Genomic DNA, 62,275 nt, shown 5'->3' on the forward strand with positions numbered 1-62,275 from the left:
TGTGATCTCCAACTTGTCTGTAAGTTCATCTTCAATGTAGCTGTTTTTGTCTCTATTAGCTAAACATAGCGTAAAATTCACAAGGGTGTCTCCTTTTTCGTTCGTGACCTGGAGTTTTGATACTTCCACTTCTTCGTATTTACTCTGCAAAAAAAGTCGAGTTGAGAACCCCCCAAAAATTGAGTAAAACGTTGCATCCACAATGCATCCACACCAAATAGTAAGTAAACTGAAGCTTCAATATTGAGTAGAGTGTACTCGACAGTATGAGTAAAAGTAACTCATCTGTGAGTGAAACAACTCAACACTTGAGTAAGTTTAACTCATAATACAGAGTCAATGCATAAATCGCAGTGCATCCACAATGACGCCTTATTTTGAGTAAATTGTCATCTTACTCAATGTTTGAGTAAATTGTACTTTTCATAATGAGTAAAATCACTCGAGGAAATGTCATCAACAATACTCTTTATTTTGAGCAAATGCCACCCTGAAGAAAGAGTACATGAAACTTTCAGATAAGGCTGTCCTAATTACCTATGGCAACTAGTTTGATACTCTTTTGTTGCCATTCAATAAAAGCCTCACCAGCCTGATACAACAGATAAGAGAAATCGTTTTGATTTGTTGGTTTTGGAAATGACGTTAGCGGGGCTGAGTTTGATATACACCAACGCTAGCCTGCGTAGCTGGCGGTATTGTGTAGTAGTCGAGTGAGATTTGGCGGCGGAGCCGTTGTAATATGGTCGAGTGAGATTTGACGGCGGAGCCGTCACGAGCGGCGAAGCCGCGAGAAATACCGCCTGCCAGAGAACCATGATTTTTCGAATGCCGCCCACTTTTGTCGCGTTAGCTGATCCCAATTAAAATCAGCCAATCAAAGAGAAACCAGTTTAGAAATAAGCGTTGACAGGCTAAACACGACTCCTAAGCTCGTGACAATGTGAAACGTGACCTTGTGAGTTTGCTTGAACAGAGGTTTTTTTTTATTTTCTCGGCTCTCGCTCGAAGGTTACTAGCACTACACAGTGCATGTATCATTCTAAACTTTGACTGAGTAAATCTTTTTTTGCAACACTAGGCTTAACATTAAAAGGTCATGAAGCTGGTTTGTTACATACATACTGAGTAACCATTTCCGGTGGTTTATTCTTCTGTAGGTGTTCCTGATAGGATTTGATCTCAGATGCAGTTGTAAAGTGTTTTAATTTTCTTTGACCTTTGTTTCTTACGGCTAAATTAAGACAATTCCAGCGCTGTGAAGTTTAAAGACGCCATTTCGGCAATTTGGTCATCAATTATGCTCTTTCTAAAGCGGAAATCACAATCACTTTACATGTACGTCTTCTCCGGTTTGCCATCTGCTCCCTAAATTGGGAAATATACGCAAAGGCTCATCTAACATGATTGACATATGTATGGCCCTCGACCAATCCGTTTCCCCGCACACTGGTGTGCGGACCATTCAAAATACCGGGGTTTTCTGGCAGGCGGTATTTCAACCGCCTCGTCCCTACTCCTTTTTTTTGGAACACGGCTCCGCCGCCAAAACTGTAATCTCGCACCCACACAATACCGCCAGCTACGCAGGCTACACCAACGCTTATATAAATAATATTTCTTAGTCCTAAAACCGTCATTAAAAACTTACCCCTTAAAACCCTAAGACCAAAAGTTGAATTCTCATTTGTTGCCTCTATTCATTTCCTACCGAAATTTATTTGGTGCCATGGTGACAAAAACAATTTAGTAGATTCGATGCGCCCCAGAGCTGTCACAGTGATACTGGACACAACAATGTCTAAGAATGTGATCTTAAATTTTGGTTGAATAAGAGGTCCATCCAAGAGTCAGGACCAGTATCCTCGGCGGATGGACAGCTTTTTTAGAAACTGCTATATGGAATGAACATTTAAACTGAAACTCTAGAAATTGTTGCATTGAATGTACCGGCTTTTATCTCTCAAAGATAAAAATTAAACCTAAAAAGGCACAGTTATACTGAAGTCCTTGAAAACTTTATTTTTCTGTAAAAAAATGGAATCACTAAACTCTCGAGCTCCTCCACTAGTTCATAACGTATCGGTTGTTGTATTTTCGTGAGCTGAAACTTTCTATCACTCAAAAAAACCTATTTTGATTTGTTCCTTTCTGTTACATGTAAAAAAAGACACTCATGCTGATCAGTAACAATCAAAATCACTTCTCAGGTTTCTAGGAGCCAAAATACTAACAGCAGGAAGGATGTCATTACGGGAACCTTTTTGGTAACTTGTAAGACAAAATATCTTAGGCTTTGTTTACCCCATACTAGATCTAGCTTCCGCGAATTGGTTTCAGTAGCGGATCCAGGGGACACAAATTTGGAGTACTGAGAAAGAGAAAGACAGAGAAAAAGAGAAAGTAGGGCGAACAACATTAAATTTTGTAGCGGCGGTGAGAAAATGCTAACGGCCACCGGGGTGAAAATGAGCGACAGTGAAACAAAAATAGTGAATAAGGACACACACGTACGACATTTTCTCCGTAAAACGCGCTAGGTGTAACCAAGAAGTTTCTCGAAGTTTCACGTTTATAGTTGTAGACATGAAAAACAACGGCAAAGAAATGTACAAAAAAGTGTGCCGCACGTGCAAAGTTGCTTTTTTGCTAATTAGCCCTATTGTTTTTTCACCGTTCTCGTTGCCTTACACGATTATATATTTTGTTTGAGCAAACTATAAATATTATCGAGAGCTTCGCTTTTAGCCCTGGCTAAATCTATATATTATATATCAGTTAAGCCTTATATTGTAACTGTTTTGAAAATGCCTGGAAAATGTCGTCTCAATCGCCTGGTCGGAAGCGATTATAAATAATAAAAAAAGAACAAGGAAAAAACACATAAACAAAAACGAAAAGTTTATAAGAATACTCACCAAAGCTGCTTTCAATTCATTTTTTGTGTCAGTGACGAACTGTGTATTGTTTACGTACGAGTCATTCCATGGTTTCTTCCAAACAAAGGTTACTTTGCCACATGCTGGGAACAGATAAATATGTAATGCCGATAACTTTAGTGGTAGACAAGGAGCATGCATCAGGAGTCCCTTGTTCGCAAGTAGGATAAAGCTTTCCCCACTATATAAATTACTATCCACTGGAAAATTGTTTTGGAGGCTAATTGCATTATCCACTGGCTGGATAGAGAGTTCCCGTGAAAGAGTAATAAAAGGATAATGATGATATTGTTGTTGATGATGATGGTGGTGGTGGTGGTGGTGGTGGTGATGATGATGATGATGATGATAGTAACTGTGATCATGATGATGATGGTGGTGATGGTAATGGTGATAATGATGATGATGTTTTTTCGTTTGGCACAGGTTCAGAATATAAACGGATCTCTTTTCCTGCATATCACCATTTTTCTTTTAAACTGATGAAAATTAACAGGACAAAAAGTGTTCGGTACAAACAAACACCAATTGTTTTTGCACGTTATTCGTCATCGGTTCAGTCCCGGAGATTATAAATATTTCTACGTTTCTGATTGGCTTAAATTCCCTGGCATATTACCGTGGGATGCCTGTGGCACTCCCACGGTAAAAATCCGGTTCGGTTGTACCCAAAATTGCAAAGCCAGCCAATAGGACTGCCTAAAATCTTTATCGATTATCTCTTCTTCCAAGCCGACCAATCAGATTGTACAAAATCTGTATCGATTTTTAATCGATTTGCTTCCTCTGAAGAAAGTCGAAATCAGAACGTTCCTCGCTAAATTTGTCGCCCTTGAGTTTTTCCACGCGTGGTTTAGGATGGCTTGTTAACCAGCGAAATCCTTCGAGATACCGGCAAGTCACGAAAGGCGACCTAAGCCAAATTATTTCTTCTCTTCATGATTTTTTTTTATTTAGGTCTAGCTTTTTCATAAGGTTTTAGTAGCGTCTGGTCGCGGGTCGTGATTTCCGATCGGGGTTCGCCAGTTTTTGCCGAGCACAGCTAGAGTTCAGTTTTTTTCCTTTTTTATCGAAAATACCTTGACGATGGGAGGTTAAATCGCGTAAATTTCAACTCGTACCCTTGACGATTGACGGTGAAATCGCGAAAATATTGTCCTCCTCGATCGACGACTCGCTTTTAGTATGGATTGGACTTCTGGATGGGACACGGATCAGGACCTTAGTAAACTTATTTTTCCTTGGGATCAGGGATAATCATTGGAACTATGTTAATTTTGAGACCTTGGAAACACATTGCAATTAATTTTTAACCGTATCAAGAGCATCTTGGAATATTAAACTTTCATCTTGGATTAAAACATTGGAACTTTATCGAACTTTGTAACCCTGGGTTCGACCCTGGATAAAGCAAGCGGATGTTTTGCTTTGTTTTGTTCCATTAACCTAAAACTACAATGTTTATTTCTCTTTGAAAAAGTTGCCTGTGGCTACTTACTACCAAGATATGACCTATCTTTATACATAATAGTTCCTGTTCAGGTTAATCAGAGAGCATTATGCGCATGTTTTCCATTACTTGTTGCCGTTAACATTCCAATTTAAGTTACACGGGTAAACCTTGTTTTGATGCAAAATAACTTCTTTTTCTTATCCAAATCGTGCTACGAAAATAACTACATCGCGATAGATCAAAACAAGATCAACTCCATCCTTGCGACCACTGACAACTATAAATTTAGCTTGCGTAGCATGTGTCGAAAGTGGTAGGGGATAGGAAGGAAGTAAAAAGGGGATGTGGATTAGGAAGAAATAGTAGACTGCGTGCTCATAACATGACACATCTTTCCGGTTTCCCTAATTTTTCCAAATTCAGATAGAACGCCATTATGCTTCCATGGACCAACGCATCCCACGGAAACGACTTTAGGCGTCTTGTTTTCTTAACGACCGCTCTTTCACCAAACTTGGAAGATGTTTGCTGATACCAGTACGAATGACGTCACTTATATCGACAGAAAAAAGGGACAGCGGCGGACGCGGTGGCTCAGCTCTTTTGGCAAAGCTGGAGAAAATGGCAAAATATTTTTCTCGTTAAGCCCAGAACAGCCAAACCACAGGCCACCCAAGCTCGATGCATAAATTACCGCGAGTTTCGATACCGTTTTGCATATTACGAACGATTTTAAGACTTAGTATGAGAAATTCAATATAGTTGTTACAATCAAGGCAGGTCAAGCGAACTCTCCCAAGATTCAATTAATGAATTGATTATTTGAAAAATGAATCCGTTAGTCTTTCCGGTAACTAGTGTTAAATTTAAATCGGCATTCCTGCATGCGTAATGAGCAGTGAATATTTTTCGAGAACTTCTCTGTATTTGGTCAGATTGAAAATCTTTGAATGGGTTAAATTTCATAGAGGACATTTCATTAATGTAATCTTGGGGGGGAGGCGGGGTACGCTTGACTTGGCTTGACTGTAAAGCGTAGAAATATACGCGTAAATATAGAAATATATTTTACTTACGTACACTTGGGCCTGCCTTGCTTTGCTTTATGTAGGAAGACAATACCGAACAAACAATGAGCCGCAATACCGTTAAAATGGCCATGAATTGATCCCAGGTTACACAGAAAAAGCAACAACATGTCCAAGTTTACGTAAGTAAAATATATTTCTATATTTATGCCTATATTACAACGATTTTAAACAACTATATTGAATTTATCATACAAAGTCTTTAAATCGTTGGTAATATGCAAGAACTCGAGGTAATATCCAGAACTCGCGGTAATTTTTGCGCCGAATTGGGCCACCTGTGGCCAAACTATTGCCTAAAAACATAGGAAGAATAGCAAAAATAACAGTCGACGGATGACAAATGCTATGAAGGCGGCAACGTTTAAAACATAGATCGAGGTGAGCGTGTTTTTAAGTTTAAAATATTTTGAAAGAATAATAAGGCAATTATTGGACTTGGCTTTCGCTTGATCTGACTCAGCTTTATGCTATAATAACTAATTATTGCTTCTGTTTCCTTACTGGGTTTCTGAGGAGGCTTAGTCGTAGACACCCCAGTGGGAGCCAGAGGGCTAGTCGCAGACGATGTACCATCAGTTGCTGGTGCAGCCACTGTTGAGCTTCTTGGCTGGGTTGTTGCTGCTAAAGTTGTGTTCGGGGTTGTTACAGTTGTTGACGAGATTGAAGATGATGCGGGTGTAACTGATGGCGATGTTTGCGATGATACGTTGGAAGATGCCTGGACAAAAACAGAAACTGATGGCATTGATGTTTGCAATAATACGGAGGTAGAAGCGAAGACAGAAACATCTGTTAAAGGTAAGGCAGAAGACTGTTAATTATCACATACAAAAGTTAATAAGACGTTACAATGCGCTGTAGCCTGCGTAGCAAGCGTTTCCGCACGGGTTCCTCGAGCAAGTTGGGACGAGAGCAAAAAACAGGAATGCTCTAACTTTCGCGAAGTAACTCGAATGGAAACGCTTGCTACGCAGACTACCTTTTTTTTGCTCTCGCTCTAACTTTCGCGCAATAACTCAATTGGAAACGCTTGCTACGCAGGCTAAATGCGCTGAAATAATTAATGATGGCGTTGGAACTGAAATGGGCTTATTTTAATGAGCCTGTCTGGCTCGCTTTATAGAGGTGACTCTATCCTAGTACACCAAGCGGGCCATCCCGGGGCCACCATGTTGACAGCAGCCTCCCACGCAGACGTTCTTAGGGGTTCGTCACCCGTTCTTACTCTAAGTTAGTGGGGCAGGAATGCGTGACGAACCCCTAAAAACGACTGTGTGGTAGGCTATGTTGACAGAGACACTGGACGTAGTGAGCATGCATAAGCATTGTTTTACCCGCTGTCCTGTTGCTAGTTGGTTCGCCGGCTGGTCCGCAGAGCGGCGAAAAACATGGAAAATTTCTTGCCCGTTTACTAGTGACCGGCCGGGAGTGCGGCTTAAACTATGCTGGCTCGGTTGTCAAGTCGTCACTCTGTCTTTTGTTGTGTCTCCTTAAATTTAATTTGCTGAGATCTCGACAAATCGAGCCAGCCTTGCAAACGGGGCCAACATCGCCTCGAGACAAAATTTGAGACCACTAATTTATTCCTTGCTCTCCCTGCCCGGAACTTGGAACGAGTTTTTAAAGCGAATACGTGTGCCTCATATAATTTCTCATCATAACAACAGCCATGCTAATAATTTTTCATTTCAGAATAGGCCTACTAGGTCACCCTTTACGATGGGCAAATCAGAAATGTTGTCGGACATATATTGGGTTGATATTTTTAATTATTAAAGTTTTATTAAATTCGTGGCGAATGGGCTAGCGTCGACGAACACAGCCGTCTATCAGGCCTAGGGGCACCCAACGACTGTTTTTCTTTAAAGTAGCTTTTCGGAGAAGTAAATATTGCCCAGAATTGACTATTTTTTGAGGACGGCTAAAATTTCTAGAGGATTTTAGATGAGTTAAATTAAATTTCTATGGGTTAAATTTCATAGAAGACATTTACGTCAAATTCAAATTCTCGTAACTGAAAATGTCAAGTTTTCGTAACTGAATCGCGTGTGAATTCACGGTTCATTACGCAAGAAAGAATGCAGACATGAATCTGAAATCTACAACTACCAACGGATTCAACTTTCGAATAATAAATTCATTAATGTAATCTTGGGGGGTGCGATTGACTTGGGTTGACTGTAATTCTTAAATTCAATAAATTCGAAGACAAGTTCTAGCTTTTTAAAATGATAGCAAATAGCTTGACAAAGTCCAGCCCTGTCCACCTGCTTCACACGTGATCATTCGCCTGACGCACGCAACAATCGGATCGGCATTCGCCTCAGACGAGCTTCCGCGTTCATATGACTCAAAAATTTTAGCGAAAGTGGAGTTTTTATTCTATATAATCCTTACCGTCTATAATTTTACCAAAAATTCATTCTTGATTTAATTAAAAGCTCAATGTCCTGGGTAATTTGACATCAAGTGTACCAACGTTCTGAGCTGAACGTATAATTAAAATTTATGTCAGTCAGTAGCACAGCTCACGATTGGAAATGAAAACGAATGTTTTTCAATCTTCAGCGTGCTTTGGTTTTAGTGAAAGGCCGGTATCGAGTTGACAAGCCCCGACTGAGTTTGAAGGTGACTATGGAGACATGTACACGTTCTCTGTCTAACAGAGCAATTAAACCTGACAAGTCTGACAGTCTCGCGGTGAAGAGGACACAAAAATAACACGAGCTTCGATCCCTCTATCTTTCTTTTCTAAATAAAAAACTATTTCGTCTTCAAAGGGGATTCTTCTGTATGGTAGTTGATCCGAGAACAGTTTTTTTCGTTAAAACGTCGTTTTCTCCAACCGAAATATAGAATTGTTTTCACTGTTAATAAGATAAACAAGTGGTAAGAATAAAGACAAACAGGTTTGAACCCAGACAACCGTGCAAGCACGTCCGTGTTTTTTGGTATTCCGCTTCGCACAAAAAAAAGAACCGGTTCATTCAAACCGACTTCATACATGAATCACTGCTTTTATAAATTTCTGTTTTGAGACAACTCCCAAACCCGTGATAATCTCAAAGTTCATTTCTGTAAATACGCGCGTTCGGATTAACCTTACGATATGGAAATATAAAAACAGTCAGATTTCGGGTTTTTCTGCAAATAAAGATCGTGCATTCTATAACCCTTCTTGTTGTCGACAAAATGTTTCATTAAAATAGTCATTGGTGCGTATTGTTCCTATTTTGGAGTGAAGAAAGAGTTTTATGAGCATGCTATAGAAAAAATATATAGTGCTTGGAGCTTGCACTTGAAGCTACTAGTCAGTAGCGATTACCTTGTACATCTAGTCTCACCTTGTGAAATAAAAGCTACCACCAAAGTTATAGCAATAATTGGTCGAGGGAACATGTCTTCGTGAGAAATTGCTACAAAGCAAAGCGTTCAAACGCGGAAGCAAATCTCAAACCACAGCTTTTAATGCCCCGAAGAGTCCAAACTGAAACTTAACCTAACGACTAATGTATGTTTTGCATCGTGTTTATTCGTTTCTATGTAATTTTATCTTCAAATTGTTGCTGGAGGTCGCGCCGCACGTGGGGCAAGGGGAAGTGCGTCAGTTAGTGAATTTGCGAATCGAGTAATTAATCGTAACATTACATAAAAACACAACAAAAAGTGTATGCTAACTGAGACTGCTCTTTTTTGTAGCATCGCACTAGGTATTGCACCTATCCAAACTAAAACGCGAGTATCAAGCCTTCCTTAGGGGGTAGGGGAGAATTGTTTTTCCCTTTCCCCACCGCAACTACCCATCCTATGAAAATCCTACTGACGTGACAAGTTGGATAACCTCCTCACACGCAAATAAATCGCTTGACATCCCTGGCATTCTTTGGTGTACAGTAGTTGAAACATTTCGATAAGCTTAACCTTTATCTTAAACAGCAAAATTGCCCTTGTCTTCGAAACTGAAATGCTAAATTGAACTGCGAATGAAGAATCATTGCGTAGAGCCGGTAGGTTTTTCATTTAGAGCCGCTTTGTGGTTTCCCTAGTGATATGTGTATCCCTCCAATTTGGCTGCCAGTGAAATGAGTGTCCCCTGCCCCCCACCTCTCCAAACAAGTGTCGGTTTTATTTCCGTTGTTTTTGTGAATAGACGGTTTTCGACGCCATCTTGACGAGTAGGCAAACGTGTGAGAAATTACAGTGTTTTATGAAAATCTAATTTCGAATAATTTCCGTAACGGCAGTTCTGAAAAAAATATCAGTTGTAAACTAAAGCTTCTAAGCAAAGGATTGCACTAAAAAATTTGGAGGCTTGCTTTAGATTTTCCATATATTTGTCTGTAATGGTTCTAGGTCTTCTAATTTTTTTCAGTAGAATCCCTAGGAGTGAAACTTTAGTTTACAATTGATATTTTTTTCAGAAAAGCCGTTCTACGTAAATTATTCGACATTATGTATCGGTCAAATCGAAGCTTCAACATCCCCCCCGGGTAACCCCCTGGGCATTTGACTTTTTTTGAAAATTATTGTTCAAATTCCTCCCTACGCGGGCCAAAACGCCGTTCAAATGCCCCACACTAGGGTCCTTTGAGGTGATCAAATGCCCCCACCCTGGGGACATTCCACAGGCACATAAATGACAGAAGGACGGCAGAAACGTATTAAAACAAAATCTCTAAAAAACAAAGCAAATAATCTGCATTCAATATAACAAAAACTGAGAAACACTGTTAGCGTACTTACTATGAACAAATGTCTCGTGCAAAGCTGCGGAAATCGCTGTTACAAGGTCACTGAATGTTCAGCTTTTCTTCGTGTGTCATGCAATATACAAAGTATTCTATTAAAAAAATCCTATTTATTGAGATTACTACATCATGATCATTTCACTGACATGAATCATCGCTCACCTTACTAATTAACATACATGCGGCAGGTCAAAGTAATTGACCTCTGTTGAGCTTTTTATTGTTGCATTGAATCGCCTGTATAGGCACTGTAATTCATTATAAACACAACTTAATACATTCATATATTCAAAACCTGAATCCAGTATTAAAAATATCAAAATTTAAATACTTTCAAATACGGAACAAAGCTTGTTTAAGCCCTTTCCTCCTAACCAATTGGCCACAAAGGCACAGTCGTTTCCACGCTGAAGTCCTCTAACACCGCGTCCCCCATGATAGTTCGCCACGCCAGAGATTTCACATGAAATCAAGGGTGCAGTTCAAATTCCCAACCCCTAACGCATGGGGATTAAATTCCCCACCCCATGGAAGCCTCTGATAATCAAATTCCCTCCTCCCCGGGACGGCAAAGGTGTCAAATTTTCGGGGAATGCCCGAGGGGGGGGGGGAGGGGTGTTGAAGCTTCGATTTCACCGATACATTAGATTCTCATACAAACAATGTAATTTCTCACGCATTTGCCTACTTGTCAAGATGGCGTCGAAAACCGTGACAACGTCTATTTTGCGAATCATCGTCAAGGGGACTACAAATGATTCAAGATTAGGAGCAACACAATCGACAAAAGAGCAACGATTCGAGACAAAACAATCGCAAAGCTGTCTCTGGCGAGTTTGTTGATGTAACCATTCGTTCTCGCTCCACTCCTTATCCAACGTGATTATAATTCATGTCACTGGTCGCGTTGAATAAGTATGACTGACAAAATTTCATTCAGCAACGGATAACTCGAAAAGTCAAAAAACAGAGGGCGGATACACATATGTCTGCGCTGGTTCAGTGATACGTGTATTTCCCCCCCCCCCCCCCCCCTACCTCCTGCAAGCACCCTACTAATCCACCTTTAAGTTGTTTGATTCCTGTCTTAAACCTAGTTGTATTACTATTTGTTCTAATAGATTATATGGACGATACTTCTTTTAGCAAGAGAAGAAAAAACAGGGGATACACATATCTCTGCGCCGGGTCAGTGATACGAGTATCTCTTCTGCGAGCACCACAAATCTAGATGATATCACATATCATTAGGGATATGTGCACGGGGATACACAATCACTGTGACACCTGATCAGGATCAGCGATCCGAGATCTTTTGGATCATGGTAGATCAAATGAACCGATGAATCCTTGTCCAGAATGGATTCATCGTTTTTATGATCCGAGTGATCTCGGATCACTGATCCTGATCCGGATCATCTCAAAGGAACGCTAAGGGAAAAACTCAAAAAGTCAGCAAAGGACTAAGCGTGCGGAAATTTACACAAACATGCAAATGCCTTCGAACCGATGCTTTTAAACTCCACAAATATATCTGCACAAAAAGGTGTCTCTCCTTGTGCTGGTAAACTGTACCAGCTCATGTCAAAGAAGAACGTTTTGAAAGCTTTTTTGAAATCACGATTTATTGTGAACGTGTCTCTAATGTATCGACAACATCACCCTCCCAGGGCATTCCCCGAGCATTTGACACCTTTGCCGTCCGGGGGAGGAGGGAATTTAATTATCAGAGTCTTCCAGGGGTGGCGAATTTGATACCCATGCGTTAGGGGTTGGGAATTTGGACTGCACCCTCGATTTCATGTGAAATCTCTGGCGTGGCAAGCCTGTTAGAAAATTATTGCGTCACCTGGCGGGAAAACTCTTCACGTGATCTAAAAACTTTGCACGAGAGTCTAGGAACTGTGTAGTCGTTCGGAGTCGTGGAGCTGATCAAGTGTGAAGATTGAATGTAGATATTGGAATTTTTGCGCGAATTGATGTCGATGAATCCTTTAAGTGTAGAACAGAGTACAGAATTCTAAAATATGAACATGTGAAGAAATATACTTTCAGTGGAGTGAAGAATTAAAGCTAAAGAGAACTGATTGTATCACACATAATTTGTGACGTGGTCCATCGCAGTCGCCGGATCGGCGAAACAAGATTAATCAATTAATCGTCAAGAGCAGGATTACAGTACAAGACGAAAACAATGGACAACGAAAAAGAAAAGAGAATTAGAAATGCCCACAGAGCTTTTGTGGAGAAAAGGTGCGACGAGCATCTTAGTCGAGCAGACTGCCGATCACGTGGAAGATTCATCAAGGGAAAAAACTTATGGGATTGAAATTCACCCTGAATGAAAGGCTAGAAACCATCCAAAAGCTGGACGAAACAATTCTGAAAACACTAAGGGGAGAGACATTGAGAAAGAAGTCGAAGATTGTGGTTTACCTTATTTTGGCTAGAATTGACTTGAGTTTAGAGGATGCTAAAAATAGCGTACACCTGGGAACTTCACCAAGCTTCAGTCAAATTAATAACAGTGTCAAAAGCAATAAGGGCGTGAAAGTGAAGCTACCTAAAGTTGAACTAAAGTCATTTTCAGGCAAATACGAGGAATGGCAGAGTTTCTGGGACACTTTTAAATCTGCAGTCAACAGAAACACTGACATTTAAAGAATCCAAAAATTCACCTTTGAAGAGTTGTGTGACAGGCGTAGCCGAATCTGCAATTACTGGGTTGCCTATCACTGAAGATAATTACGAAACGGCTATTGATATTCTTAGAGATAGATTTGGTAAACCACAGCTGTTGATTTCTAACTACATGGGCGCTTTGTTGAAATTGCCAATAGTCAGTTCAGTGCATGAAACGAGAACCTCCGTGATTTGTATGACAAGATTTAGATAAACATTCGAAGTTTGAAAGCACTAGGCATCGAATCAGAGTCCTTTGGCAAAAATTCCTTCTGAGTTGAGATTAATCATCAGTCGCAAGTTTGGCAGTAAAGAAACTTGGGACCTTGATGTCATGTAAAATGCAGTGAAATCTGAGTTGGAGGCAAGAGAAAGGTGTAATGCAGTGAAAATAAGTAGTCCAGTCAATTCTAACCCTAGTTTTGACCAGCACAAGGGAAGATTCAAACAGCCCCTTTCCTCATCTGCCCTTTATGCGGGCGGTGAAGAGTGTACTCTGCAATGTGTCTTTTGCAAGAAAAATCACAAGTCAATCACCTGTAGTACCATTACTGAACCAAAGGCCAGAAGAACTATACTGAGACGAAGTGGCAGTTGTTTTGTTTGCTTGAAAGCAGTGCATATTACGCCAGGGTGTCAGTCAAAGGTCAAGTGTTTTAATTGTGGAGCTAGACATCATGTGGCCATCAGTGAAAACCCTAAGAAGCCTGTCCAACCTAGCAGTTCAGGGGCTGAATTAGCATCACCCAGTAGATCTGAAACTTCCCAGGAGAGATCCAGAGATGTTGGAACATCAACAATGCATGTTGGCAGCAATAATAACTCTGTACTGTTGCAGACTGCCCAAGCCTTTGTTTCTAGACCGGGTAATCAGGAAACTGGAATGTATACTCAAGTCATTTTTTACTCTTGTAGCCAGAGATCTTATATAAACAGCAAGACACGTGAGCAGTTAAACTTATAGCTACTGTTGGTAAGGAAACCTTGCTAATCAAAACATTTGGTGACAACTCAGCTTCTGTAAAGGAATGTGACATTGTGCAACTGTGCATCAGAACAATAGATGCAATGAGTGTGTGCGTCACTGCTTACGTTGAACCAGCAATATGCAGTCCAGTATCGAACCAAGAAATTCAAAGTGCAGTAGAATGCTATCCATACCTTCAAGGGCTACAGCTTGCATGTGGAGCTGTTAGTGGAACAGTTAGTGTTGACTTACTAATAGGAGCAGATCACTACTGGTCTTTCTTCACTGGAGGAATAATCAGGGGAGATCCTTCTGGACCTGTAGCTCTTGAGACCAAGTTGGGATGGATACTGTCGGGACCAGCTGCAGTTCCAGCAATGACGGAGTCATGCACCTTGAATCTAAGTGCTATACATGTTTTGAAGATTGCGTCAGCTGACACCAGCCGTGGGCAAGATGATTTGCAGAAATTATGGGACTTGGAGACCTTAGGCATAAGGGACACTGAAAGTTCAGTTCATGACAAGTTTTCTAATGAGATAAGATTCACTGGTGTAAGATACCAAGTCAAGCTACCATTCAAGGACAATCAGCCTATGCTGTCAGATAATTACACAAATGCATCACGAAGGTTGGCAACTGTGGTGAAGAATCTTAAGACCCAACCATTAGAAAGTGGAGTAGTTGAAGAAGTGCGGCAAGATCAAGTCCTAGAACCTGGAAATGTACACTATCTCCCACACAGGGGAGTTGTGAGACTTGACAGAGATACAACAAAGGTGAGAGTTGTATACGATGCCTCATCTAAGGTGTTTAGACCAAGCTTAAATGACTGTCTGCATGTCGGACCTTCATTAAATTCTCTTCTACTGGACATTTTGCTGAGATTTAGAGTTCATGAAGTTGCTGTAACTGCTGCTATTGAGAAGGCATTTTTGAATATTGAGATTGATCCAGGACACAGAGACCTTTTACGATTTCTATGGGTAGATGATGTCCATAAGGAATCACCTGAGATTAAGTTACTTCGCTTCACAAGAGTTGTATTTGGAGTGAATGCTAGCCCCTTCATTCTCAATGCTACTATCAGACACCATGTTAATACATGTATGCTGCATGACAATGCTCTTGCACTTGAGCTTCTGAAGTCTTTGTATGTAGATGACTTCGTTTCTGGGGCCAAGGATGTGTACAATGCCTTTTCTTTTAATTTGTCGAAGGAGATAAAACTCTGTCTCAAATCAGGAGGGTTCAATATGAGGAAGTGGAACAGCAACTCAGCAAGTCTTTTGCAATCCCTGAAACAAGATGCAGCCGTCTTTGGAGACTTTGCTATAAACAGTAAAGAATGTGTTCAAGAGGAAGATGAAAGCCTCTCAAAGTCAGTTTTTAAGCAAGGCTAAGCAAGGTACTGAGAAAGAACAGAAGGTCTTGGGAATGCTTTGGAACCCTAACCAAGATGAACTGATCTATGACTTGATTAAGGTATTGGAGGGTGTGGACGTTCAGCCAGCCACAAGAAGACTGATTCTCAATACTGCTACGAGACTCTTTAATCCCTTGGCGTTAATATGTCCAGTTGCTCTACCCTTCAAGATTATGTTTCAAAAACTGTGCAAGGCACAAAGGGACTGGGACGAGTTAGTGGATACCGAACTCAATCAAGAGTGGTTGTCAAATTTGTCTGACCTAAGACTAGCTGGAAGAGTGAGGTTTAAAAGGTGTTACTCTGAAGGTCTCGGTGGGAATGAAGTTAAATCGCTCCAACTTCATTGTTTTGCAGATGCGTCTAAAAAGGCTTACGGAGCCGTTGTTTACATGAGAGTAGAATATGAGTCAAGAGTTGAATGTGAGATTATGGCGTCAAAAATCCGAGTAACGCCGTTGGATAAGCAAACTATACCACGTCTAGAACTCTTGTCTAACCTTACTGCGTCAAGATTGGTGAAGAGTGTTAATCGAGCTTTAGAAAACGTTGTGAAAGTTAATGACGTAGTCAATTGGACGGATTCTATGATTTCTTTGTAGTGGATTAGTAACATTGATAAGAATACAAGCAGTTTGTGGGGAATCGGGTGGCGAAATCAGACGAAATTCGCCACCTGAGCAATGGAGCCATCATGGTTACGTTGTGAAAGTTAATGACGTAGTCAATTGGACGGATTCTATGATTTCTTTGTAGTGGATTAGTAACACTGATAAGAATACAAGCAGTTTGTGGGTAATCGGGTGGCGAAATCAGACGAAATTCGCCACCTGAACAATGGAGTTACTGTCCTATGTCAGAACAGAAACACTGATTTCCCTATTACCTTCGTGGGAAATGCTGAACAGGAGCACGTTAGTGAACATTAAGATTAAGTCATGAACAGCGAACTCTTTTCCTTTCATCTGTTATTCTATTCCTTTCACTGTTGATTGACTTGTGTCAATCCAGGCGGGGAGTGTGTTAGAAAATTATTGCGTCATTGTGGCGGGAAAACTCGTCACGTGATCTGGAAACTCGGAAAAGATTGTGCCTTTGTGGCCAACTGGTTACAAGGAAAGGGCTTAAACAAGCTTTGTGCCTTATTTGAAGGTATTTAAATTTTGACTTTTGTAACATTGGATTCAGGCTTTGAATATATGAACTGATATTAATACAAAGAAATACCTATACCGGCGATTCAATACAGCAATATAAAGCTCAACAGAGGTCGATTACTTTGACATGCCTCGTGCATGTTTATTAATAAGGTGAACGATGATGCATGTCAGTGAAGGGTCATGATAGGTGGGATTTTTTTATAGGACGCTTCGTACGTTGCATGACACACGAAGAAAGGCTGAGCATTTAGTGACCTTGTAGCAGCATTTTCCGTCGCTTTGCACGAGACGTTTGTTCGTAGTAAATACGCTAACAGTGTTTCTCAGTTTTTGATATATTGAATGCGAATTATTTGCTGTATTTATGAAGATTTTGTTGGACATCTGAAGGCATTTGGCGTTTCTGCCGTCCTTCTGTCATTTATGTGCCTGTGAAATGTCCTCGGGGTGGGGGCATTTGATTACCTGAATGGACCCTAGTGTGGGGCATTTGAACGGCATTTTGGCCCGGGGGGGGGTTGCCCGGGCGGGATGTTGAAGCTTGGATTTGACCGATACATAAACTGCCAATTCTGTAGTTAAGGAAAGCAAAAACGCTGTTTTGTACGACGTTTTTAAAACCATATAGAACCGTGTGCGCACGTGTCAAAATGGTCACGTTACGCCCCTGACATAAGAAAAAAAAAAAAAACTTTGGAACACCAACACGGCGGCTGCCGTTTCATTGTTTTGGGACATCAAATATAGCTGCCATGACGTCAACAGCGGAAACTGAGAGGACCTGGGGACGAGGTTGCGCTATTAGAGATGTCGCTCATTTTGCGAAGAGAAAATCGAACCTCTGCCTAAAAACATACCAAGAACAACAAAAACACAACTAAACAGATGACAATTGCTATTTGATGAAGACTATTTGCTGCAATGAATATTTCTTCGTATCCTCAAACTACCGAGTAACAGGCAAATCATGAACATAGATCCATCAGTCATGTTTGGAAAATGTTTTCCTTTTTATTTCTGTTTTACGAGACTGCGACTTCAAATCAATTATTTATGTCGTGATCTCTCGAGCCAACATGATAATGATACTACTACTACTACTACTACTACTACTACTACTACTACTACTACTACTAATAATAATAATAATAATAATAATAGTAATAATAATAATAATAATAATAATAATAATAATAAGTGCATTTCTCTATTTCTCTATAAGATAAAATAATTACAAACTCTGCTTTTTAAGTGATTTTGATTTTTTCTTTGAAGTTTCAGTGAAGATTAAAATATTGCGTAGGGTTGCTATTTGCAGTGTTCAATTACAGTTTCTTTTAATAGTGATTTGTATATTAATAGGGTTCGCTGAAATGATACGAAAAGAGAGTTAAATATGATGATCAATAATAAACATAAATTGTTTTACCAAATAAAAACCCCCAAAAAATCTGTGACGGTAACTAGTATGTTATGATCTCAAAGACACCTTTCCGCTGTTTACAGATCGCACTCTTCTGAATAATAATATGTTTAATTTGTATATTGCACACTAAGAATCGAAGACGAAAAAGAAAAAAATCAGACTTAGCGCTTAAACTAAAGTCCTATGACTAAAAAAATAAATGCGATCGAATTTTTACATAAAATTGTATTCTGAGTTGTACTGTTGTATTCAGAACAGGGAGTTAACGCGAAGTAGAAATCCTGGCAGGAGAGGAGAGTTTTTTTCAAAAATGAGCTTAGCAACGACTACGGCAACGGCAACGGCAACGAAAAAGCAGAAAAGCAATAGGTTTAGATTCGCAAAACAAAAACATGACACGTGCATCAAGCTTCCTTACATTTCTTTGCCGTGGCTGCACGACTACAACGTGAAATTAGAGAGATTAAGAGTCAGGTTTTCGCCAAACGAAAGTAGTACCACATGACCAAGTTTTCCCCTTAATTGTCGTTAACTGTTTATTATTTCTACTCAAAAAATAAGCGGTTTCATGCCAGTGCTATCCATAAGAATTTTCCTGAACAGTTTTTATCTGCTTATTTTCTATTCTGAGAAATTCTTAACTTGAATTTGACGTTTGCCTGTTTGCCGTAAACGTGACTCTTGATCTCCCTAGTGCCTAATTTCACGTTTTGTCGAGGACGCGAACACAAGACGACGACTTTCTTCTTCTTTTCCTGAACTTTGATACAGTCGTTTAGAATTTAACTTCAGAAAAAATTGCCAACATTTAACGAATTAAACGAGATGGAATAAGCGCGATGAAGTTTGAAGTAGCGCGAATTCACTTTTTAAGTGACGTTTTCGTAGCCGTCGCCGTCGTTGGTGCTAAAGCTTCCTTTTGATAAACAAACAGGATTTTGAAAAATTCAGGTTCCGGTTTGACTCGTTTCCACTATCTTCGAAACGACTCAGTCACTTCCACATATTAAAGCTGCAAAAGAAAAAGGCCATGCTTTTAGAAACGCCCAGGTCAAAAGAGTCTCTCTAATTAAGACGTATTTGTAGGCTCAACATGCACTGCAATCGAAAGCTTAGAAATGGTAACTTCACTACAACGGCCTACTTTCCTTTCTTCTCGTCTTCTTCCTCAGCGCATTTACTCACTGTCAAAGGTCTTGAAAACAATGGAATTATTCCCGCCCTCTACTGAGACCAAAATGCTTTTAACCTTCCAGTAAAATGAGCAACTCCCTACAACAGTCTCTGCAGTCTCCTTGTGGAGAAGGTCCACTGTATTTCATAACTTTAATTGCACTTCAGTTACAGCTTTAGTAATCTGTGATTCACCCCATGTAAGGGAATTCGGATTTCGGAATCCGGCAAAGTTGTTCTTGTGAAATCCAGAATCCGGAATGCGGAAAAATTTTGATTCTGGTACCCAAATTCCTTGGCTTTGAAATCCCGAATACAGCTAAACGAATCTGGAATCCCACTAAATCCAAGTTCCACTGACGAAGACTGGAATCCAGTACTAGGAATCTGGATTCTACGGCGTGGAATCAAGAATCCAACTGACTTTCTTGGACTCCATTACATGGGGCGAAATCTTATTGATCGACTATTTCAGTGTACTGTCCTTTCTCTTATTTCCTCCGCATCAAGTTCAATATTAATTCAGTCTCTAACGGTGTAACAGGTATCTGGACAAACTGGAGCCAGTTGTATCCTTGCTTAGCTTAAATTAGCTTAATTAGGTTAAGGAAATCAAGTTACCTGAAAGAAAAAAGGATTCCCAGTATAAAGACAGACGAAGAAAGTGTTACAGCCGCTGAAAAAAAAAATCGTGATGTTAGTAAGAAGAATTTAAATTAAAAAATTGCTTGCTTATTATCGACTGACATACTTTTCACCTCCTATGCAGCCATCTTGATCCTTGGCGTTTATCGTACGGCGTAAGTCGAGTCATGAGAATGTCATTACTCTTAAGGAAGCTGAGCATAGTTTGATGGGTTGTGAGTCGCATCATTTATTGGGATGTTATAACTAAGACTTGTGGCAGGTGTAAATCTCACATTTGGTACGGACAAAATGTATTTATAAATAAAATTTATTGGGTTAAACGAAAGGATTTCGATCATTGTCATGGCGACATGGATGATTGAAAACAAGCCTATAATTTTGAATTTATTTAGGTTTACGTAAAATTCAGCAATTGCATGGGGCGACTCCTTCATTCCTCCATTTATTGTAATGATACACTTTTTTTTAATGTAACGTAGATATTTTTATCATAGTTTTTATCTTCTCAAATTGTAACATAAGATATGTAGTTTTATCTTTTGGTGGAATAAAGACTCATTATGATCATTATTATTATTATTATTATTATTATTATTATTATTAGTCAATATATTATTTTTTCTTACCAACATTTGAATCACAGTATTTGACACAATCACTTGACTTTTCCATTTTCTTGAAACCGTTACAGCTGTATCCAGCTTTTGGCTCGCATTTGCCAGCTTCTATCACAAACGGACCACCTCCTCCCTGTGAACACTTTGCACACTCGCCATCTTTAGCTTTCCAGTTTGTGAGCTTTACCCCTAGAAAGTTAAAGGCTAAATAATGCATTCCACAATTTTTGTTCCAAGCCTGTATATCTGGAATGACCTACCCTTCCCTTTAATAATTATTAAAGATCAGGCATCATCCCATGAGGACGGACAAAGTGGTCCCTCCCGGCCATCTTTTTGCAGCAAAGACGACGAACACTATTTAGATAAGGCATTGCCACAGGCTTCCCAATAATTATCAAGTACTCTCTGATGTGAGAGTTTGACCTTTGTTGGGATTATAATGCATTAAATATGCCCTTTCAGCTTAAAACCTTCATTTGAGATCCCAGCTGGTGCTTTCTTGTAGGATGCTGTTTCTGTAGTTATTGCTTCTAGCCGTGAACAAAGACCTCTCGACTGAATGTGACTTACCAAATGCCTTGAATTCTATGATTTGAAGACCTGTAAAATATTTGCCAGTCTTTACTTCCTTCATAAATATGTCTTCAGTGAATTCAGAGCCAGCTTTCTTTAACACCATGCAAAGTCGAAAGGATAACATCACTCTTCTTGTTTTTTCTCTTAGCGACAGATCCGTTACTCGAACATCACCGTATTTGTTTGTATCGTTGTATCGTTGACTCATCTGTAAGTAAATTCAGGATATTGGGTGAGAGATTACTGCTTTAACGGAGTTTAATTGGTAGAGTTTACGCTTTTATAGCAAATGGTAATCATCCAGTCTCGAAGTAATCCTATTCGGATTGGCAATGGTGGGGGAGGTGTGTTTGGAATTTCATAACCTGCAGACGTTCTTTTTGCTTCCCAAGCATGTTTATGCATAGATCAAATTTTGTATCACCATTACCTCGCTTTATTAGGGTTTTTAAGTAAAACGGAGTACATTTAGTTTATTCAAAATGGCAAATCCAAGATGGCGGATGTCTCCAGCCCTTTTTTTATGATACAAGTCGTCATCGTCACTGCTATTGTTAAAGACCATAAGCGTGTCTGCCAGCTTCTTATTTTTAATCAGACACCTTGCTATTTCAGTATTTTTCGCTTATGGCTACTTTGAATAGAATTTGAATTCCACCAATCAATTCAATAATATGATATGACAATGACGTCAAATTACGTCGTTGTGTCAATCATGCCAGTTATGCCTAGGTGCTGGAAATGATCAGTACATTATTCTGTGTACAAGGCTTTTCAGGTGGCCGTATTCATGGTCAATTTTAAAGTTATAGAGGGGAGCCCCTAAGCCACCCCTGGTCGCAAGATGCCAAAAAAAACCCGACTTGAACAGGGTTAAAAACAACAACAACAAAGCGATACAGTTAGACTTCTACCAACGGGTCACCTGGCTACAGCAGCAACGTTCATTAAACAACTTCTACTTACTGACTCCTCGGTCATGACAACAGATAACTGCATCAATTGAGAGAGAAAGGCTGATACTTTGTGAGAAAGTCATTACTTTCCACAACAAGTTATGGCATGAAAAATGTTTATGACTTACTGACGCTCATGTATGATCGATACGGAATCTGCTTATAATGCAACTTTCATTGTAAATTACAGAGCCACTCACCACTATCGCCATCCCGAGCTTTAGTAACTTGAACTCCCTTGAGTTATTGCTTGCGTAGGAATCATTCCATTGGAAATTTAGTACAAAACTGACGGAGACACATGCTGACGATTGAAAATAATTCAAAACAACAGTGTTGACCATCAAGACAGAATCATCTACTTTTGATTCGGTTATCTGGCATTCGGTCTATTCAGTTTCGGCATATAATAATGGCAACTAAAATCGTAGCTTTTATCTTTTTTGGAATCTCTCATAATACACTCTGTTTCGCACGTGATTTCATGCGATTTGTTTGTTGGAAAGTAGACGTTTAAAACTTGGTCTACACTCATAGAAATGGCCTCAAAGTTTTTCTAATTCTTGGTTTGTAGCCACGTGACAAGGCGGCCATGTTGGAGGTCCGATACAATATAATTTTTTCTTGAAGAATTCACATGAAAATAGAGTTAAGTTCCCAGAGGAGAGAAATGCTTTTTTTCTCGACCTCCAACATGGCCGCCGTGACGTCACGTGCAAACCAGCAATTGTAAGTCCAGAAGCCACAGGCGTTTGGTTTTGGTGCTGAAATGACAGTCATGGAAAAACGGATTATTGAACAGTTTAATATCAAATATTAATGGTGGTTGTATCAGGGAACTCAACCAGTGTATCTACTTTAATTTTCTTATTTCTTAATGCAATATATTCTTGGTTTTCTTACACTTTGTTAGAGTTGTCTTAGTGGGGACCACACTGGTAGAACTTTTCACAGAGACTGAACTGCTCATAGCAGCCACTGTGGAATGAGACGGAGAGGCTGTTGGTGTTGGGGTCATCATCGGTGTGTTAGCCGCAGGCTGTGAGGATGAGGTCGTTAGAGAAACTGTTTGTGAAGATGACATTGATTGCAAAGATGTAGTATTCTGTCCAGATCCATCTGGAAAATTAACATACACCTTATTATTATAGAGCAGTAAATATAACAGCAGATTTTAAGAAAGAATCGGATTATTTAATTTGTCAAGCGTTTTCTTTGTGGCCACTTGCACATATATATTAAACAGTTTTGTAATTATTTCTCGAAGGATTACTGCCGGCTTCTGAGCTTTTCAAGGACAAACCCATGCTTTTGTAAATGCCCACACAAAGCTTTTTCAAATTTTATTGATTTTTCAGTATCAACCAGGGGGTGACTGAACTCTGCGATGTGTATTTTTGAAAACTAACTCAAGAAACAAGCATTAACCTCTTCCATTTATAAAGCTCTACTCTATACGAAAAATCTTAAAGGGATTTTACTTTACGTGGACTAAACAGGATCTCAGAAAAAAAATAATAAAAGCTGCATTAATTGCATGTTTAGTATTCCGGATTTTAAGATCCGTGGCTCAAATTCATTGTTTGCCAGGTGTTGCTAAGGGTCTATTCGCTTAATTAAGAATGGCAAGTTTTATAATACACAAGACAGGAAAGACTGATATTGTTTTTACTCGGCAAAAAATGTGATTTTTTCCTTTTTTTAATCAAACTGATGAAAGTATCCGAGGCTTCTTCTTTACATTAAGCCAAAAGACGTTGCACTGAACCCTATGTTCTCTAAACTTTCACAAAATCTGAAATGAAAACATGCTTTTATCCAATTAATGCAAACAAAGTTAATACCTCAGTTTTCTTGAGGTACAATAGTTGGTCGATATTTGTGGCTAACTGGTTGTTTTTCATTTAATCTTGAAAATCGTGAAAGTTTTCGACGAATGGTCCTCGCTTATTTCAAACATATTTTACGACCAGCGTAAATCCCCGTTTCCTGAGTGGTACGACCGTCATCTCAGAGATTTATTCCTACAATAGATTCGGTAATGGAGAAGTTTCAAGTCCTCAAATGCTAAAACTTATTCAATTCATTATATAAGTAAGTCAACTATCCCTTTAAGTTTAAACCTAATGCCAAAATCATGGGCGGTTGAAGCCAGTTCCGGCTACCGCAGAGTGTTTCTTAAAAAAGAAAAAAACGTCCCCCTTTTTGCTGCAAAGATACACCTTGGGTGGCTTTTTAGCCCTTCTGTGGCAGAATTCTTGTCGTCAAATTTCCCAAATATATCTGCTATAATTCTGTACCCTCTTACCCAGTACAATTTTCTGACAGGGAAAATTAAAATGGTCAGTACCAAGCTTTACTTGTTACTTTCACATGTTTATCTTTAAATAAGCATTTAGTCGTCAACCCAAGGGAATCCTAAATTAAAACGTCTTTGAGGGTCGAAGTTATATGCGAGGTAAAATTTATTTCTTGCCGTGTTTTTATAGAATAAACAATTTATTTGTAAATGACAACATCACCTACCTTTTAAGCAAAAAACCACCAAAATCACGGTCGCCATGAGCGGTACAGCAGACATTTTCACTTGAAATTCTTGTCCGGGGTGGGGATAAGCCCTTGAACTCGAATGAAAAAATTACACTGCAGCGTTTGAACTGGTTCTACAAGAATAAGGTGAGACTTCTCTTGACCTTTTAAATTTGCTCCCCAGTAGCCTGTTCAATTTCATTCATGCGTTTCTATGTACTCAGCATCAACGGTATATGCATACTTATTGCTCAAAATAACAAGCTTCATTGTCTTCAGTGTAAACTATCTGTCACTATCCGTTAATGATTTATCGTCCAAATTAAAATCGGTCCTTGTCTAACATTTCGTTTGAATCTTGATACATGTTGATAAGCGTACTTTAAAAGTCTAAATCTGAGAAACATGATTATCACTTTTCAAAGAACTGAACTAACCTTGCACTTACATCAGTGTCAGTCCCATACCATCCTTTCAATTCAATTACCGAAACTCCAAAACATTTTATTAAACCAAAGAGATAACAACTTATAGGCTAGCTAAGTAATCTGAGCTGAAGGGATATTTTGCACCATTATTGTTTGCACATTTTGTTTACTTTAGAACAAAATACTGAAAACAAAATGACAGTTGCTAAGCTGATCGGATAAATGGCTTCATTGCAGTCTATGCTGTTTCACAAAAGGAAATGGATGTCCAAACTTTGCAGAGCATTCACTTTTCACCACTAGAAAGTCAACCTTACCCATATTTTTTTTTGTTGTCAACTAAAGTTAACTATGAAAATTGCAGTTTTAGCAGTCTTCCTGCAGCTCTCTTCCACAACACGAACAACAGATAATTCATTTCTAAACAAATCAAAACACAGTTTTCACACCCAATAATCAAACAACATTTATTCGTTACACATTTTCTGACATAAACTGATCGCTGATATACTGTAAAACCTCTATATAACGAAGTCCTTGGTATAATGAACAATTTTTCTCACCCCAGTAATGGTAAAATACACGGAAAAATAACCTCAACATAACGAATAGGCCTCGTTATAGCGAACAAATTTTACCAGTCCCCTTGGCCTTTGTTATATCGAGGCTCCCCTGTATAATGGCCGGCGAGGTTGCTTATTAGTCACTCGCAGGCTGTCAATCATTTTGGGGAAGCATTTCGTCTCTTTCCTTAGAAACTTTACATTGAGTTGCATTACGGCAAAACGTCTACCACGGTTTAAAAAGAAAAGTAATATCGCCAGATGCAGAGAGAACAAGCTTTTGTACATTTCGCCGGCATTTTTTTCGAGCATTTTAGAAAGGCAAAAGCATCAAGCATTATTCGAGTATGTTAGTGGCATTTTCCTGAAAAATATACTTTTTTTCCAGATAAAATAAACATGACCCTTGAAACATTAGGATCATTTAAAAGAAAAAGCCTCTGTACAATGAACATTATCCAAGCATTTTAGGGGAAAATGAATCATTAAGAAGGAGCATTTAAATGGGAAAACAAAAGCATAATGTACAAAAGCCTAAGAGGGAACTGCTTCAGTCTTAAGTCGTTAAGATATCCAAACGTCGAAAGCTGAAATTGCAGCTTTTTCAAAACTGGGTAATCTTAGCCGGGACAAAAGCCATAAAAAATGACGATGCTTACACGTCCCCTAATAGATCTGATACATTTCTGAAAAGAATTCTGTAAAGTAAAATATGGTTCGTTTATGACCTTGCCAACAATTATGCCACGCCGAAATTCAGACTTAAAAATACCATTTTTACAAGTTACGTTGACTTGATTCCTTTTTGGAGCGAGGTAAGCTATGTTAATATACAAAGAATTATGTGACTGGAATTTCAGCATGACTACAAATAAAGAGCTATTCGCTAATCTTTACAAAATGGTGTGATACAAAATACGAAAATTGCATAAAGGATAGTGTAACCTTAACAAAAGGCCTAAAAAAGATACTTTTTTCACACAAAATTGGATGACTTGCTTGATTCCCGTCCGTCAGGGAAATGACTCACTCCCAGATAGTAAAGCTGGTACTGAAAGAGAAAGAATTTTTTACCTATTTTAAACAATTATTGGATGACGTTTTGGTAATATCCGGAATAATCATGGTCAACGTAGGTGTTATCAGCCAAGTCGAAGGCCTAAGCTGACATTGGTTTGAAGAAAATAAGGACAACGACAGCATCGCATGGAACATAGTTTGACATTTCTCTTAGAAATTAGGCGTTGTGCGCACAACCTACAGATTAAGCCCCGTGCAAACGGACGCAACATTGATGGTCAACAACTCCCAACATTGTTGGATGTTACATGTTGCGTCCGTTTGCACACCCTGTCGCATGTTGTGTCGTGTTGTTGGGAATTGTTGCGCAAAGTTTGAAATTGATCAAACGTTTAGCGCAACAACGTTGGGACTTGTTGCGTCCGTTTTCACGTAGCTTTAGTCAAAAATCTGATAGCATGCAGATAACTAACTAATCTGTAGGTTGCACTAATTTCCAAAATAAATTAACTTTAGGCTGTCAGCCAATGAGAAAAGAGATAGTGAGTACAATTTATATTAACTCATTATTTGTTGACCTATAACAGGAAAGAAGGATAATAGCGGAATCAACTGAAGCTTACCTGAAAGATATGAGTACCCCCAGCCATAAGAAAACGGACGTAAACTTCCGGTTGGCTGAAGACAAAGGGAAAAGATATCGTTAGAAAGAAAGACATACAGGCCAGTCTCATTCAAATTGAGCTGACACATTGTTGCCAAGCCAATATGTACGCATCAGGTGCATTCATCCCATGCATTAAATCAATGTTAGGTTGTTGCTCCTTAACTTCGCTTAGTACAGAACTGATTTGTCTGAAACAATCGGCAGCATATACTGTACTAAATAGTTTGCTGATAATTGTTTTTTTTTGTTTGAACCGAACCTCAACGAATGGGTCCAATCGAAGCTTTTATTAGACTCTATTTGCAACTTGTGCATATAAGTGAGTGTGGCCTCAGCCAGCCAATCTGATCTCATTGTGAGCCTTTAAACCACAGTAACTCAAAAAAAGCGGCACTAGACCCTATTTTCTAGACCCCTTTTACAAGAGTCGATTGTCCGGACAAATCTTAAACGGATAAAAATTTTCACGGATCAGTCTTTTGTTTACACCAGGGCGTAAGGAGCTAGGGCGTTGAAACGCTCACACGCGCTCTCTGGTTCAGCTGTGATGCGAAGTACGACTGGAACTAGTTCGCCTTTCCGCTCTCGATCCGCTGTCAGGGCAAGAAAATGGCACCGTCTAGCTGGAGGTAGGCTCGGATTTATTGCTTTTATATCTTTAGATCGCTACAATCTATAATCAAATTTCTTATTTGGGGTATTTCTAAACGATGAACAGAAAATATTTAGGTGATATTTTATAGTTAGTCTTATAAGGTAATGTGTTTTTTCGCTTTTTATGTTTTATGTGGTGTCAAAATGGCCTATGGAGCATTACAGATTGAAGGTCGCGTTTTATCTTGCCAGTCAAAACCAAATGATAATAAACGCCTACAAAAAAAATATGTAATGGTTTTATAAATTTTGTTTGTGCATGCAAATTTTTGGAGTGAACTTTTATGAACCTTCATGGTTTTTAACTTCTGAAGTGACGTCTTCATAATGGCGATAGCAAGGTTTTTGGTGTGTACGTTGGCGTTGAGCTTGTTAGTAAAATAAAAGAATTCATTTTCCTAATTCAGCAATTTTGCATTTTTCAATATACACTAAGATGGTAAATAAATTTCTATTGACAGAAACGTGACCCAAGAAGGTTTTGACTATTTTTAAAGGTCTACTACGAAATTGCATATGAATGATCTCTTGTGACAGTCTAAACATAAACAACAACAAATTATCTTTCACTGCGCTATAAATCTAACGGTTGTGTTGCAAAGAAATAGAATGAAGCCTATAGAGAAATTTGCTTTCAAATCCCCACAAAGATTCCACTGTAAAATTATATCATATAATGTGTTTGTTATTATGATTTTTTGTAGGACAGGTTTGTGATGCTGTTCTAAATATCAAACATGGGGGTATTGGGACTAAAACAGCATTTACCTGAGTACAAGTTTTACATAGAATGAGTACTTCTCCATCTGGCATATCAAGTTTTTTCGCTCACGAAGTATCCAGTGGTTTTACGATCAGCTTCTGTACTCAATGCCAGTAAAAGTACAAGCACGTTTGTGTGAATTCAGGGCCCAGCATCTTATAGTCTCATTTGCAAGATACTTGGCTAGCAACAGTCATAAGTAACAGCATTTACTAGTTTTCCCACCCTACCCTCCCTGGGTAGTTTTTGGTTGTATACTCATGCGTTTCCAATCGTTATCGAGTTATTGCGCGAAAGTTAGAGCAGGAGCAAGCTGCTCTCGTCCCAACGTTGTCGACGAACTCGTGCAGAAACGCTTGTTAGGCAGGCTACACGTCACGGAGGTGGAAAATATTTTCAATACAGATATTTGTCCGCGGAGGAAGAAAGTTAAACAAAACAGAAAACGAACGTGACAAAAAATAATTTGTTCCTTCGTTGTTGCTTGCAGCAAATGAATGCCACGAGAAAATGGCTAAGGCCTGGTTCAGACGCCGTACTTTTCATGTGCCGAACCTAACTGAATAAGTTCGACTTTGGAGCGACACTGGCGCGACATCTGATTCAAACGGCGTACCGTGTGTCGAACCTGAGTTAAGTTCGACAAAGTTCGACAGACTCTGTCGAACTTAACGCTTTTGCCGCACCAAACTAAAACTGCCGTACCAAATTGATTCAGAAGCCGCTCTTTTGCCGTACTTAATTCATCAGTTAGGTTCGGCGCATGAGTGGAGCGGCGTCTGAACCGGGCCTAACATTCGCTGGATAATCTCTCTGACGGTCCAGTATAATGTCCGCCATCTTGTTTTGTCTCTTTGGTAATACCCATACCCTTGCATCACAGCTAGATCGCTCGATCCCGCTCGTTTCAACGCCCTAGCTCCTTACGCCCTGGTTTACACGAGACTCGCTGAACCGTGCAAGTTTTTAAGATGTAAAAAGTACTGCAATCTGTAACAGAATTTGGACGATTCCGTGTAAAAGGGTTGCACAGGTAAAAAATTTGTCCGTTCAAAACGGGGTCTCAACAAGAGAATATAAAGTGTTTCCACATGACCTCTCAGCGGCCATATTGGTGTCCCAAAACAATGAAACGGCGGCCTTGTTGGTGTCCCAAACGGGTCCTGTGGTAGTTGAATTCTTTTCTTTCCAACGCTTTCTTTTGTTCCAATAAACTTGCATAGATGCTGGCCACGTGACTGAAAACACTCTATAGGGCCTGTAAACTATATTGTAATTAATTTTCGGTCAGATCATACATACCATTACGGAATGTATGCGCGCTTGTTACATACCAGCACTCGAATCGCAGTATTTTAAACAGTCCTGAGCTTCCATCGTGGTATTGAAACCATCGCAACTGTATGCAGGGAGTTTGGGTTTACATTCTCTCTCAAGAGTGATTGGTCCAGCGCCTCCACTTGAACATTTGCTGCACTCGCCGTCCTTAGCTTTCCAGTCCCCAAACGTTACCCCTGCAGAATAAGAAACGCTATATAGGCCGTTGAAAGCGTCTGGAGAAAGGGATAGAAGGGAAGGGGAGTAGCTGTGAATGAAGGTGTATGCACGCTATATACATACCAAAACTCGGACCGCAAAAAACTCGGTGACGATTAAATACAGTGACCCTTTTACGGTTATTTGCTTTTCAACTTTTGACTGCGACCAGTTAGCGAGAATCTGACAACACGGCTGGAAAGAACGCCCTAGATCAGTAAATTTAAAGTAATTTGAAGTGATTTGTTGAAAACTGAGATTATATGGACGGATAAAGCTTCGTAAAGTCGCAATTTTTTTTTATGGTTGGGGGCACTGTTCATTCCAGGCTGGAGTAATTTTCATATCAACATGATAAGCTATCGTGAACAGTGACAAGACTGCAAATTTGTTACTGAAGGGAGGGGACGGTCGCGCACAGTCTGCGATGCAATCTCGCCTCCTTTGGGATTATGCAAATATCAACACAAATTTAAAGAGTTTACACGCACTACCTTTGATCCCTCTGAGTAAAGAGCTTTACCACTCGTCCCCCCACCCGTTTCTAGTGTCGCCTAGTCTTGGCCTTGTCCCTGGCCAGAGGCGTGATTCCCCATACCTTATTACCATGTCAAGATTAACAATACCCAGAGTATAATGTTTCCCATGCTTTCGCTGTTGTCTTTAACGAGGGGGCTTACTCTTACTGGAGGGCGCCTTAGTCGCAGTTGGCGCTTCAGTCGTAGCCTCACTGGTCGGATTCATGGTGGTTACAGACGCAGTTATCGAGGGGCCAGATGTTGTCGAGCTGACAGACTCTGTGGAGGTTGCTGTTGCTGATAGGGTCGACATAAAGTACGGACGTACTAAGGGGATGAATGAGGTACTCTGTCCAGACACCCCTGTCAAAGTATGAAAGCAGATGTTTGGTTTTTTGATCGTTACATTCTTCGGATAAATACATAAACTAAATGAAGTTTAAAGCAGTTTTTCCCGCGAAAATAGCAGCTTCGCTCCGTCTTTGAGCGCATTTAAAACGCATGTGAAAACGCTGTGATACGAGTACAAGGATGTTGCTTCTCCTAAGAAAGTTCAAAAGGAACGATCATAGCCTTGACGATATTTGTGCCCAGCTTCTGAAAAAAGATTCTAGTGAAAACGAAAATAAGTAATGAAAATGTCGAGTGGGAGGAGGAAGTTTTAATTTCGTTTTACTTTGACTGATTGGTGATAAGATGTTTGTCCTTATTTGTATTTTTCGATTAATCACCGTTTTTTTTAGTGTTTTGATTTTTTAAAAAAATTGTTTAACATTGGCTTTAAGCCTCGAAAAATACAGAAAATGCGGAAAGCAAAAACGGGCAAACGCCATAACTGATTAACATGTGATCACTTACTGTTATTGATTGGTTTAAAATTAATTTAACTGACATGATTTAAACTGCATTTGCCTTGGTTGCTAGTTGAAAAAGAATATCAAGGTCTTTCGACTTGCAAGAATGAGAGGCTCGGTCGTGAAAAAATTGAGAAGATTTGGACCTTTAAAATGATTGACAAATCTCCTAACGGAAATCCTAGCTGCCGCTTTAAACTACTTTCTTAAGCAATTTAGGAGCCTGTAATTACTTGTAATAACACAAATATTAATCTTTTTAGTTCAGTATTGCGTTTCCAGAGGACAATTTCTTTACGCCTAGACCTAGGACTTATCGTACCGACAGTGGTCTGTTATTGGCTCTCATTTCTAACAACCCCACTCCCCCCCCCCCCCCCCCCCCTTGTCCGGGCACTCCTTCTTAGATTCGGTAAACTGTTAACTACATTTGTTTTATCGATACAACAACGCTTCTAAGTGAGGTTCCTGTTGAATTCCACCAAGTTCTGGACGGAATGCAAGTTGCATGCAAAAATATTGACAGCCACTGGAAGTAAGAAAAGTCATTTGGCACATAAAAGGGCACTATGTTCGTTGACAGAAAAAACGTTCCCGGTGTTTCAGTGCCGTCAACATGAGCTAGCGGTAAGGATATCCATATGAAACTATAACTAGGATTTCAATGATTTTCAGAAAGTTTTAAAGGAACAGTCAAAAGTTATCACGAAATATCGCGGTTACATAACAACATACTCAAGACACTCTTTGCCACCTAAAATGTTTTTCTTTCTGAATAAATTATGTTTTAACTCTAAGTATGTTGCCCCAATCGCACAACCAACAAAACAAGCCGTTAAAATAGTGTTTCAGTGGCTGACCATTTCTGCAGTGCTGAGTTGTTAACTTCGTGCCTAGAAAGTTTCAATTGAAAGCGATTTTGCTTCGAACCTCTCAGAATCGTATCCACGATTATTTATCTATTACTAAAAAATAAAATATTACTTACCCCGTGAGACGAAAACCATTAAAAGTGCCGCGAAAGTGGCAGCCGTGGTTGATGAATCCGAAAACATGTCTCAAGGAAAATAAACTTCAAGCGTTGTTGATGCCTAGATCTCGAAACTGGAAAGCTGAAAGCAACGTTGACGTTCTATGAACGAATCTAATAAACTTGCATTGGGAATGTTTTGCTCGTGTTTATCGGTTTCTATGTACTAATGTGACTTGCATTGCACCTCCAATGCGTACCAGTGACACACGATAAACAAAAGCAAATCCTTACAAAGATAACCGACAAAATGAGTTGAAAATTAAGCCTCAACCTAGCTTTGCGGGCTATACTTCAGAAAGACATTTAATAACCAATTGAAGACAAAAATGTTAGCAATTAAAGACATGTTATCAATGTTACCAATTTGGAGACACCATGGAAATTCTAAAAATTATCTTGGTTCGTCATGCCTATTTCAGTTTAAAGTCATTCATAATCAAATACAAAATCACCTCTTTGACTGGGTTATTAAGTAATGCTTATGTTGGCTTATGTACGCTTATGCTTAGTAAATAAAGATGTCCGGTTGCCAAGCCACAGATAATTTAATGCTTTGAAGCAGTGGCTGCGCAGTTTTTAACTTTAGCGAAAAAACTGTTAACTGAAGATTTTTCTTTTTCCTTCTTTTTTTTTTGGGGGGGGGGGGGGGGGGCTCCTTTTAGACTTATCGTTGAACAGTCGTCTTCAAACGGGGTTCTTCTGTATAGTAATATTTAATGATATTTAATATTTATATTACGCATTTTCTATAACAATAATCAAATGTGATTAAAATATAGTAGTTTATCCGACAACGGTTTTTTCGAATTAAATATAGAATTGTTTTGATCACTACTAATAAGATAAACAAGTGGTAAGAATAAAGACAAACAGGTTTGAACCCAGACAACATGCAAGCACGCCCGTGGCATGTTTCTCCACTTACTTGGTATTCCGTTTCGCACAAAAAAAACACGGACGGTTCATTTACACCGATTTCATAAATATCAAACTCATCAATAATTCATAAATAAAATACAAAGTAAATTAATGTTTAATGAGTGTTTTGAAATCAGATGAAAAATTGCTCATTTCTGCATCCTTAATTTCTCCTGGTAAAATCATTTTGTTTGATCAAGCATTCGACACAGTCATGGGCACCAAACGCCAATTTTCGGAAAATATCTGTTGGGAAGACGATTTGAGATCTAGAATTTTCGGAACATTCACAATTTCTTACTTGTCTGCCTCTCCTAGGAATTTCGAACATCTAAAAAATGGTATAATTGCCCCCTTTTAACAGATTTTTACCCTAAAAAGGTCACCTAGAATTTTTCGGGGGCCTTTTTTCTGGCTGAAATTTTCGTGAAGGTAACTTAATTTGATCCCTATAATTTTCGGATCACTAGACTTTCAGCTAGGAAATCCGAACAAATGAAAATTTTTAGGGGATAAAAATATGCCTACAGCTACCGTTTAAATACTCGAATACGTTCAACAGTGCTATGTTTAAGTGGTTTTGAACTATATTCTCGTTGGGTGCCCCTGACACAGTGATTCATCACCAGATAAAACACCTCGAAGTTCGTCAAAAATTCTCCGTTGCGCGTCGTATTTTCTTCTCTCTTCTCAGTGTTTCATCTGGTGATGAATATTGCATGAATCACTGCTTTTATTATTTTCTGTTTTGACACAACTCCCAAACTCGTGACAATCTCAAAGTTCATTTCTGTAATTACGCGCGTTCAGATTTAAGCTTGCGATTATGAAAATAGAAACAGAAAGATTTCGGGTTTTCCTGCAAATAAAGATCCTGCATTTTTAACCCTTCTTCTCGTCGACAAAATGTTTTATTAAAATAGTCAGTGGTGCCTACTGTTGCTATTTTGGAGTGAAGAAAGAGTTTTACAACTGAATGCTACAGAAAAATATATAGGGCTTGGAGCTTGCAGTCGAAGCTACTAGTGAGACTAGATGTACAATGTAATCGCTACTGACCTTATGAAATAAAAGCTACCACCAAAGTAATTGCACTGATTGGTCGAGGCAACATGTCTTAGTCCGTGAAAAATTGCTATAAAGCAAAGCGGTGTTCGAACGCGGAAGCAAGTCTCAAGGTCAACAGCTTTCGATGCCGCGAAGAGTCTGACTAGAGTGTCTGAAGAGTCTGAAACTTGACCTGTCTTGGATCGTGTTTATTCGTTTCTATGTAATTTTATCTTCAAATTGATACTGGAGATCGCGGTAATGCGAACACGTGGGGCTGGCCAAGGAAGTGCGTCAGGTACTGAATTTGCGAATCGAGGTAAAAAAAAAAAACGGCAAAAGTGTATGCGAACTGAGGCCTATTTACACTACAGAAAAAACTGGGTCCGGACCCATTAAAAAGTGGTCTTGACCATTTTTTTAACCGTTTACACTGGTAACAATCAGGTTAGGCTCATGATTTAAAAGGGCAATGGTACACATGCGCGAAACCACCGTAAAGCACGGCAGTCTCACATGAAGAACATGGTACAGAACGAAGATGCGTTTAAACAGCGCTTTCGAACAGCAAAAGGGGTCCGGACTCGTTTTGTTTTTTCGGTTTTGGGGCCATAGTCCGGCCTATGGCCAAAAAGCCAGAAAAAATCGAGTCCGGATCCGTTTCATGAAAACGTGGTACGGAAAGTTTACGCGGCAAAAATATCTGGTCCGTACCAACTTTTCTATGGGTCCGGACCCATTTTTTTTTCTGTGGCGTAAATGGGGCTTATGAAACTGAGAAGTCTTGGGGACGAGGTTGCGCTACTAGAGATGTCGCTCATTTTGCGAAGAAGAGAAAACCGAACCTCTGCCTAAAAACATACCAAAACCAGCAAAATTACAACCAAACTGATGACAATTGCTATTTGATGAAGACTATCTGCTGCAAGAACTTTTTTCGTATCAACAAACCGTACCGAGTAACAGACTGACAAATGTCATGAACATAGATCCCTCAGTCATGTTCTGAAAATGTTTTCCTTTTTCTTTCTCTTTTACGAGATTGTGTCTTCAAATTAAGTGGTGGAGATAAGTCCTTGAACTCCAATGAAAAATTAACGATACTGCAGAGTTTGAACAAGTTCAACAAGAATAAGGCGAGGTTTCTCTTGACCTTAATTTGCTCCCTTACAGTGGCCGTCAGTGCATTGGTTTAATTTCATTAATGTGTTTCTATGTACTCAGCATCAACGGCATATGCACACTTATTGCTCTGGATAACAACCTTCATTGTCTTCAGTGTAAACTATCCATTAATGATCTATCGTCCAAATTAAAATTGTTCCTTGTCTTACATTTCGTTTGAATCTTGATTCATGTTGATAAGCGTACTTTAAAAGTCTAACTCTAAGAAAAACGATTATCCCTTTTCAACGAACTGAACTATATAACAGATTTATGATAACTTTGCACTTACATCAGTGTCAGTAAGCCATACCATCCTTTCAATTCAATTACCAAAACTCCAAAACATTTTATTAAATCAAAGAGATAACAATTTATAGGCCAGCTAGCTAAGTAATCTAAGCTGAAGGGATGTTTTGCACTATAAATGTTTGCACATATTGTTTTCTTTAGAACAAAACACTGAAAACAAAATGACAGTTGCTAAGCTGATCGGATAAGTGGCTTCATTGCAGTCTGTACTGTTTAACGAAAGGAAATAGGTGTCCAAACTTTGGAGAGCATTCACTTTTCACAACTAGAAAGTCAACCTTACCCATATTTTTTTTTTGTTGTCAACTAAAGTTAACTATGACAATTGCAGCTTTAGCCGTCTTGCTGCATCTCTCTTTCACAAAACGAACAACCGATCTAGATAATTCATTTCTAAACAAATCAAAACACAGTTTTCACACTCAATAATCAAACAACATTTATTCGTTACACATTTTCTGACATAAACTGATCGCTGATATACTGTAAAACCTCTATATAACGAAGTCCTTGGTATGATGAATAATTTTTCTCACCCTAGTAATGGTAAAATATACGGAAAAATAACCTCGATATAACGAATAGGCCTCGTTACGGCGAACAAATTATACCAGTGCCCTGGCCCTTCGTTATATCGAGGCTCCACTGTATAAGATGGCCGGCGAGGTTGCTTATTAGTCACTCGCAGGCTATCAATCATTTGTGGGAAGCATTTCTTCTTTCCTTAGAAAATTTACATTGAGTTGCATTGTTGCAAAACGTCTACCACGGTAAAAAAAAAAAAAAGAAAAGAAAAGAAAAGTAAGAGAAAACAATGTCGCCAGATGCAGAGAGACCAGGCTTTTGTACATTTCCCTGACATTTTTTCGAGCATTTTAGAAAGGCAAAAGCATTAAACATTATTCGAACATAATAGTGGCATTTTCCTGAAAAATATACATTTTTTTCCAGATAAAATAAACATGACCGTTAAAACATTAGGATCATTTAAAAGAAAAAGCCTCTGTACAATGTGTACAATGAACATAAGCCAAGCATTTTAGTAACTTTTTTGAGGAGGACCGAACATTTTATTGGGAAAAATGAAGCATTAAGAAGGAGCATTTAAATGGCAAAACAAAAGCATAATGTACAAAAGTCTAAGAGGGAACTGCTTCAGTCTTAAGTCCTTAAGATATCCAACGTCGAAAGCTGAAACTACAGGTTTTTCAAAACTGGGCAATCTTAGCCGGGACAAAAGCCATGCAAAATGACGAACCTTAGACTTCCCCTAATAGATCTATTACATTTCTGAAAAGAGTTCTGTAAAGTAAAAGGTGGGTCGTTTATGAACTTGCCAACCATTATGCCACGCCGAAATCCAGACTCAAAAATGCCATTTTTACAAGTTAAGTTGACATAATTCTTTTATGGAGCGAGGAAAGCTATGCTAATGTACAAAGAATTATGTATGTGGAATTTTAGCATGACTACAAATAAAGAACTATTCGCTAATCTTTACAAAATGGTGTGATGCGAAATACGAAAATTAAATAAAAGATAGTGTAACCTTAACAAAAGGCCTAAAAAAGATACTTTTTTCACACAAAATTGGATGACTTGCTTGATGCCCGTCCGTCAGGGGAATAACTCACTCCCAGATAGTAAAGCTGGTACTGAAAGAGAAAGAATTTAATCTCATTTCTTTACCTATCTTAAACAATTATTGGATGAGCTTTGGTGATATCCGGAATAATCAAGGTCAAGGTAGGTGTTATCAGCCAAGCCGAAGGCCTAGGCTGACATTGGTTTGAAGAAAATAAGGACAAAGACAGCATCGCATGGAACATAGTTTGACATCGCTCTTAGAAATTAAGCGTTGTGCGCGCAACCTACAGATTAAGCCCCGTGCAAACGGGCGCAACATTTTTGGATGTTACATGTTGCGTATGTTTGCACACCCTGTTGCATGTTCTGTCGTGTTGTTGGGATCGAGCTGTTGCGCAAAGTTTGAAATTGATCAAACGTTTAGCGCAACAATGTTGGGACTTGTTGCGTCCGTTTTCACGTAGCTTTAGTCAAAAATCTGATAGCAGATAACTAACTAATCTGTAGGTTGCGCTGATTTCCAAAATCAATTAACTTTAGTCTGTCAGCCAATGAGAAAAGAGATAGTGAGTACACTTTATATGAATTTATTATTATTTGTTAACCTATAACAGGGAAAAAGGATAATAGCGGAATCAACTGAAGCTCACCTGAAAGATATGAGTACCCCCAGCAATAAGAAAACGGACGTAAACTTCCGGTTGGCTGAAGACAAAGGGAAAAGATATCATTACAAAGAAAGACATACAGGCCAGTCTCATTTAAATTGAGCTGACACATTGTTGCCAAGCCAATATGTACGCATCAGGTGCATTTATCCCATGCATTAAATCAATGTTAGGTTGTTGTTCCTTAACTTCGTTTAGTACAAAACTGATTTGTCTGAAACAATCGGCAGCATATACTGTACTAAATAGTTTGCTGATAATTGTTTTCTTTTTTTTTTACTGCAGAATGCTGTGTTTATATTTCCGAAATCTAAGTAATTAAAATAATATAATATATCAATCGAAGTTTTAATTAGATTCTATTTGCAACTTGTGCATATAAGTGAGTGTGGCCTCAGCCAGCCAATCTGATCTCATTGTGAGGCTTTAAACCACAGTAAATCAAAAAAAGCGGCACTAGACCCCATTTTCTAGACCCCTTTTACAAGAGTCGATTGTCCGGACAAATCTTAAACGGATAAAAATTTTCACGGATCAGTCTTGTTTACACCAGGGCGTAAGGAGCTAGGGCGTTGAAACGCTCATGCGCGCTCTCAGGTTAAGCTGTGATGCGAAGGACCACTGGAACTAGTTCGCCTTTCCGCTCTCGATCCGCTGTCAGGGCAAGAAAATGGCGCGTCTAGCTGTAGGTAGGTTCGGATTTATTGCTTTTATATCTTTAGATCGCTACAATCTATAATCATATTTATTATTCGGCGTATTTCTATGCGATGAACAGAAAATATTTAGGTGACATTTTATAGTTAGTCTTATAAGGTAATGTTTTTTTTCGCTTTTTATGTTTTATGTGGTGTCAAAATGGCCTATGGAGCATTACAGAATTGAAGGTCGCGTTTTATCTTGCCAGTCAAAACCAAATGCATGATAATATATAAACGCGTACAAAAAAAAATATGTAATGGTTCTATAAATTTTGTTTGTGCATGCAAATTTTTGGAGTGAACTGTTATGAACCTTCAAGGTTTTTAACTTCTGAAGTGACGTCTTCATAATGGCGATAGCAAGGTTTTTGGTGTGTACGTTGGCGTTGAGCTTGTTAGTAAAATAAAAGAATTCATTTTCCTAATTCAGCAATTTTGCATTTTTCAATATACACTAAGATGGTAAATAAATTTCTAGTGACAGAAACGTGACCCAAGAAGGTTTTGACTATTTTTAAAGGTCTACTACGAAATTGCATATGAATGATCTCTTGTGACAGTCTAAACATAAACAACAACAAATTATCTTTCACTGCGGTATAAATCTAAAGGTTGTGTTGTACAGAAATAGAATGAAGCCTGTAGAAAAATTTCCTTTCAAATCCCCACAAAGATTTCACTGTAAAATTAGATCATATAATGTGTTTGTTATTATGATTTTTTGTAGGACAGGTTTGTGATGCTGTTCTAAATATCAAACATGGGGGTATTGGGACTAAAACAGCATTTACCTGAGTACAAGTTTTACATAGAATGAGTACTTCTCCATCTGGCATATCAAGTTCTTTTGCTCACGAAGTATCCAGTGGTTTTACGATCAGCTTCTGTACTCAATGCCAGTAAAAGTACAAGCACGTTTGTGTAAATTCAGGGCCCAGCATCTTATAGACTCATTTGCAAGATACTTGGCTAGCAACAGTCCTAAGTAGCAGCATTTACTAGTTTTCCCACCCTACCCTCCCTGGGTAGTTTTTGGTTGTATACTCATGCGTTTCCAATCGTTATCGAGTTATTGCGCGAAAGTTAGAGCAGGAGCAAGCTGCTCTCGTCCCAACGTTGTCGACGAACTCGCGCAGAAACGCTTGTTAGGCAGGCTACACGTCAGGGAGGTGGAAAATATTTTCAATACAGATATTTGTCCGCGGGGGAAGAAAGTTAAACAAAACAGAAAACGAACGTGACAAAAAATAATTTGTTCCTTCGCTGTTGCTTGCAGCAAATGAATGCCACGGGAAAATGGCTAAGGCCTGGTTCAGACGCCGTACTTTTCATGTGCCGAACCTAACTGAATAAGTTCGACTTTGGAGCGACACTGGCGCGATATCTGATTCAAACGGCGTACCGTGTGTCGAACCTGAGTTAAGTTCGACAAAGTTCGACAGACTCTGTCGAACTTAACGCTTTTGCCGCACCAAACTAAAACTGCCGTACCAAATTGATCCAGAAGCCGCTCTTTTGCCGTACTTAATTCATCAGTTTGGTTCGGCACATGAGTGGAGCGGCGTCTGAACCTAACGTTCCCTGGATAATCTCTCTGACGGTCCAGTATAATGTCCGCCATCTTGTTTTGTCTCTTTGGTAATACCCATACCCTTGCATCACAGCTAGATCGCTCGATCCCGCTCGTTTCAACGCCCTAGCTCCTTACGCCCTGGTTTACACGAGACTCGCTGAACCGTGCAAGTTTTTAAGATGTAAAAAGTACTGCAATCTGTAACAGAATTTGGACTATTCCGTATAAAAGGGTTGCACAGGTAAAAAAATTTGTCCGTTCAAAACGGGGTCTCAAAAAGAGAATATAAAGTGTTTCCACATGACCTCTCAGCGGCCATATTGGTGTCCCAAAACAATGAAACGGCGGCCTTGTTGGTGTCCCAAACGGGTCCTGTGGTAGTTGAATTCTTTTCTTTCCAACGCTTTCTTTTGTTCCAATAAACTTGCATAGATGCTGGCCACGTGACTGAAAACACTCTATAGGGCCTGTAAACTATATTGTAATTAATTTTAGGTCAGATCACACATACCATTACGGAATGTATGCGCGCTTGTTACATACCAGCACTCGAATCGCAGTATTTTAAACAGTCCTGAGCTTCCATCGTGGTATTGAAACCATCGCAAATGTATGTAGGGAGAGGGTGTTTGGGTTTACATTCTCTCTCAAGAGTGATTGGTCCAGCGCCTCCACTTGAACATTTGCTGCACTCGCCGTCCTTAGCTTTCCAGTCCCCAAACGTTATCCCTGCAGAATAAGAAACGCTATATAGGCCGTTGAAAGCGTCTGAAGAAAGGGATAGAAGGGAAGGGGTGTAGGTGTGAATGAAGGTGTATGCACGCTATATACATACCAAAACTCGGACCGCAAAAAACTCGGTGACGATTAAATACAGTGACCCTTTTACGGTTATTTGCTTTTCAACTTTTGACTGCGACCAGTTAGCAAGAATCTGACAACACGGCTGGAAAGAACGCCCTAGATCAGTAAATTTAAAGTAATTTGAAGTGATTTGTTGAAAACTGAGATTATATGGACGGATAAAGCTTCGTAAAGTCGCAAAATTTTTTATGGTTGGGGGCACTGTTCATTCCAGGCTGGAGTAATTTTCATATCAACATGATAAGCTATCGTGAACAGTGACAAGACTGCAAATTTGTTACTGAAGGGAGGGGACGGTCGCACACAGTCTGCGATGCAATCTCGCCTCCTTTGGGATTATGCAAATATCAACACAAATTTAAAGAGTTTACACGCACTACCTTTGATCCCTCTGAGTAAAGAGCTTTACCACTCGTCCCCCCACCCGTTTCTAGTGTCGCCTAGTCTTGGCCTTGTCCCTGGCCAGAGGCGTGATTCCCCATACCTTATTACCATGTCAAGATTAACAATACCCAGAGTATAATGTTTCCCATGCTTTCGCTGTTGTCTTTAACGAGGGGGCTTACTCTTACTGGAGGGCGCCTTAGTCGCAGTTGGCGCTTCAGTCGTAGCCTCACTGGTCGGATTCATGGTGGTTACAGACGCAGTTATCGAGGGGCCAGATGTTGTCGAGCTGACAGACTCTGTGGAGGTTGCTGTTGCTGATAGGGTCGACATAAAGTACGGACGTACTAAGGGGATGAATGAGGTACTCTGTCCAGACACCCCTGTCAAAGTATGAAAGCAGATGTTTGGTTTTTTGATCGTTACATTCTTCGGATAAATACATAAACTAAATGAAGTTTAAAGCAGTTTTTCCCGCGAAAATAGCAGCTTCGCTCCGTCTTTGAGCGCATTTAAAACGCATGTGAAAACGCTGTGATACGAGTACAAGGATGTTGCTTCTCCTAAGAAAGTTCAAAAGGAACGATCATAGCCTTGACGATATTTGTGCCCAGCTTCTGAAAAAAGATTCTAGTTAAAACGAAAATAAGTAATGAAAATGTCGAGTGGGAGCTGAGGAGGAAGTTTTAATTTCGTTTTACTTTGACTGATTGGTGATAAGATGTTTGTCCTTATTTGTATTTTTCGATTAATCACTGTTTTTTTTAGTGTTTTGATTTTTAAAAAAAATTGTTAACATTGGCTTTAAGCCTCGAAAAATACAGAAAATGCGGAAAGCAAAAACGGGCAAACGCCATAACTGATTAACATGTGATCACTTACTGTTATTGATTGGTTTAAAATTAATTTAACTGACATGATTTAAACTGCATTTGCCTTGGTTGCTAGTTGAAAAAGAATATCAAGGTCTTTCGACTTGCAAGAATGAGAGGCTCGGTCGTGAAAAAATTGAGAAGATTTGGACCTTTAAAATGATTGACAAATCTCCTAACGGAAATCCTAGCTGCCGCTTGAAACTGTAATTACTTGTATTAACACAAATATTAATCTTTGTAGTTCAGTATTGCGTTTCCAGAGGACAATTTCTTTACGCCTAGACCTAGGACTTATCGTACCGACAGTGGTCTGTTATTGGCTCTCATTTCTAACAACCCCCCCCCCCCCCCCCCCTTGTCCGGGCACTCCTTCTTAGATTCGGTAAACTGTTAACTACATTTGTTTTTACCGATACAACAACGCTTCTAAGTGAGGTTCCCGTTGAATTGCACCACGTTCTGGACGGAATGCAAGTTGCATGCAAAAATATTGACAGCCACTGGAAGTAAGAAAAGTCATTTGGCACATAAAAGGGCACTATGTTCGTTGACAGAAAAAACGTTCACGGTGTTTCAGTGCCGTCAACATGAGCTAGCGGTAAGGATATCCATATGAAACTATAACTAGGATGTCAATGATTTTCAGGAAGTTTTAAAGGAACAGTCAAAAGTTATCACGAAATATCGCGGTTACATAACAACATACTCAAGACACTCTTTGTCACCTAAAATGTTTTTCTTTCTGAATAAATTATGTTTTAACTCTAATTATGTTGCCACAATCGCACAACCAACAAAACAAGCCGTTAAAATAGTGTTTCAGTGGCTGACCATTTCTGCAGTGCTGAGTTGTTAACTTCGTGCCTAGAAAGTTTCAGTTGAAAGCGATTTTGCTTCGAACCCCTCAGAATCGTATCCACGATTATTTATCTATTACTAAAAAATAAAATATTACTTACCCCGTGAGACGAAAACCATTAAAAGTGCCGCGAAAGTGGCAGCCGCGGTTGATGAATCCGAAAACATGTCTCAAGGAAAACTTCAAGCGATGTTGATGCCTAGATCTCGAAACTGGAAAGCTGAAAGCAACGTTGACGTTCTATGAACGAATCTAATAAACTTGCATTGGGAATGTTTTGCTCGTGTTTATCGGTTTCTATGTACTAATGTGACTTGCATTGCACCTCCAATGCGTACCAGTGACACACGATAAACAAAAGCAAATCCTTACAAAGATAACCGACAAAATGAGTTGAAAATAAAGCCTTAACCTAGCTTTGCGGGCTATACTTCAGAAAGACATTTAATAACCAATTGAAGACAAAAATGTTAGCAATTCAGGGGCACCCAACGGATCTGTTCCTCACAATATCTGTTCTACAGAGAAACTTTTGCTGGCTGGGAACTGAGGTTTCGGCTGTTCTGCTGGGAAGTAAAGTCTTAAATCTGCGGTCGAAAATTTATCAAATGTATCAAAAATTCTTGCTGGAGATATTTTATCCCTCTAATTTGTTAGAAATTTTTCTTGGGTGTATATCCAGCTGGGTATCAGGAGTAATCGGCTCCTCTTAGGTGGCTCCTCTATGTGCGCGAATTGTGCGCGCGCGGAGTCGCGCGCTTATGATTTATTTACCGCTGATCAAAAAATCTGCACGTGGGCACCGTGAAATTCGAAATCAGGCTTAATCAGGCTACGCTCCGCCACTGGATAACTGGCAACGGTTCACTGGCGGTTAGGACGGTTCATGAGATTCATGTTTATGCAAAAGGTAACGTTTCTTTGAATATACTGAATATATTGTCTACTATTATGCATGCATGTTATTTTTAATTCCCTTGTCTTACTTATCTGCATGTCACTAAATGCCATAAAAATCGCTTCTCGGTCTCGGTGAAGGCCTTGGCGCGCAGCCGTTAGATAGCTTTTCAAAACGATTCTTCTTTTCTTAGTCTTATTTTTACTCAAGGGTTGGCTTAGTTTCAGTGTGTATTGGTGGTTTTCGGATGAAACCATTTCGAAAAGCGCGAACGAGATACTGGGGATAAAAAGGATAAGTAATGAATTCAACTGTAAAATGTGCCTCGCTCTTCGCCGCTGGGAACGTTTCGCGCGATTCCCCAGCGGCGAAGAGCGAGGAGAAACGGATGTTTTCACAGGCTATATACATCGAGTCTTCTGAGGAGTGTGTTGTGAAAGAATTATTTCGGTGCATATTAATTGGTGTCGTTTCTTTACTTTGCTTTTAATTATTTACAGTGGCTTTCATACTGAACCCTGAGCTGTAATATTTTCTGATAATGCTTGACAACGTCAACAAAACATTTTGAAAAAGCTAACAAAACAGCCAGCATGTACTACCACGAGTTTTAACAGCAATTCAAAATCCGACTCATTGTGTTCTTGAAAAGTTGCATTTTTTCGATTCCAGAATATCATCCTTTCTTTGGTTTTTTTTTTATCTTGGATTTTAGCCCAGTTAATAATTAAACTTTTTATTGTGTTCTACTTCTACTTGTTGCAAAGATTTTGTCTCAATTCAAATGCTGTGTAGTTGTACATGTAAATATATTTATTTCATTTATCCTAATGCTCAGTCAATTCCAAGCATACCCATTCTCCCTGGGAATTTTTCTGGCATTTTGTTCCTACAGTGGGCATTTTTAATTGACAAAAGCATCATTGGGGTTGGAAATTTTTCATTGTTTAATTAACCTTACCCCCTTAAGGGGTACCATCTAAGCTTGTACTTATGTATGTACTCTGTATATGCCATACTGTTTGCCAAGTCTACCCTGGAAAGTTTATCTTATTAAGTAATTTTGGGTTGTAAAGTTGCCCTCTTTGCAGTGTCTTTGGGGTCTGTATGGATATCAGGAAAACTGTAAGGTTGCTGAGTTAAGTTGTTAAGTATGTTTACTGTGAAACTCACAATACCGTGAACACCAGAAATATTTATGGAATGTTATTGTGTTATGAGAATCAGGCAATAATTAGGCGTGAGATAACTTACACACAAACAGCAATGGTAATTAGTTTGTGGTTTAGAGTTTTGCTTGCGTATTCCTATTGGCCGGTACACAATCAACAATCCTGAAAATTTTCAGGTGCTCACTGTTTTCGGAGTTTGACAGTAACAATTTTCAACTTTTTACAAGGTGACGTACATGTAACTTTTGCTTTGATACTGGGGCATTTGTTCCAACTTTTATTTCCATGGTGGGGTTTTGTATGTATCTACTGGCCCCACAGTAGGGGCAGGCATTTGCAGCTTTCGAATTAAAAAATGATAAATGCATGTGGAGGGGCGTGGGCATGTTTAGAATTGACTGAGTCATAAAGAAGCTCATCTTCTGTAATCCTTTTACCTATACAGCCCTATTTGTATATATTAAGAAGTTACATTATGATTTATTAACCCACTCCATGTACCCTCACATTAAAACAATATACTTCTAGAACAGAAGTATGTTATATGGAGAATTCATGTTTTTGTATTTGCTACCTATATATTTGCTAAATATTCTGCAGAATTAAACAATGGCTGCACCAGGTCAAGTTTGAAATAATACATCTAGGCTGATTTATATTAACTGAAAAACACAATATTCCATTGGTTTTCTCATTGTTATAGCTCTCATTGATATAAAAAGGAAACGCTATGGAATAAGTTCTACATGTACATTCAAGAGATTAAAACTCAGCTTTTGAGTCCTAGTAGTGCTGCATACACTTTTCTCCCTGCAGTAATTTCAAAACATAATTCTAAGAAACAGATCATAATAATAGGAATTTTGTAGGAAATTACATGTATGCAATTGTTATACCATGTTAACCAGTGGATATCCTGATATTTCATACATCATAATGAAGTTGGATGTGACCCTGGACAAACACTGACCTCTTTATGATTAGATTTGTCTGTTGTCTAAATTTAATCTTACCCATATTCATCATCAGATGTAGAGTAATATTGTGGCATGTACATCAGGAATTAGTGCTACACAAATGGGTGTAATAATGAAAATAATAATAATGTTTTTCTGTTTCTTTTTCTTAAGCTTGTAGTGACAGGAGGAAATACGACTTGAGCCCAGGTAAACATTTATTTTATGCGTAATTTTTACTTTAGTTATATAATGTATTTTATGATATTAATCAGAACATGAATGTCAACATAACATCTTTTTGTAGTCAATGGATCAGTCAACCATAATGATTAATCGTGAAATTTAATTTATCCTGGTACAAAGGAACAAAGGACAGAAAAGAACATTATGGAAACGTACACATGTAAAGAATGATAATTTAACTTTGATGCTGCTACAAAAACCTTTGAAAATTCCCCTTAAAAAACAATTTATTAATTTACTTATAAAAAGACATCCGTTTCTGTAGACATGAACCTGGTTGGTGTGAAGAGAATGCATCATTGAACTGTGTTGTATAGTGTACATTGGTAATCTTAGCAATGGATCTTTGATTTCCTTTTTGCATATAGCGGCAGACAGTCAACCACTTGGTCATGTTAAAACTTCTTTTACCTTAACCTGCCTGACAGAAGAGTAAGTCTATGTAAACAAAACACTATTCCTCTCACTAAAGGGCTTGCTCATGTTTGAGTATTCATTGGTCATTTTTCCTTGTGACCGTTTCTCCTGCTGTAGGTGGGGCTAGAGTTGTGACAACGAGCATTCTTTGTGTCTTCGTCCTTGCGACCCTCTCTTCTGCCATTAGGTGGGGCTAGAGTTGTGACAACGAGCATTCTTTGTCTGTTCGTCCTTGCGACCCTCTCTCCTGCCATTAGGTGGGGCTAGAGTTGTGACAACGAGCATTCTTTGTTTGTTCGTCCTTGCGACCCTCTCTCCCGCTGTAGTTGGGGCTAGAGTTGTGACAACGAGCATTCTTTGTCTGTTCGTCCTTGCGACCCTCTCTCCTGCCGTTAGGTGGGGCTAGAGTTGTGACAACGAGCATTCTTTGTGTCTTCGTCCTTGCGACCCTCTCTTCTGCCATTAGGTGGGGCTAGAGTTGTGACAACGAGCATTCTTTGGTTGTTCGTCCTTGCGACCCTCTCTCCTGCCGTTAGGTGGGGCTAGAGTTGTGACAACGAGCATTCTTTGTTTGTTCGTCCTTGCGACCCTCTCTCCCGCTGTAGGTGGGGCTAGAGTTGTGACAACGAGCATTCTTTGTCTGTTCGTCCTTGCGACCCTCTCTCCCTCTGTAGGTGGGGCTAGAGTTGTGACAACGAGCATTCTTTGTTTGTTCGTCCTTGCGACCCTTTCTCCTGTCGTTAGGTGGGGCTAGAGTTGTGACAACGAGCATTCTTTGTTTGTTCGTCCTTGCGACCCTCTCTCCTGCCGTTAGGTGGGGCTAGAGTTGTGACAACGAGCATTCTTTGTTTGTTCGTCCTTGCGACCCTCTCTCCCGCTGTAGGTGGGGCTAGAGTTGTGACAACGAGCATTCTTTGTTTGTTCGTCCTTGCGACCCTCTCTCCTGCCGTTAGGTGGGGCTAGAGTTGTGACAACGAGCATTCTTTGTCTGTTCGTCTTTGCGACCCTCTCTTCTGCTGTAGGTGGGGCTAGAGTTGTGACAACGAGCATTCTTTGTTTGTTCGTCCTTGAGACCCTCTCTCCCGCTGTAGGTGGGGCTAGAGTTGTGACAACGAGCATTCTTTGTCTGTTCGTCCTTGCGACCCTCTCTCCTGCCGTTAGGTGGGGCTAGAGTTGTGACAACGAGCGTTCTTTTACTGTTGGTTCTTTTGACTCTCTCTTCTTCCACATGTTGTGTAAGGCTTCTGACGATGGGTGCTGTTAGCTTGGCCTTATTGTCAGTTATTTGTCCTTCTAAACTTTTTTTAAAAATCATTTACTCTTTTTTTGTTTTGTTTCAACTAGGGCAACCGTCTCAGAGCTGTTTTAATAAATTCCTAAATAGCTTTCTTGTTTAATTGGAAGACATGGTTATAAATTTACTGCTGATGTGTGTACAATTGTCTTCAATTTTTGTGCTATTTTACAATGATTGTTGTGCAGGTTGCAGATGTAGTGTGGATTGCAAATACTGATCCATGGTTTATGCGGTACATTTATGTAAATTTTTTTTAATCTTCACTAGAAATTGCATGTTTCAATTATAACTGTATTTAATGCGGTTAAAGTAGCTCAACCGTTTAGAACCAAGAAGTAAAATATCCTAGCCCTTATTCAGTATGTGTATCTTTAGAAATTAAAAAAATAAATAGCAGTTAATGAGGAGCTCTGTTTTAAGGAAAAGGCTTTAACATACAGACAAGACACAATTTCAACCATGTTTAGAACCAAATTTGGGAAAAGTTGATTTAATTAAACCTCTCTACATGCCCGTGATGGATGATGTCGATAGCAACATTCCATTCATTCTTAGGGAGAGAATATTTTTAAACAAAAAAAACACTTGTCTGTTGGAATTATTATATTTTTACCTCTTTCAGCTGGATTTAGTAGGTTTTCTTTAATATTCGTCTAATGGTTCTTTTTTTCCTTGTTTTTAGATGTAAGTGTGTTAGGTTTTTTGTGGAAGCACCAACTGCAGAACAAACTTATCGGGGTGTAAAGGAAAGGTATCTTAAGGTTGCCAATAGTCACAATAAAGTGTTATATCTGCATGTTCTTGGTAACTGCATTCTTTTCGTTCATCTTACATAATAGTGTTACACAACTGTTAAAAAATTCTTAATTAAAACATTCGGGTTTTGGCGGAGCGCGAGTTCACGGTTGTCAAAACCTATTAAACAGCCTGAAGTATTATATTCAAGTTGGACTGAATAGGATTCACAAAAGGTACATCTAGGGAAGGCTTAGTGACGTTCCTTTTTCATTACCATTGTAGTTGTTGTTATTCTTGGTTGACAAGCGAGAGATAAGGCTGTGTGTTATTTATTTTGACCGTATATACTCGAATCAGCGCCGCAATTTCCAAGCAACCCTGCGGCGCTTATTTGAATACAGATATATTTTTTTTCTGCTGGCTGGCAAAAATGGAGAAGGCCGCTCCGCTGGCTGGGAGAATAGCCATCTAACCTGCTGGGAGTGAGGAACAGATAAATTCTTTCCAGCAACACAGAAAAGTGCTTGAAAATGCCTTAAAAGCATCTAAATTTTGGTTTTCTGTAGTTAACGGCTCATTTTCAGAAAAATATTCGTTGGGTGCCCCTGGCAATTAAAGGCATGTTATCAATGTTACCAATTTGGAGACACCATGGAAATTCTAAAAATTATCTTGGTTCGTCATGCCTATTTCAGTTTAAAGTCATTCATAATCAAATACAAAATCACCTCTTTAACTGGGTTATTAAGTAATGCTTATGTTGGCTTATGTACGCTTATGCTTAGTAAATAAAGATGTCCGGTTGCCAAGCCACAGATAATTTAACGCTTTGAAGCAGTGGCTGCGCAGTTTTTAATTTTAGCGAAAAAACTGTTAACTTAAGATTTTTCTTTTTCCTTCTTTTTTTTTTTGGGGGGGGGGGGAGGGGGGGCTCCTTTTAGACTTATCGTTGAACAGTCGTCTTCAAACGGGGTTCTTCTGTATAGTAATATTTAATAATATTTAATATTTATATTACGCATTTTCCATAAAAATAATCAAATGCGATTAAAATATAGTAGTTTATCCGAGAACGGTTTTTTCGAATTAAATATAGAATTGTTTTGATCACTACTAATAAGATAAACAAGTGGTAAGAATAAAGACAAACAGGTTTGAACCCAGACAACATGCAAGCACGTCCGTGGCATGTTTCTCTACTTACTTGGTATTCCGTTTCGCACAAAAAAAACACGGACGGCTCATTTACACCGACTTCATACTTCTCAAACTCATCAATAATTCATAAAGGAAATACAAAGGAAATTAATGTTTAATGAGTGTTTGGAAATCAGATGAAAAACTGTTCATTTCTGCATCCTTAATTTCTCCTGGTAAAATCATTGTTTGATCAAGCATTCGACACAGCAAAGGGGCACCCAACGCCAATTTTCGAAAAAATATCTATTTGGAAGATGATTTGTGATCTAGAATTTTCGGAACATTCAAAATTTCTTGCTTACCTGCATCTCCTAGGAATTTCGAACATCTAAAAAATGGTATAATTGGCCATTTTTAACGAATTTTTACCCTAAAAAGGTCACCTAGAATTGTCGGAACCCAGTTTTCTGGCTGAAATTTTAGAAAAGGTAAGTTTGATCCCTATAATTTTCAGATCACTAGACTTTCAGCTAGGAAATCCGAACAGATGAAAACTTTTTAGGGGATAAAAATATGCCTGTTTCTACCGTTTAAATACTAAAATACGTTCAACAATGCTAATGCTGTTTAAGTGGTTTTAAACTATATTCTCGTTGGATGCCCCTGACATAGCGTTTCATCACCAGATGAAACACCTCGAAGTTCGTCAAAAATACTCCGCTGCGCGTCGTATTTTCAACTTTCTTCTCAGGGTTTCATCCGGTGATCCGATCAAACACGGCGTCTCATGCTTGATATACTAGATGAATCAATGCTTTTATAAAGTTCTCTTTTGACACAAACTCCCAATCCCGTGACAATCTCAAATTTCATTTCCGTAAATACGCGCGTTCCGGGATTTAAGCTTACGATTATGAAAATTGTTGTAGAGGCGGAGCAATTTAATTCCCAGGACAAGCGTACCCCATAACCAAATTCAATTTCAAATTCCCGAATGCATAATGAGCAGTGAATTTTTGCCAACAACTTCTCAATATTCGGTCAGAGTGAAAAATCTTTGATTGGATAGAATTGCTCTGTATATCAAATTCAAGGAAGCTTATTAACTGGCAGATATTTCAATTAAACTACCTCGCTTGCGAATTTGCAGCTCATTACGCATGATGGAATTGTTGGTTTTCACATGACGTCACTAAAATTCAAACTACAAAACTATCGATCCTAAAAAAAAACTTTCAAAAACTGAATTTATTATTGCTGTCTTGGGGTGCCCTTGACCAGTGGCTTGGCTGTAATAAATGAGATTATCATTCATTCAAAATATTTCTCCGTTTTTGATTGGCTTAAATCCTGTGGCTTTAAATTCTTCCAGTAGCCTATGATTCTTCACTGCAGCCCGCTAGAGTGGACCAAAATAACTTGAGTTACATTTGCGAATATGCTATAAAATGACACCAATAGAGCGTTTTCACTCACTTGGCTAGCATCTATTCAAATTTCTTGGAACAAAAGAAAGCGTTCACATCAGAAAAAAAATAGACTTTAGAACACAACACAGTGGCGGCTGCCGTTTCATTGTTTTGGGACATCAAATATGGCCGCCGTGACGTCAACGGCAGAAACTGAGAAGTCCTGGGGGGTTGCGCTATTAGAAATGTCGCTCATTTTGCGAAGAAGAGAAAATCGAACCTCTGCCCAAAAACATACCAAGAACAGCAAAAATACCACCAAACTGATGACAATTGCTATTTGATGAAGACTATCGGCTGCAATAAAAACTTTTTCGTATCCTCAAACTACCGAGTAACAGGCAAATGTCATGAACATAGATCCCTCAGTCATGTTCTGAAAATGTTTTTCTTTTTCTTTCTCTTTTACGAGATTGTGTCTTCAAATCAAGTGGTAGGGATAAGTCCTTTAACTACAATGAAAAATTAACGATACTGTAGAGTTTGAACTGGTTCAACAAGAATAAGTGAGGCTTCTCTTGACCTTAATTTGCTCCCTTACAGTGGCCGTCAATGCATTGGTTTAATTTCATTAATGTGTTTCTATGTACTCAGCACTTACTTATTGCTTATGTACTTATTGCTCTGAATAACAACTTTCATTATCTTAAGTGTAAACTATCCGTTAATGATCTATCGTCCAAATTAAAATCGTTCCTTGTCTTACATTTCGTTTGAATCTTGATACATGTTGATAAGCGTACTTTAAAAGTCTAACTCTAAGAAAAACGATTATCACTTTTCAAGGAACTGAACTATATAATAGTTTTATGATAACTTTGCACTTACATCAGTGTCAGTAAGCCATACCATCCTTTCAATTCAATTACCGAAACTCCAAAACATTTTATTAAATCAAGGAGATAACATTTTATAGGCTAGCTAGCTAAGTAATCTAAGCTGAAGGGATATTTTGCACTATTAATGTTTGCACATATTGTTTTCTTTAGAACAAAACACTGAAAACAAAATGACAGTTGCTAAGCTGATCGGATAAATGGATTCATTTCAGTCTCGAAATGGGTGTCCAAACTTTGGAGAGCATTCACTTTTCACAACTAGAAAGTCTACCTTACACATATTTTTTTTTGTTGTCAACTAAAGTTAACTATGAAAATTACAGTTTTAGCAGTCTTCCTGCAGCTCTCTTCCACAACACGAACAACAGATAATTCATTTCTAAACAAAACAAAACACAGTTTTCACACTCAATAATCAAACAACATTTATTCGTTACATATTTTCTGACATAAACTGATAGCTGATATGCTGTGAAACCTCTATATAACGAAGTCCTTGGTATAATGAACATTTTTCTCACCCCAATAATTGTAAAATATACGGGAAAATAACCTCTATATAACAAATAGGCCTCGTTATGGCGAACAAATTTTACCAGTCCCCTTGGCCTTTGTTAAATCGAGGCTCCACTGTATAAGATGGCTGGCGCGATTGCTTATCAGTCACTTGCAGGCTATCAATCATTTTCGGGAAGCATTTCTTCTTTCCTTCGAAACTTTACATTGAGTTGCATTACTGCAAAACGTCTACCACGGTAAAAACAAACAAACAAACAAACAAACAATATCGCCTAATGCAGAGACAACAGGCTTTTGCACATTTCGCTGGCATGCATTTTATCGAGTATTTTAGAAAGGCAAAAGCATTAAGCATTATTCGAGCGTGTTAGTGGCATTTTCCTGAAAAATATACATTTTTTTCTAGATAAAATAAACATGACCCTTAAAACATTAGGATCATTTAAAAGAAAAAGCCTCTGTACAATGTGTACAATGAACATTAGCCAAGCATTTTAGTGACTTTTTTGAGGAGGACCGAACATTTTATTGGGAAAAATGAAGCATTAAGAAGGAGCATTTAAATGGGAAAACAAAAGCATAATGTACAAACGCCTAAGAGGGAACTGCTTCAGTCTTAAGTCCTTAAGATATCCAAACGTCGAAAGCTAAAATTACAGCTTTTTCAAAACTGGGCAATCTTAGCCGGGACAAAAGCCATGCAAAATGACGACGCTTACACTTCCCCTAATAGATCTATTACATTTCTGAAAAGAGTTCTGTAAAGTAAAATGTGGGTCATTTATGAACTTGCCAACCATTATGCCACGCCGCAATCCAGACTTAAAATACCATTTTTACAAGTTAAGTTGATATAATTCTTTTTTGGAGCGAGGTAAGCTATGTTAATGTACAAAGAATTTTCTATGTGGAATTTCAGCATGACTACAAATAAAGAGCTATTCGCTAATCTTTACAAAATGGTGTGATACAAAAAACGAAAATTGCATAAAGGATAGTGTAACCTTAACAAAAAGCCTAAAAAAGATACTTTTTCACACAAAATTGGATGACTTGCTTGATGCCCGTCCGTCAGGGGAGTAACTCACTCCCAGATAGTAAAGCTTGCACTGAAAGAGAAAGAAAACAGCCTAATTTGTTTACGTATTTTAAACAATTATTGGATAACGTTTTGGTAATATCCGGCATAATCAAGGTCAAGGTAGGCGTTATCAGCCAAGTGGAAGGCCTAGGCTGATATTGGTTTGAAGAAAATAAGGACAAAGACAGCATGGCATGGAACATAGTTTGACATTCAGCTCTTAGAAATTAAGGGTTGCCCATGTAAACGGACGCAACATTGTTGGATGTTACATGTTGCGTTTCACACCCTGTCGCATGTTGTGTCATTTTGTTGGGAGTTGTTGCGCAAAGTTTGAAATCAGTCACACTTTTACCGCAACAATGTTGGGACTTGTTGCATCCGTTTTCACGTAGCTTTTTCCAAAAAATTTGCTAGCAGATAGCTAACTAATCTGTAGGTTGCACTGATTTCCAAAATAAATTAACTGTACGCTCATAGCCAATGAGAAAGAGAAGTGAGTACAGTTTATAATAATTGATATTAGTTGACCCATGACAGGGAAGAAGGATAATAGCGGAATTAACTGAAGCATACCTGAAAGATATGAGTACCGCCAGCAATAAGAAAACGGACGTAAACTTCCGGGTGGCTGAAGATAAAGGGAAAAGATATCATGAGAAAGAAAGAAAAACAGGCCGGTCTCATCCAAATTGAGCTGACATATTGTTGCCAAGCTAGTATATGTACGTATCAGGTGCATTCATCCCATACGTTAAATCAATGTTAAGTTGTTACTCCTTAACTTCACTTAGTACAGAACTGATTTGTCTGGAACAATCAGCAGCATATACGAAGTAGTTTGCTGATAATTGTTTTCTTTTGTTTGAACCAGGCCCGAACGAAAAGGTCTAATGGAAGCGTTAATTAGACTCCATTTGCAACTTTCGTATATAAGTGAGTGTTGCCTTTGCCAGCCAGTCTGATCTCATTGTGAGGCTTAACCACAGTAAATAAGAATGAAGGAGCGGGCACTAAACCCAATTTCCTAGACCCCTTTTACAAGGGATCGGATAAATTTTGAACAGGCAAAAAGTTTCACAGATCAGTCTTTCGTTTATACGAGAGTCGCGGAACCTTGCAAGTTTTTGAGCTGTAAACAGTAATGCAATCTGTAACAGAATTTGGACGACTCCGTATAATCGGGTTGCAGAGGTAAAAGATTTGTCTGTTCAAAACGGGGTCTCAAAAAGAGAATAAAGAGTGTTTTCACATGAAGTAATGACGGCCATATCGGTGTCCCAAAACAATGAAACGGAGACTATGTTTGTGTCCCAAACGGGCCCTGTTAGAGTTGAACTCTTTCCTTATGCAAACGCTTTCTTTTGTTCTAATAAATTTGCATAGATGCTGGCCACGTGAGTGAAAACACGCTATAGGGCCTGTAAACTATATAGTAGTTAGTTCTCGGTCTGATCATACATCCCGTTACGTAACTTACCAGCCTTCGAATCGCAGTATTTTAAACAGTCCTGGGATTCCACCGTGGTCCTCACACCATCGCAACTGTATTCAGCTTTTTTGGGTTTACATTCTCTCTCAAGAGTGATTGGTCCAGCCCCTCCACTTGAACATTTGCTGCACTCGCCGTCCTTAGCTTTCCAGTCCTTAAACGTTACCTCTGCAGAATAAGAAACGTTATATACGCCGTTAAAAGCGTCTTGAGACAGGGATAGAGGTTGAAGGGGTGGTGATGACGATGAATAAGTGTACACGGATCATAGAATTCTTGTATTAGCTTTAACCAGTTGCAACCGGTGCCTGATCGATGCTATGCTACTACATAAGATATCGATAGCTCTTACGACAGCACGAAAATGTTAACGGATACGGCTTTTGTCCACACGTAAGGAAGATGATTTCTGCGCGATTTCTTTAATGTTTCTAATAGCAGTCACTTACTCTTGCCCAAGTGTCAATGACTGTAAATTTGTGATTCAAAGCTTTTAAAAGACAATCCCCCAACTTACTTTTGATTCGGAAAAGAACGGAAGTCCAAAAATCTAGGACTTTAAATCCTGTGTCCCCAGAGCCTCCTGGTCCTCGTGCTCAGGCCCCCAGGAGGCTCTGGGAACGAGAGTGCTTGCTGATATTGAAAGTGGATCGTCACATATCAGACAGGTTTCTTCCACTCCTTGTCGCAATGTAAACAGGTATTCGGACCGTTGCAGAAGTAAATGGGTGGGAGCGAGGACTGGAACCTACTTGGTGAGGAAAAGTGACGATTGAGATAGTGCACCAAGCCCTCTCGTCCAACCCCTTCGGACGATGTTCGATGAGTGTGAACGACTCGTTCCAGTTCCTGATGGCGGTTGCTGTCCATACTATCCCGGATACCTTTTCGTGTTCGATATAGTGAACGTAAATAGACCTTTTTACCGATACGGCGGCCGTATTGAATTAATTCGATTTAAGGAGTATTATAGGATGCCCAGGAGGCATGAGCACATTTCGTTTGTATTTTCGAACGCTTTTCGGAATGTAATAATGATCACCTTTTTTCCGAGAAATATACAGTGAAAGAACATATTTCTAATACTAAACTAGAAAAAGGCGATCATTATTACATTCAAACACGGCACAAGGATCTTTTTTCCCATTACAATCTTATTCTAAGAAAACTTTAAGAAAAAATGTCTCGAAAAGCGCTCGAAAATACAAACGAAATGTGCTCATGCCCCGTGGGCATCCTATAATACTCCTTAATTAATCGAATAAATACAATATGGCCGCCGTATCGGTGAGAAGGTCTATTAGTCATTACAACAACAAATGCACTCACCAGCCTGAAATTCGTGTCCTGTGATGCTCTCGTTCCCAAACTTTTTCCACATTTTAATCACATCTTCAATGTAGCCAGCATGCGCATTGCTTTTTAGAACTAAACACAGCTTAAACGTCACATTAACGTCTCCGTCTTTGTCATCAACTTGTAGGTCTGATACCTTTACATGGCCATATTTGCTGGAATCATTAAATAAGCCGTGCTCCTGAAAAAATAAATAATCAAACTTTTTTTTTCGAGCTGACTCAAACGTTCTGCCCATAAACATACTTACTTTTGTCTTAGCTTTAGGCCAGTTTATATGGAGGCGGGGGAACCCAGGTAGGTGAGGTAAAAAAACCACTCAAGATTGAAACACTCAAGCTTTATTTGTTCACATTTACAATGAATAAATTTCAAATATAGCCTGAATTTCATCCGATTACTTCGAATCGTTATTATTCCCTCAGTAACGTCGTTGCTGAGAGGAGAAAACGACTTGAAGCAATCGGATGAAATTCAGGTTATTACAAATACAGACTACCTGCAAAATAGCGGAGCTTATCGAGGCAGGTAGTATGAAGACGTGTCTATTACTTGGAGAGTAAAAAGGCACGTTCTGTCAGTACACGCTTATGCGAATAACCCTCTCGGGTAGGGTAAAAATATAAAAGGAGTTTTTAATTAAACTCCTGTTATTTTGTATTATTATTATTTTTTTTAGATTACATTTAAAAATGTAGTCCTACGATCCCGCCATTCCGGATATACGGTGGATTAGTGAAAGGGCACAAAGCACCGCAAAGCACGTAAACAAAAACCAAAAACTTGGCTCGAGTTTAATGTACTAACACGAATCCCACCCCGGTTAGGAGAGTAAACCCACCTTGAAGCATTTAACAGGCAAAATTGGACCCCCCTGAGAGGGTTACCCGGTCCAGTAAACCGAGAAATCTTCCTCGGCAGGTCACCCTATCTATCATGTGAACGTAATAATGATAATGATAATCATAATGACAATGATACTGATACTGATACTGTTACTGATACTGATACTGATACTGATACTGATAATGATAATGATAATGATAATGATAATGATAACAATAATAATAATAATAATAGTATTTATAGAGGTAGCCCAACTCGCCAAGGCGGTTTTCAGTGGGGCCCTCATGCATTAATTTAACTAGATAATTAATTATTACGAAAAAAGTAAAATAGGCTCGAAAGCAAATTCATGGGGTAGATTCGAGTTTACCGCAGGCGCCGAGTAGAAGTGGGATCTACAAGACTTGAGCTTTTGCGCCAGTTTTGTTCCAATTGTTGAAAAGTGTTCATTGAGAATCTTGGCGATAGATTTATTGCTGCAGTATTGAACACCACCGGCCTCAATGCAGGAGATGGGAATTCTTTGTTTGCGAGATGTTATGTCGTTTAGAGTTTTCCATAATGCATTTGGATTAAATTTGTTTTCGGTAATAAGCTTAGAATAGTAAACAATAAGTCAATCAGTGTAGATGACGTTTCCGTTACCAAAAAGGGGGAGAATTAGGGCATTGTAGAAGGCAACTCGTGATCAAATTATAATGAGATAATATGGTCAGGCGCTTTATGCCAAATAAACGGGTTACCTCACATACCTGGCGTTCCCCACTTCCTTGTAAAGAGGCCCTTAGGTAGCTAATCAAACAGGGATGAGTTGCTTCGACCTTCATTAGCTTTTAAAATTAAGATACGCACTAGACTCTATCAGCCGTTTTCCTTTAATATTAGATAGGTTTTGCAACAACTATCAAAGAGAAAATATCAGTATAGGATGGGAATATGGAACTAAAATGAAAATCAAGAAGGGCTAGCTCTATAAATTTACTACATCGGACGCAATTGAAGCATTCGTCTGAAACATACTAACAAAAAGGAACAAAGGAAACAAACAGATTTATTATATAAGATTACTCACTAATAACATTTGCAGTTTTTCCGTGGTGTTGCTAATGAACTGTTGATTATCTTTGTACATGCTGTTCCAACTTTTCTTCCAGACCACGATCACCCGGCCACATGCTAGGAACATATAATGCGCAAATGTGAAAAAAAATAAAATAAAATAAAATAATAATAATAATAATAATAATAATAATAATAATAACAATAATAATAATAATAATAATAATAATAATAATAATGAGGAGATGACACTAAGTTCCCACATTCCTTTAAACAAAGGCACCGATTCGAGGCATTAAGTGACGATTAAATACAGTGACCCTTCTACGGTTTCAGTTTTGGTTTTCAATTTTTGGCTGGGACTAGTTATTGTCAATCCGACAACACGGCTGGAAAGAACGCCCTAAATCAGTAAATTTACCAAGTTTGAGAGTGATTTGTTGAAAACTAAATGGGAGGCAGAGTAGCCGAATGTTCAGAGCGTCGGACTCCCAATTCAGCGGTCCCGGGTTCGAGTCCCGTTCTGGCCACTTGCTGGATTTGTTCTTGGTCGTCTCTAGTTCAAGTCCTCGGCCACGCTTGTAAATAGCCAACTGGTTGCCTACCGCTTGTTATGTTGTATATGCATTATTTGTTTCAGAATTATTTAAGTGGAGTGCCTGCACAGTAAAAAAAGCATTTTTACAAATGAGTTGACGTAACTCAATTTTGAGTAAAGTGTCTCATTTTACTCATTTTATTGAATAAAATTACTCACAATATGAGTTAGCTTTTTTTACCCCTCAGAGAGAGTTATAACAACTCACTATTCTGAGTAAAATGACTATGATCAAAACATGCGAGTAAACCCTTTACTCGCTAAGTTAGGTAAATCCTTTTACCCTTTATAGTGAGTAAAATTAACACCTTATTTCGTGTCACTTGGCTGTGAGGCAGACAACTGAGTAAAAATACAAATTTTACCGATTCGTTTCAGCGTTGCAAATTAAGAAAGGCACAAAACCACAAATATCGAGCAAATAAAAAGCAAATCATTCCAGTCAAATGCAACCAAATTTCCACACCCCAGGCTGCACATTGCTGTTGATCCCAAGGCAGAACCTAAGAAAGGCACAATAAAAATATCTCCAAATAAAACTCTGCAATCTTTTATAAACGTTGCTGCATCACCAGAGATACATGTTCCTGTTACAGCTGCAATTACACGTTTTAACCATAATCCGTGTTACACTGCGTAGAATACATAAACCTTTAGGAGAAAGTCCACATTTTGTAAGTCTAAATATACCGTTCTCAGTAAAGGGTACAAAGAACGTCAGTTTTATAAGTTTACAGTGATTGTAGCGAATGAGCCATACACTAATTAATTGTACTTGCAAAAATCGACTTGGTTTCTCTTTACTTCCGTTTACTTTGATACCACAGTATTTTAAGAGGTTCAATTGATCAAAAACACGCTAAAACAAACGAAATTTGAAGACAAAACCGTGAAATCCACTCAGCCTTCGCTTGTTCTCATTGGCCTCCATGACTTCCTGATCTTTTCAAACCATATGGCGCATGCGTGAAGCGTGGAAGCGGGAAACATATGTTCGGTCTCAGTCTTTTTCGTCCGAGTCGGCAGTCAAATATCTCCACGTCGGGTGAAGAAAGATTCAAATATCCCCTCCCCCGGGAGAACAAGATCAGTCAAATGCCCTACCCCAGGGACAACAAAGACAATCAAATCCCCACCCCATGCCCTGCCCCCCCCCCCCCCCCCCCTCCGGCTTTACATTGATAGGTGCATAAAGAACGGACAAAGCACAAAGCATTGCCATTTGCATTAAAGCGCGTTTTGGCGGGCAATTTGTACTTGTTCGGTTTTAGTTTGCTAGTTTCAAAACTCCTGTATTTATGTGCAGTTTTTATCTTTATATATTATTGGAAACAATATATTTTCAATGACAACCTAGCTTTACATACATCTTTATTTTATACTCAGCTCGTTAGAGTATAAAATCAGGGACGGGCATGGGGTGATTTATGTGTGTATGGGAGGAGGGGAGGGAAGGGCCCGGTTGCTAGGTTTGGGCCCAGATTTTTTTTCCAAACGTACTACTGTGGCAGATGTTTTCCTTATTTTTCAACATAAGACTCTCAACTCTGTGCAAGAATAAATTATTTGGTTGTTCCAAGTCTGTTTGAAAGATTTCTTTCTTAACAACCCTCCCCTCCCTCATCCCCTCAAAAGGGAAAGGTTGGCCTCTTAACAGCCCACGAGCGATATATTAAAAATCTATCATGACTATAGGAATATTGACTATTTCATTACAGACTGTAAATTGAATGAGTTCAAGCAACAATAATTTTATCATGTCAGCACTCAAGAGGAAAGGACAAATAGAAGAAAAGCATGTTGTGAGAGTTGTTATGACTCTCTCTGAGGGGTAAAATAGTTTATCTCTTGTTTCTTTCTCCAGTTTCTTTGTTGGTTATGAAACCATGAAAGTACCTCTCTCATAACTGTCCATATTCTCAAAATTCGTCATTCCTTAAACTGCCCAGTTTAACAGTGACATCGCAGTAGAGAAGTTGAGAAATAAAAAGCATGTCCATGTATGTGTCACATATGAAACTCTGTCACAGCATCTAAAAATTAATGGCATATACTATCTTAATTGTGAGTGCAAGATTTATTCAGGGAAATACTGATGAACATCAAATTAAAAATTGTGTTTTCATTCAAGGGATGATTTATTGATCAAAATATGCATGTATAAAAATAATCATGTCTAAGCCAAGGTTCTGGTCTTATTTTGCTGTAAACAGCTGCTGAGTAGGGTGGTGTTTGCCGCCTTTTACCAGTAGCTCACTCAAGTAGTACTTCTTAACTGCTTGTAAATGAGAACTATAAGCCCAGGACTTTTGGCATGTATAAATACGTGTTGATGCAGAGTAATATTCTGTTGCTGTGTAATGCTTCAATTTAGTTGCATTTAACCAGCACTTCTTTTGAGTAGTTTTTGTCTGAATTGCTCATCAAAGAGGAGATACACTTATATTTATACCTGATAAATTTCTGAAGAGAAAATTTAGACCATCAACCTTCAACAAGGATTAAAAGATAAATTATTTTAAGTAAAGTGAAAATGACAGCAGTTGCAAAAGAAAAATATTTTGAAATGTGGAGAGTGTTTGGGAAAGAAAAAGGTACCTAGAAATTACAAGCTGATTTTCTTGGTGCCATTAGTCAGGGTTCAAGCACCAAAAAGACAGTTTTTATACTGGAGAAGGAACTTTGGAACCATCCACTTATAAAAGAAAATTTAATGTTGCATTGTATGTAGGAACCTCTTCATTAAATATCTCCTATTTTGATGCATCTG

At 38.9% G+C, this 62,275-nt stretch overlaps 5 protein-coding genes across 8 annotated transcripts in view; 2 read left to right on the forward strand and 3 right to left on the reverse strand.

Annotated features, from left to right (window-relative positions):
* Positions 1-9,009, reverse strand: part of LOC140928045 (uncharacterized) — a 21,596-nt gene extending 12,587 nt beyond the window's left edge. The window contains exons 1-4 of the mRNA XM_073377766.1: positions 8,828-9,009; positions 5,985-6,272; positions 2,919-3,022; positions 1-144 (exon numbers count right to left, since the gene is read on the reverse strand). The exon at positions 1-144 is cut by the window's left edge and continues 22 nt beyond it. Coding sequence (XP_073233867.1) covers positions 1-144; positions 2,919-3,022; positions 5,985-6,272; positions 8,828-8,882 — 591 coding nt within the window. The 5' untranslated portion in view covers positions 8,883-9,009. The remainder of the gene's footprint in view (positions 145-2,918; positions 3,023-5,984; positions 6,273-8,827) is intronic.
* Positions 9,010-13,981: 4,972 nt separating this feature from the next.
* LOC140925857 (uncharacterized) lies at positions 13,982-15,283 on the forward strand. Its single transcript, XM_073375703.1, has one exon. It carries the CDS (start codon positions 13,982-13,984, stop codon positions 15,281-15,283), a length of 1,302 nt encoding a protein of 433 aa, XP_073231804.1.
* Positions 15,284-15,317: 34 nt separating this feature from the next.
* LOC140925859 (uncharacterized) lies at positions 15,318-15,908 on the forward strand. The gene has a single exon (XM_073375704.1). The coding sequence runs from the start codon at positions 15,318-15,320 to the stop codon at positions 15,906-15,908; it is 591 nt and encodes a 196-aa protein (XP_073231805.1).
* A 2,073-nt stretch (positions 15,909-17,981) lies between these two features.
* Positions 17,982-34,560, reverse strand: LOC140928047 (uncharacterized). Of its 4 annotated transcripts, none has more exons than XM_073377768.1 (12): positions 34,408-34,560; positions 32,386-32,509; positions 30,706-30,906; positions 29,824-30,003; positions 27,029-27,083; positions 24,392-26,436; positions 22,769-22,984; positions 22,066-22,169; positions 20,904-21,117; positions 20,340-20,519; positions 19,687-19,741; positions 17,982-18,904 (listed from the first exon to the last, which is right to left on the reverse strand). In XM_073377768.1, the coding sequence occupies exons 6-12, from the start codon at positions 24,444-24,446 to the stop codon at positions 18,886-18,888; spliced, it is 843 nt and encodes a 280-aa protein (XP_073233869.1). In that variant the 5' UTR covers positions 24,447-26,436; positions 27,029-27,083; positions 29,824-30,003; positions 30,706-30,906; positions 32,386-32,509; positions 34,408-34,560; the 3' UTR covers positions 17,982-18,885. The 4 variants fall into 4 exon arrangements, with proteins under 4 accessions (XP_073233869.1, XP_073233868.1, XP_073233870.1 ...); XM_073377767.1 differs by having other exon boundaries at positions 29,824-30,042; XM_073377769.1 differs by lacking the exon at positions 32,386-32,509 and having other exon boundaries at positions 29,824-30,042.
* A 1,724-nt stretch (positions 34,561-36,284) lies between these two features.
* Positions 36,285-59,027, reverse strand: LOC140928048 (uncharacterized). Its single transcript, XM_073377772.1, has 5 exons — positions 58,921-59,027; positions 56,976-57,183; positions 55,635-55,814; positions 54,731-54,785; positions 36,285-37,526 (listed from the first exon to the last, which is right to left on the reverse strand). Exons 1-5 carry the CDS (start codon positions 58,978-58,980, stop codon positions 37,502-37,504), a joined length of 528 nt encoding a protein of 175 aa, XP_073233873.1. The 5' UTR covers positions 58,981-59,027; the 3' UTR covers positions 36,285-37,501.
* Positions 59,028-62,275: the final 3,248 nt, after the last annotated feature.

This window comes from Porites lutea, chromosome 2 (genome assembly GCF_958299795.1).
Source record: "Porites lutea chromosome 2, jaPorLute2.1, whole genome shotgun sequence".
Lineage (NCBI taxonomy): Eukaryota > Metazoa > Cnidaria > Anthozoa > Scleractinia > Poritidae > Porites > Porites lutea.

What these genes read in the sequence shown, in the direction of transcription:
- LOC140925857 (XM_073375703.1), top strand. Translation starts at nt 13,982, where the DNA reads ATGAGTGTGTGCGTCACTGCTTACGTTGAACCAGCAATATGCAGTCCA.
- LOC140925859 (XM_073375704.1), top strand. Translation starts at nt 15,318, where the DNA reads ATGCTTTGGAACCCTAACCAAGATGAACTGATCTATGACTTGATTAAG.
- LOC140928047 (XM_073377769.1), bottom strand. Translation starts at nt 24,446, where the DNA reads ATGTCTGCTGTACCGCTCATGGCGACCGTGATTTTGGTGGTTTTTTGC. An exon ending in GGTGGTTTTTTGCTTAAAAG is followed by an intron (nt 22,985 to 24,391) that starts GTAGGTGATGTT and finishes TTAATTTTCCAG; the next exon opens with ATGGATCTGGACAGAATACT. An exon ending in CATAGAATTCAAGGCATTTG is followed by an intron (nt 20,520 to 20,903) that starts GTAAGTCACATT and finishes TTAACTTTCTAG; the next exon opens with GGGTAAAGCTCACAAACTGG.
- LOC140928048 (XM_073377772.1), bottom strand. Translation starts at nt 58,980, where the DNA reads ATGTACAAAGATAATCAACAGTTCATTAGCAACACCACGGAAAAACTG. An exon ending in ATACTGCGATTCGAAGGCTG is followed by an intron (nt 54,786 to 55,634) that starts GTAAGTTACGTA and finishes CTTTATCTTCAG; the next exon opens with CCACCCGGAAGTTTACGTCC. An exon ending in GCGGTACTCATATCTTTCAG is followed by an intron (nt 37,527 to 54,730) that starts GTATGCTTCAGT and finishes TTTCTCTTTCAG; the next exon opens with TACCAGCTTTACTATCTGGG.